The sequence below is a fragment of the Miscanthus floridulus genome, chromosome 1 (assembly GCF_019320115.1).
Source record: "Miscanthus floridulus cultivar M001 chromosome 1, ASM1932011v1, whole genome shotgun sequence".
NCBI classification, from domain to species: domain Eukaryota; kingdom Viridiplantae; phylum Streptophyta; class Magnoliopsida; order Poales; family Poaceae; genus Miscanthus; species Miscanthus floridulus.
Genome location: NC_089580.1, coordinates 130,368,901 through 130,440,732, shown reverse-complemented (window position 1 = coordinate 130,440,732; position 71,832 = coordinate 130,368,901). Strand labels below are relative to the sequence as shown.

At 47.1% G+C, this 71,832-nt stretch overlaps 3 protein-coding genes and 1 pseudogene across 3 annotated transcripts; 3 read left to right on the top strand and 1 right to left on the bottom strand.

Moving 5' to 3' along the window:
* Positions 1 to 10,659: 10,659 nt before the first annotated feature.
* Positions 10,660 to 15,493, top strand: LOC136493575 (protein NEN1-like). Its single transcript, XM_066489677.1, has 6 exons — positions 10,660 to 11,239; positions 11,339 to 11,496; positions 11,671 to 11,717; positions 11,824 to 11,887; positions 14,011 to 14,519; positions 14,611 to 15,493. Exons 1-6 carry the CDS (start codon positions 10,954 to 10,956, stop codon positions 14,837 to 14,839), a joined length of 1,293 nt encoding a protein of 430 aa, XP_066345774.1. The 5' UTR covers positions 10,660 to 10,953; the 3' UTR covers positions 14,840 to 15,493.
* Positions 15,494 to 19,222: 3,729 nt separating this feature from the next.
* On the top strand, positions 19,223 to 19,675 carry LOC136463147 (uncharacterized mitochondrial protein AtMg00810-like). The gene has a single exon (XM_066462173.1). It carries the CDS (start codon positions 19,223 to 19,225, stop codon positions 19,673 to 19,675), a length of 453 nt encoding a protein of 150 aa, XP_066318270.1.
* A 15,442-nt stretch (positions 19,676 to 35,117) lies between these two features.
* On the bottom strand, positions 35,118 to 51,602 carry LOC136463136 (uncharacterized; annotated as a pseudogene).
* An 11,812-nt stretch (positions 51,603 to 63,414) lies between these two features.
* Positions 63,415 to 64,029, top strand: LOC136463127 (uncharacterized). The gene has a single exon (XM_066462159.1). It carries the CDS (start codon positions 63,415 to 63,417, stop codon positions 64,027 to 64,029), a length of 615 nt encoding a protein of 204 aa, XP_066318256.1.
* Positions 64,030 to 71,832: the final 7,803 nt, after the last annotated feature.

Here is a 71,832-nt window from a genome sequence, read left to right as displayed (position 1 = left end):
AAGCAATGTAACAGCAAGCCGTTTAGCAATGCAACTACTGCTTTGTTTTCCAAAACCTGTGCTATCAAGTCAATTCCATCTTGGATAATCACACAGATAGTACAAAACGTTGTATCGGCTACGTAAGGAACTAGCGAAAGCACGTCCCTAGTTTCAGTCAGCATCTTTGTGCCCTAAGTGCCACTAACACATATGTCTGGATTCTATTGGACCAAGTGCTAGAGGATATTAAAAAAAAGGTTCCTTGTCTCTATAGGAATGCCCTACCTATGGAATACTGCCTTGTGCCCTGCGAGAACAGCCCACACTTCCAATGCTTGTGCATCATCAAGTTGGTGTCTAAATCAAACGATTTAAGTTGTTTCCTGAGAACCACATATGGAAAACCTTAGTCTACATCCTCAGAGAAAAGAGCTGCTGCTGCTACTGCTATACAAAGAGATCGAGAGTATAAATGTATAGAATACACACCACAATGGGTGAAGCAAAGAAAGAGAAGAACGAGAAATCTGTCTAGATTTTAAGGTACAGGACCGAACATCTTCAAGCCAACAATTAGTGACTCAAACGAAGTTGGATTGACCCCAAACTTGGTGATCTCATTCCTTGCTTAGGACCCTTCAATGTCTTAAGTTAGTTTGAGTATTGGTTGAGTAAAACATCGGATTTGAGAGATATCTTGTCGACTCGGTTTGCTGCCATTTCAGAACAGAGCAGTTTTGGTAGATGAATTGTTTGGATGGTCAAACGGTGTCCGGTTGAGTTGAATTTTGGTGAGTAGTTAGAAGACCTATGGATCTACATGCGCACCAAAATTTGTGCATATTGGAGCAACAGTTTGTGAGATATGAATAGAAAACAAAAGAGTACATAATCTGCAATTTCGCCGTGACTACGATCATCCATTGCATTAGACGGTTGTGTTTGTAATTCATACCAAGAAATTACAACTTGTAGGTGTATTGCTGTTAGACAACCCTCCATACCCTTGAGGAGACTAATTGCACCCCTATGTGCCTTGCTTTTGCCCTCTTAGATCAGCAATGCGTGAGCAGTCAAGGTGCTCTAGAAGTCAAATTGTGCCCTTGCAATTCGAAAGTATTTGGAAAGGTGTCAAACCATAGATTTTTGGATTATGGTTTTTGAGATATTAATTGACCTAAGAATGGAAGCCTCGATGTTAAATATAGTTTAAGAAAGCTGGTTTTGCTACGATGCAAGTCAACCCAACTTGCTGTGCAACTGCGCCACGAAGGCAAATTGTACTCAACCTACTTGGTAGTGAACTAGTCCCTAGTTTTGTGATTCCTTGCAACTTGTGTTGTCCTCCAAGCCTCGCTAACATCCTTCTGCGTCAATGGTTCTCCAATGCTGACATGTCTTTGGTGCCTTATATGTGTTTTTACCCAAGAAGTTGCATCAGATTCCACCCAGATCACTGTTGCAACCTGGATCCAAAGGCTCCCTAAGGAATGATCATCGGGAACGTTGAGCCGACTGAGTCAGCTATTACGTTACCACTCACTCAACAGACTCAGATAATACAGTGTTGTTATCAGGGAAAGAGCACTGCACCCATGGAACATTATGTAGCTTTCCATCAGTTGACGTATGAGTGAGTGCACCGCTACAACCAGTTTGGATAGCTTCTTATACCCTCAACAATGTTTACCCCATCTATGATCACATCCTTTACGAAAAGTTGTGCTCGAGCTACTTTAGTAGAGAACTGCTTTTCAACCCTTGGGGACAAATATAGCACCGTTGCAAGGAATATCTGTTAACAGACTGTGGTCTAGTGCAAAGTCCATAGGTCTATGCTATATCCACTTGGGAAGTAGATGTTACAAGTATTTAGTCTACGCTTGTATCACTCTTCGTACATCGAGGACGAAGTACGCCGGACAGTACTATCTTGGATTCCTTCCAATGTAACAATGCTTTATGGATGCCAATGAAAGAAATTCTTCAGACAACAACTTACGACGAAGAGCAAGTATCAGAAAGTGTCATGACCAAATTAGTCTCTCTGATACTCCAAAGTTAAGTAGCCTAATGCTATCACTGATGTTGGAAACTGGACGACAAGTTCTCTTCTCTTAAAAGTCTTTCGCATCGAATCTCGGGACGCGATTCCTTTAAGGGGGGAGGGCTGTAACACCCCAGGTGTTTGTCACCAGTTAAGCAATGGGTTTGAGCTCAAACATGACATGTCAAGTGGTAATGAAGGTGTCAAGATCAAATCTACATGATGGAGCTCCAACTTAAACTTGGGCCACGCACAATTGCTTACATATGGACCCTTGTTAAGATTATGCAAGAGTAATGTTAAACATGCTTATTCCATGTACATTACATCCACATGCATCCATCTAGAACCATGGAAAAGTTTCATGAAGTTTGGAATCAAAAAGTCACATGAAATGATAAGTCATATCTTTGCATGAATTGCTTTATCAAGTGACTGGAAACATATGAAGTCAACCAAACCTTGTAACCTTGCTCAAACAACTCTAATTGAACTCTACAACAAAAGTTATGAAGGATTCGTGTTGGCGAAGGTGGAGAAAATGTCCGAAAATAATGGAAACCCTATATTTTGTAGCAGAAAGGACTTTGCGTTGACCGAGAAATAAAGTTGACTTCTGGACCAGATATGAGGTTTGACCAAAAATGAAAGTTGAAGAAAAGTTTGAGTATAACAAACTTTGTTAAAGGACCAAGTCATGATTTAGCTTCGAAATAGATCAAAACAGTGCTCAAAGTATAAGAGAAAAAGCTGAAATCAACCCGACCGTGTTTGCAGTCCGGATTTCACCGACATCGACGTTGACATTCCGCGTTCTCCAAATTTTGCTAAGCAACTTGAGTTAGTCCAAAAATAAAAGTTCAAGGTTATGTTATGGAGAAGAGAATGCAAAAAGTTGCACTAAGTTTGATCGAGTTTCGACCTCCGAAAGCGAGTTTCCGTGAACGCTGTTAACATATTGACACTATCATCTTGGAGCTTAATTATCCGCTGTTACAAAGCTCAAATGGCCGGGCACCTTAAATAAGAAACGTAGAGCATGTCGAGGTGAACAAACTTTGTTTTGGGCCCATGAACCAAATCGGCCCGTAGCTAGCCCAAACTCGCGCTCCACGCCGGCCACTCCGTCGCCCGCCAAGTGTTCGCGGAAACGCCTCAAACGACGCCGCGTGGCCTGCTCGTGGCGACCATGCGCGCGCTCACGCCCCACCATTGCCGAGCGCTGCCGCCGCGTGGTCTGCCGCTCTGTCGTGCCCCTGCCCTCCAAAGCGGACGCCCGAGCCTCCCCACTCCTCCTCCCTCGCGCACGCCTTCGCCCTCCTCTGCTCTGCTGCCGTGGGCGCCATGGCCATGGCTGCCATTGCCGCCGAGCGAGGTTCGAGCTCCCGCTGCTGCTCGCGCAGGCTGCGGCCAAGCCGCTACTGACCGCTGCTGGCCAAGCCAGGGCCCCGGCGCGGCCACGGCTCTCCGTCACAACCGGCCGGCCAGGTCTCAGCACTCTCGCCCTCGTCTTCGGTCACCGGTGAGCCGCTCTTCCGGCGCCGCTGCCCGCTGCCACAGCAGCCACGCCGCTGCTGGCTCCAGCCAGGCCATCCCAGGCCGAGTCGCGGGCACCCACGGGTGCACAAGGGGTGCCTCGTCCCCTGCCCGCCGCCTCCGGGAGCTTCACCGCCGCCCGCTGCTACTGCCGTGCCGCTCCGCCGCCGAGCCGCGAGCTCGCGTGGCCGGGCCGACTCGGGCCGCCCCGGGCTGAGCCGAGCGGTCCCCTGGGTGCGCACGACTTCCCTGGTGCTCCACCGCCACTTCCCCGACGCCGGCATGGCCCCCAACGGCCGGAGCCGCGAACTCCGACGGCCTCCTCTGTTTTGATTCACGTGGAGGACTTCGCGCTCGAATTCGAGAAAAGGGAGGGTTCCTTCTGCAAAGTCAGTGACTCAAAGGAATAGTGCCGATAAGGACTTATTTGCAGTAAATTTGCTGAATCTTTGGAAATTCGTAGTAATTCATAGAAAATTCGTAAAATAGCAAATGAGGACTTTTTGGAATCCTTGTGAAATTCTATATGCACTAGATCTATAATATTACATGTTTTACTTTAAAGTTTTAGCTGTAAAAATAGATTTATGCCTCTAGGTTTTTAATTCTAGTTGTATTTGTCTTTTTCATAACTGTAGATCTAGGGCTCCAAATGAAGTGAAATTTTTGTGGCATGCTACTCATGTGATGTTTGATGTGTGGTAAAAATTTCAGGAGTATTCGAGAAAGTATGGGTGAGTTATTGGTTTATCTTGCTCTCACATGATTTCTTGCTTTAGCAACTTGTCTTTTTCATAGAGGTTTCTATACATATTCAAATGGAGTGAAATTTGGACAGTAGACTATGGAGAGGATAGGTGAGCCACTGTAATTTTTGTAGAATTTATTGTATACTTTTGGTATATGTTCATTAAGTCACCTTGTTATCTAAAATAAATTAAGAAATGCATTAAAAGAATTTATTTGGTCATGGACACTAGGTTTTCTGGTGTTCTTTAGTCATGTGTGACATGTTGGTAAAGTTGGTTTTGCCCAATTATGAATTTGCAACATAAGTTAATAATTATTTTCTTGTCGATGTGGTTTCTAGACAGATCTGGGAACTTAGCAAAGTTCTTCATGATAATGTGCTTTGTTGAGAAACTTGTTTATATAAAAGTTGTAGATAATTCATGTATCTAGCTTCTGTTAAAATTTGGTGTCATTTGGCCAAGTAGTTTGTGAGTTATGCCTGTTTAAAGTTGGGTTTCAGAAATGGCTGCTCTCTGTCAATTGTGGACCAGTTTCTGTAAATGTATAATTTCGACCTACTTAACTTGGGAATCATGCTGAGATGATTAAAGATGAAATGTAGATAATTTCCTAAGCTTTCCAGAATGTCTTGTTTCATATCATTTGGATTTATAAAACTCCAGATATGATTGATTTATGAAGCCGCTGTTTGCAAGTCTAGAAATTGGCATATTCCGGTTATAGTTGTTGCTTCACCTTGACTTGCTTTGCATGTTGCTAGGTGTGGTTCACGTCCTTAGTAATTAAGTTAAATACACCTAAGATCTTGTGAGACTTATGTGCCATGTATAATATTCTTTGTTATCTTAGCATGATAGATTGTGTGATGTTAAGTTAAGCATCGCAAAGTACTTAAGTGTGTTAGTGTAAACTATGCTTGTCTTGCTTGCTATTTTGTGATGCGTCTCATGGTGCTATTCTTCATATTTATGCACTTGCATATTGCATCTCATCTAGGTACGCTAGATGCACCACGTGAAGGATGAGATGTTGGAGCCGAACCCGAAGACGGTGTATGGTGGACCTATCCCGAAGGTGGAAGGACTGGACAAGTGCTAGGACGGGAGATGCTCACTTAGCGAGTGTCGTCTAACTAACACTGACTCAGTGTGGGATCCCAGGCAAGCCCCGGAGCATATTAAGCCTCCTAATTTCTAAAATGCAGTTAAAGTATTATTGTTACATATATATATTGTTGCATTAAGTTTAGGTGTTGGATGCAAACACTTGCTGCATTGGTTATCCAATCCTTGTCCAGATATTGTTACCCTGAATCCTATGTAGCTCAGGCTCGTGTAGTGCTTAGCCCTGCTTTAACACGGTAGAAGTCAGGTGATTTCCTGTCACCTGCGAGATATAGGAAGATACATATGGCACGGTTGGCTATATTTGCTATCGTGGAAAAGAACCAGTCTTAATTTGAAATGAAGACCGGGCGGAGGCTTGCCGGTTTGCAGTGACTCCGTCTGTGTCGATTAAGGACTGATTCTTGGAGCCTTTCCTGTTCATGTTGAACGCATGCCTCTCTCTTAGTTGGCCGGCCCGATGACCGACCGCGAAGCCGAGTAGCTCACCTCAGGCCGGGAGTCGATAAGTATAAAGTGCGCCTCGGAAGGGAGCCGTAGGCGTGAGTCCAAGGGCAGGTGATTTAAAAGTCCTGGTTGTCCTGGCAGAAGGGTAATCCCTGAGAGTGCTGGCGCTGATCGAACCCGCGAATTTGGTTCCTGAGATGTTCCAAAGGTGACCCACGGCTACCCTTGCAAAGTATGCCAGGGTGAGAGTTAGGAATACCCCCTCAGCTGAGTTGTAATTCGATTCGAGTCGCCGTCTCTCCCGGTTAGTGAGAACTTGACGGGCTTATCTCCAATGTAGATACACTTAATAACTTAATGGTTCGGAAATGATGATATGATGATGACAGCCTTATGATACCTGCTATGGTTAATATTGTTTGCTCCTAATAAGTGAGTGCTCTAGTACAGGTGCTAATCTAGTGGACAGATAAATGATGATAAGCTTGATGCTAAGTTTAAATTGGTTACTATAATCATAAGCTCTTTTATGTAACTGTGTCAAGCTAGCCCACCTAAAAGGCCTTGCATGATCCTTGGTGTCTTTTATTTCTGGTTTTGACGGGTAAGTCTAGCTGAGTACCTTCTCGTACTCAGGGTTTATCCCACCATGTTGCAGGTGAAGTTCTTGGCCTGTTGAAGATGGTGGCTAACCGCCGATGGGCTCGGTGATTCTATAGTTACTTCTCATCTATATGCTTTTGTCGGATGATGTCACTTATGCTAGCAAGGTATTTGGAACATATATTAATGTAATCTTTTGAAAGCTATGTTGTTCCACTAATCGGTTTTGAAACCCAAACTTGTACTATTATTTGTGAATCTATTTGTAATATTATTTTCCGCTGCAACCCTGCGTATGTGATGTGTATTTGCTTAATCACGCGATCTTGGTTGTGATGTTGATTTACCGAGGTCTTTCGGGACACTCGGCGGACTACCGGGTTTATATGAGTGAAAGTATGTGTGTGTCACCGTGTTAGCGGGGACAGCCGTACTTGATCTTGTATAAATTGGGCGGTTCTGTTACATCATAGGCTTTCTCAAAGTCTAGCTTTAAGATCACCCCATCTAACTTTTTCTATGCATCTCATGAATGGTCTCATGCAGGACAATCACCCCTTCTAAAATATTTTGACCCTTCATGAAAGCTGATTGTGAAGGTTGGATCACCTTTTGAGCCACTAGGGCTATTTGGTTAGTCAAAACGTTAGTAAAAATTTTGAAACTAACATTCATCAAGAAAATTGGTCGAAACTGTTGGATCTACGCTACCTCCTTTCGCTTTGGTAACAATGTAATTGTACCAAAGTTTAGGCTAAAAAGGAGTAGATTACCCATGTGAAATTCGATGAAAATGGCCATAAGGTCCTCTTTTATTATTTCCCAAAAAACTTGGTAGAACTCGGTCGGAAACCCATCAGGGCCGGGAGCTTTATTGTGCTCCATCTGAAAAATGGCCTCTTTAATTTCTTTCTCTAAAAACTTAGCCGTTAAGACTTCATTTTCGAGCTGTGAGACTTGTGGAATGTCGCTCGTAGCATACTCCACCAATGAGAAATTATTAGTAGCTGATTCCCCAAAGAGATCTTTGTAATAGTTGGTGATAAATTTCTTTAGATTTTCATCACCCTCGATGACACCTTCATCTTGTTCTAGGCAAAAAATATGTGTTTTCGGTGTTTTCCATTGGCCGCGAGGTGAAAGTATTTAGTATTACAGTCACCCGATAACAATCTAGTTGTTCTAGCCCTTTGGTGCCATTTGACTTCCTCTTCCCATAAGAGAAGAGCCAGTCTGTTCTTGTAATAATGTTTTAAATCGATTTTCGTGGTACTTAGTGGCTGTACTTCCGTTTTTTATCTAGCGCATCAGCTTTCCTGATCAACTCAGCCTTTTCTTTCTTATAGTTGCCGCCCACATTTTTGGCCCAGCCCCTTAAGAACTGTCTAAGCCGTTGTATTTTACATTGCCAGCGCTCCAGAGGATTGATACCTCCCTGTTCCTTTCACCAGACTCCGGCAACCATGTCAATAAAGTACTGCCTCAACAACCAACTGAGTTCAGATTTGAACCCCGGTTGTTTGTTTCCGTGAGTGCCTTTACCGGTGTTTAAAAGCAAAGGGGTATGGTCTGAAATTTCCTGCGTTAATGCCTGGATAGTAGTGAGCCGAAATTTAGACTCCCATTCTGTGGTCATTAATATCCGGTCCAGTGTTTCATAAGTGGGTGTTTCCCTGGAATTGGCCCAAGTAAATTTCCTGTTAGAGAGCTCGAGCTCCCGTAAATCCAAGCTATCAATAATAGCATTAAATAGGAAAGGTCAACGGTCATCGTATCTATCGTTATTCTTTTTCTGGGGCTTCTAATGATATTAAAATCACCACCCACAAGAACAGGACCGGATTCCTTTGCACAAGTTTGAACCAATTCAGTAAGAAAGGTCTCTTTGTGTTCCACCTGTGCATTCCATATACTGCAGTTCACCCTCCGTCTCTCTTAAGCTCAACATATGCATATAAATGCCACTTGTTTAAGTTGAGTTAATATTTTGTCAAAATTTCATATGGGCTAAGACTTAATGCACATAGTATTTTATATGTGCCTTATGATTTATTTGATTTTAATTGAATCAAAATATGCCAAGCCTAATTAAAATTCAAAAAATGTGAGTACTCCTTTTATTAGATGTTTATTTAGAATCCTACAGTCTAAAGATGCCTGTCAAAACAGATCTGCTGGCAAGTGTAAACAAATTACAAAAAGTTAACACTATGGACTAGTAACTTTTTTTCCATCTAGGATGGAACTATATATAAAACCCATCGTCCCTACGATAGATATTGACATTTTAAAAAGTCATACATTTAAATAAATTAGTTAAATGTTGGCAACTTTTTATCTTCCAGTCCTATAATTGGCTTAAGATCGTACTAGTACTGACCAAACCATGATTGAGACCGACCTTTTGGATTATATTGCTTATGAAATTATGATATCAATACACATGTAACGACTGAAATGTTGTGATTCGCCTAAAGCGGCCATCTTCGGTTGTGTGTTATGCTGTGTGCAGTGCAGCTTAATCCATGGCATGAATCACTACGGATTCCTGTAAGGATCTTTTTTTTAAAAAAAAAAAGATATTACCAGCAAATTGCTTTATCTGTGTTCAGTTTCAGTGGATGCCGCAACAAGCCACTGGAAACTAAACCATATCCGGTTCGCAGATTCTAATTTTCATTGGGGCTTGCAACAAAACACTCTTCAAATTTACCCCCGTTTGTAATTTATCTTGGATAGCTAACCACATAAAGATTCTAATTTTCATTGGGGCTTTATTCTTCCACAAATTTGTCATCCTTTTGTTAGTTATTATGCCCTTGAACATTAAATTCCTATACATCGACCAGGTTGAATACTTCCTAGATTCTTCAAAAAGCCAGGTATATTCATCTTCACCTCGGCCCCAAAGATCTTGTAAATCTCACATTCCATCCATCCCCGGCACAACAGTATGCTAGTAAGCATTTGCCGTGACATATGAAGAACAAGCTAGGGAATTCCAATTTCAAAGGTATATTACCGGCCCAAATATCCTCCCAAAACAAAGTATTATTACCATTATTGACCTTAGAAATTAAACCCCATTTTACAGAGTTTTTTTTGTTTGTATCACCCCTTTCTAGAATTGTGATCGAGTACCCTCTTCAGATTGTACAAAGGATTTAAAGCTATCTCCTCTTTAGCATGTTATAACAAATATCCTCTTTGTCTGCTTTCAACATTCTCAAGACCCATTTACCTACTAAGGCCTCACTCATTATTTTTGCATTCATAATACCTAAGCCTCCAAAGTCTTTTGGAATACACAATTGTTCCCTTTTTACCATGTGATATTTTCATTTGTCATTTGCCCCTTGCCAAAAAACATTGGATTTTATTGAATCCATTTATTGGTGTATCCCCTCTTTTTTTTTTGAGGGAAATGGTGTATCCCCTCTTTTAAACTATACATCCCCATTGTGTATATAGGTAAGCTACTCAACGATGAGTTAGTCAAAATTAGTCTCCTCCCTAATGTCATATTCTTCCCTTTCTAAGGATGTAACATTTTCCTCATTTTATCTACCATTTTACTGAAACCCTTTATTTCCACATGACTCTCAAAAATAGGGATGCCCATATATGTTATACGAAATTTACCAATTTGATAGTTCAGCTTCTGTTCACCACCATTACCTTGATTTTGAGACACTTTGCTTTTTACTCTTTGCTTTATTCATAATTTCACATATTGTGTCAAATGGAAGCCTTCATGTAGTCGTGAAAAGGGAAAATATGGAGCCTAGCTTGATGAGGAGTCTGTTAGAGTTTTGGACTCTTTATGGGTGCGAAAAATAATCCATCGCTTACTTTGTGACTGTGTGAACTTTAATTTTCTCTCTGAAGCAAAGATGCATGCATGCTTTAGTTGCTTTTTTGAAAAGCCATGCTTTAGTTGCTTTGTGAGTCAGGATACTTAATGTGACTTTTGTTTTTGTTTTCTAAAAGCAAGATACCTAGTACCAGCTTGCTTAAACGGTAAGATATCATTTCCAACACTACGTTACGTGTATGGATCTCTGGGATCAGAAACGGGCAGCAGGGAAGGGAAACTAGGGTAGAACACAGACGATAGCTGCTGGGGTGGGGAAGGAAGAAGAGCAGTTGGGAGATTCGGGCATTTCCTTGCCTTCCTTTGGCTACAGTTACTATAGCTGACCGTCTCATTACAGTTACAGTTACTTAGGTCGGACACGCACACGGGCTCAGCCCACACACAGTGAGCCACTTTGCTGATTCCTAACACACTATAAAGCGTGCCGTTTTACGAGTACCTTGCAGTGAGTGACACACCTCCTACTCAGCTACTCTTCCACTACTCGTCGATCGTCGTTGCTAGCTGTCGTCACGTACGCCTCCAGTGACACTGCTGTTCGTCCAGCCTGAGCCCTGAGGTACGAGTACGACACTCGATCGGTAATGCTAATGGCGGCGCCGGCGCCGGCGTCCTCTGCCGCTTCCGCGGCGGCGGACAGGGAGGAGATCGTCTTCTTGGACGTGGAGACGTCGACCCCGCCGTGCGTGCTACTCGAGTTCGGTGCCGTAGTGGTATGCTCGCGCAGGCTCGTCGACGTCTCCTCCTACGCCACGCTCGTACGCCCCGCCGACCTGGACGCTGTCCGACACAGCGGCATCACGCGCGACACCGTCGCGGACGCGCCGCCGTTCCGGGACGTCGCCGATAAAGTCTACGACGTCCTGCACGGTGAGTAGTTAATTAGTGCCCGCGCCCCACTAGCTCGATCACATCGTGTCGTCTCGTGCGCAAGCTAATTAATTAAGGATGCCAATTAATCTTGAACAGGGAGGGTGTGGGCTGGGCACAACATCGTGAAGTTCGATTCAGTGATAATAAGGGACGCGTTCGCTGAGATTGGGCGACCCCCTCCTGAACCCAAGGGCATGGTCGACACCCTTCCCCTGCTTACCCAGTGGTTTGGCCCGAGAGCCGGGGACATGAAGGTATACAATCTGCTTTCCTACGTGCTGACACGTGGATCGTCATTACCAATTCTAAGTTTGAACAGTAAGATTTGGGTAAAGATGAAACAGGGTCCTTGTTTTTAAACGCGACAGTGTGTATATCTGATGCTTGTCATTCCCATTTCCCTCTCTGTTTTAAACTTTTAACTGCAGCTAGCAAGCTTGGCAAATTATTTTGGTCTAGGGAAGCAAAGGCACAGGTAAGAAAGTGTACTCTCTGTTGACTTGACAACTGTACTTTTTGTTTGTTAGCACGAAGCAGGAATGCATGATCTTCCTCTAATTTGGTTTCCAACTCATCTGCAGGAGCCTTGATGATGTGAAAATGAATATTGACGTGCTCAAGAACTGTGCTACAGTCTTGTTCCTGGTATTTTCACACCTTCTGTTTCCCCGTGAATATATAATTGGTTCATCTGAGCAATTCGGTGGATGAAGGATCAAATAGGCAACCAGAGGGGTTCAACGAGAATTTTTTCTTTCAATGAGTGATATATAGGCTAAACAGTCAACCCAAGCCTCTCATTTAGCTCTCGCTAGAATCACATAGTTGTCACAAGGTACCTAAGTACTAACCTTAGAGACAAGCCTAGAAACATGCAGAAGCTACACGAACAAAGAATAGCACAGACTGCCAAAGTTTTAGAAAAACCGGCCAAATCAGTGTCTGTATCACCCCAGCCAAGTCAGGAAATCAGGCCTAGCCTACTTTCAGGCTTGGTTAAGACTGTTTTAAACCTGGCTAAGCCCCATTTCGCAACTTTGAGCCCAAGATTTTTTTCCTGAGAAAAAAAAAATAAAACTCGAGCAAATGACATCTAAAAATTGTGAAAGTTTGCAAAAATCTTACCTACGACAGGTTAAAGGTATATCCATGATATCTTGCCAAAAATGATCTAGGCTTCAGTTAGGTTTTGAAAATAAGATTCAAAAACATGATTTCAAGGTGCTCGAGAGAAATCTGTTGAAGGGAAAGTCTAGGTATGTTTCCACGATTTCACAGCTCCTCTAGACCAACCAAGAACACATCAAGAACCTTATAGCTAAAAAAAAAACTTCAAGCAATCCACCAAAAGAGGCAAGAAAAGAGGAATTTTGGAGGAAGGAACTTGCGAGATAAAAGCTGGGCTTCAAGCCATAATACAAACAAGTTCCAGGGATCCAAAACACTCCAAAATCGTGGCACAATCTCAGCCAAAGCAGCAGATAAAAGATCCATAAAAAGGGGGAAAAATTCCCCAAAAAGAAAGATCTTAGATTTAAAATGGAGAGATATGGAGCATGAATTTGAATCAAGAAACTTTAATAGATATATGATGAATCCACCTACACATATCAGGTTTTAGCCTCCTCCCAGGCTCCCATCATCCTCCCACTAGAAATTGAAAAACTAGATAAAGAGAATCTCAACTCTCTCTAACCTAGCCTCACTTGCATTGAGCACTTGGCTAACCTGTGGAAAATATAATTAGGGTTGCAAGTGATGCCTCTCGAAACCAGCCACGTCCATATATATATGCCCATGGGAAATATGAAAATATCCCTAGCACCTAATACTGGATACGAAAAATACTTTGATGGGCGAAATGGTCCAGTTTTTTTCATGTCCATCCGACAGACCTAGTGCCTTCGATCACGACTTCGCTTCTTCTTGATGCAAGCATAATGATGATGCCACACATCCTCTGTCTTGTTGGCTTTAGTTTTGAGGCCAAAAATGGAAAACCCCTTCGCGCCCGTGGTTTTTTAAGGTAAAACTGCCAAAACTTCTCGAGTCTGTGTAGCTCGTACGCTTCCTCCATGTTTACCAGACCATTTCGTTCTTGGCCCGACGATCAATAATTAAGCTAGTTCTCTCGGTCCTTGCCTTCTCTTGGTCTTGATCTTCCTTGGCTTTGGTCAATGCCATCTTCATCACCTTCCATGTGCCCTCTTGTTGCCTTTATGCTTGGTGTCGATCACCCAAGGTCCTCTCGGACATGGTCCCTAGGTCCAAGCCTTTTTGTCTACCCTTCACCAACCGTGGTATATCGGCACAAACCTCCACTTGACCTTCTCCCTCGCCAAGTCTTCTAAAAAACTACACATACACAACTAAGAGACATGTTGCACCGCTATCACTTTGCCTCCTGTTAGTCATAAGCAAGAACAAACTCAACTAAAAGGACTTCACATTGCTTGACAACCACTCATCATCACAATAGCAACTCACCTTGTCATCTCAGTGGACTAGTGAAGTTTAGCTACCGGCGGTATAGGCATCATGTGTAGTGTATTAATAATCTAGAAGCTGTTGTTTAATATCTATGGATTACATGAATTGCTATTGCAGGAGGTTTTATTATTAAAACTGCTGATCTTTGGCAAATTATTTTATTATTAAAACTGCTGAATAATGGTCATAATGTTATGTTTGCAGCATTCATTTTTTTTTGTTTTAATATTATTCAAAGTAATTTTTTTGCGTTAAATCACCGAAAATTCTTCTCACAGGAGGAAAGTCTTCGAGGGGTGCTTCCTGTTCAGAACATGTTGGAGGGTGCAACAATTAGAACCCAAGGAACGAGTGATCCTGCAACAAACAGGGATTCCAACGAGTTGGTGGGATCCCATGTTGAGGAAATGATGTTAGACACCACTACGCAGATGGATGCAAGAAGTTCAGGTGTTTTTTCTGGGTTTGTTGAGCTAGATGACGTTTCAACAGAGAGTATAAAAATCTCAGTTATGCTCTTACACCGATGTGGACCGAGAACAATTTTCCAGCATAAGGGTGCCCAATTTCAGCTCAGTTGTCCAGATCTGGAAGTCCGTTGGGTCAGTACGAAATTTCTACCAAAGCTGAGCATAGTGGTTGACATACCTGATAATCTCAGTAAGGTATTAGTGTTTTGCGACAATCTAGCACAAAGTTCATCTCCGGAAGGCCGCAGTAGTTCTCCATGGAAACCCCTGATTAAGAGATATGGATCAAACGCGAATCGTCCAACGGTCCGGCTGAAGTGAGTTGTAACCTATCTTTCCATTCTAATCTTGAGATGATGGCCCTGCTTATTGAGTACTATGTACTAATGCTGTGACCTTTTGTTGCAGCATCGCTAACATTGTCAGTGGCAACACTGCAATGTACTCGACACAAATATACCAAAAAGAGTGCAATGGTGTCATTCCAAAGCTTGCTTCCAAAAAGGTAGATGCAGCTGAACTGGAATCTATGCTTCAAGGGAACAAGGTGGATGCGTTCTTCTCACTGGAAATATATGACTACAAGCAAAATGCTGGTATTCGATTGGTTGCAAAGAGGCTAGACGTTCACTTCTAACTAAAGGGACCATGCCAAGTTCTTATGATGATCCTCCTATCACTAAGACTCTTGCATGCCCCCACTTTAGCCACCTTAGCCTCTATCAATAATAGCATGCAAGATCTTGTGGCAATAGAACGGTCCGAGAGTTTCTTTTGTGGTGTGCTAGAAATCCAGTCACGATGCCTTCAAGTTTCAGAAGAATACAAAGTTAGTGGAGCTGTAGTGTGCGGCCTCATTAGTCATTACGCAAGTTTGGCACCACCAAAATGCAGTAAAGAATGTGAATGTCCCCTGTTTATTCTGAAATTATTATGTCTGGACCTGACGAACTGCACCAACAATATAGATTTTGATAGAAGTAAATTACAGGCCCAAGCATGTACGTAAAGGCTTTAGCAAGGAGTGTAATCTGTTAAGGCCCAAGCATTTACGTAAAGGCTTTAGCAAGGAGTGTAATAATCCCATCTCTATACGCGCGGCAGGGGCAGACGTCGAAAAAGCTCCCCTGTTGCTGCACTGTAGCCGCGGCAGGGGCAGACGCTGAAAGGCTCCCCTGCCGCACTGTAGCCACAGCAGGGGCAGGCGCCAAAGTCAGCCCTGCTATCATATCTAGTCACTGTAGCAGCCTGACAGCCTGGCATGTATGTGTACTAGGATTAGATGGGTAGAGTTGTATATATAGCTTCCACTGCAACTCAGTGAAGTGAGCGAGTTCAGTTTTACCATCTCATCTGCAGAGCTTCGGCCAACGCTGGTGCTTGTACTGTGTGTGTGCGCGCTCTGTTCTCCCTCCCTCTTCTACCTCTAGCCATAGTGTGTGTGCGAGAACGCCGGTGACCGATCAGCTCACCTGGTGACCGGTCGGCTCACCCGTGCGGGAGATCCCAGACCCAACAAGTGGTATCGAAGCCGTACAATTGCTGTCGCCGGACTAACCGCTGGCGATGACGGACGGTTTGAAGATAGGCGACAGCAGCGGCGCTGCTGTGGCTGCCCAGCCACGATAGGATGTCGTTGTGCGCACGGTGCGGGAGGTCAGCGGCACCAGTTAGCCGACGCTGACTTGCACCAACTATGACGATTGGGCGGTGACCATGAAGGTAAAGCTCAGAGCCCAACGGCTCTAGAATACCATTGACAAGGGCACCGACAATGAAGAAGACGACATGTTAGCGTTGTAGGCTATCCTCGCTGTTGTGCTAGCAGAGTACAGGGAGCCACTAGGGCCAAGAACTCTGCTAAGGAGGTGTGGGAGGCCATTGCAGCGATGCACGTCGGCTCTGACCGCGCAAAGAAGGCGACGGCCCAGCTGCTGAAGTAGGAGTACGTCAACCTCAAGTTCAAGGATAGTGAGTTGGTGGAGGACTTCTCCCTCCGCCTGTAGTCGCTCATCAGCAAGCTGAGGAGCCACGACGTCACCATCAATGAAGAAGAGGTGGTCTCCAAGTACCTCCACTCCATGTCAGTGAAGTACATGCAGATCGCTCTCTCTATATAGACGATGCTGGACTTGTCCACCCTCACCATTGAGGATGTGACAGGCCGTCTACGGGCGGTGGACGAGCGCATGGAGCAGGCCACAGCAACGACGGATAGCGACAAGCTGCTACTGACAGAGGAGGAGTGGGCTGTCTAGATGAAGAAGTCCGGGGAAGCCTCCTCCAGCCACGGTGGCGATGGCAAGCGCCACGGCAAGGCTTCTTCGAAGAAGAAGAAGAAGAAGGTTGACCCCAAAGCCTACGACGCTACGGGAAGACAGGCCATTGGGCAAAGGAGTGCCCAAATCGCAAGCAGGAGAAGAAGGCTGAGGCTCATTTAGCACATGTTGATGAGGATGATGAGGCCACTCGACGTTCTATGCACTGCATGACGTTGAGGTGAAGGAGAAGGGAGAGGTGATGGTGGTGGAAGGGTATGGCAAGGCTCTGAAAGCTCATAACCTCGACGAACCACGCGCCCAAGTCCACCTCGGATGTGTGGACAGCGAGCAGGAGTAGCGGTCATACCTGGACTCCGGCGCCAACAACCACATGATGGGCTCCAAGGAATCCTTCTCCGAGCTCGACGGCAACGTGACCGGCATGGTGAAGTTCAGTGATGGCTCAAGGGTGGCAATCCAAGGGCATAGCACCATCATCTTCAGGTGTTAGAACGGTGAGCACCACGCGCTAACGGATGTATATTACATCTCGCAACTATGTTCAAGCATCATCAGCATTGGCCAGCTAGATGAGTGCAGCAGCGAGGAACTGATCAAGGATGGCGTCCTTAGGATCAGGGACTAGGAGCAGCGTCTTCTTGGCAAGGTGAAGAGGTCCTAGAACTAGCTGTATCTGCTCGACTTGAAGGTGGAGCAGCCGGTGTGCCTAGCAGCACTGTACACCGAGGAGTCATGGCTGTGGCATGCCTGGTTCGGCCATCTCAGCTTCGACGCGCTCGGTCGGCTAGAGAAGATGGTCCAAGGGCTGCCCCACATCAAGCATGCAGGTGAGCTATGTGATAGCTGCCTATCCGAGAAGCAGAGGAGGCTGTCGTTCCCAAAGGCAGCCAACTAACGCGTGGCAGACGCTCTCAAGCTTGTCCATGGTGATCTCTGTGGGCCAATCACACCAGCCACAAATAGTGGTCGGTGGTACTTCCTCCTACTCATGGATGATTGCAGTCGCTATATGTGGCTGCAACTCCTAACGAGCAAGGACAAGGCAGCGGAGGTGATCAAGAAGTTCAAGGCATGCGCGGAGGCAGAGAGCGGCAAGAAGCTGCACGTGCTGTGGATTGATCGTGGTGGCGAATTCACTTTAGTGGAGTTCATTGCATACTGCGTGGGTCAGGGTGTGGTGCAACACCACATCGCGCCGTACTCGCCATAGCAGAATGGCATGGTGGAGTGACAGAACCAGACGGTGGTCGGCATGGCTTAATCCATGATGAAGGCCAAGAGCATGCCGACAAGGTTCTAGGGTGAGGCGGTGACCACAACGTTGTTCATCCTCAACCGTGCGCCCACAAAGGTCCTGAAGGGCGTGATGCCGTTCGAAGCTTGGTATGGGCGCAAGCCAAGCGTGTCCTTCCTCTAGACATTCAGTTGCATCGGCCATGTTAAGAAGACGAAGTCGGTCCTCACCAAGCTAGAGGACAGGAGCACACCGATGGTGCTCCTAGGCTACAAGGAAGGTACCAAGGCGTACCAGCTCTATAACCCACACGGAGGCAAGGTGGTTGTCTCGCGTGATGTCATGTTCGACGAGAAGGCAGCCTAGGACTGGGATAGTCCGGGCACGAGGGAAGCTAGCGGCTTCACCTGCACCTTTATCGTCAAGCACTTGGTCATCCACTGTGGTGGAGACACTAGAGAGGAGGAGTCAACCACTCCAGCAATAGAGCTAAGCACTCTTGGGGCAGAGCCGAGCACTCCAGGAGGGGTACCAAGCACTTCGGGAGTGGTGCTGAGCACTCCAGGAGTGGTGTTGAGCGGTCCTACAGTGGTGCCGACCACTCTAGGAGGGGTGCTGAACACTCTTGTAGCGAAGCCAAGAGGTCTTGCAGTGGTGTCGACCACTCCAAGACTGGTGCCCAGCACTCCTGCAGTGGTGCCAACCACTCTAGGAGTGGTGATGAGTGGTCTAGGAGTAGTGCCGAGCACTGCAGCCAGGGTGCCGAGCACTCCAGGTGTTGTGCCAACCACTTCAGTGGAACAGGGGACTCCATCGACGCTGATCGAGTTTGCCTCACCTCCAAGCGACATCGTAGAGTTCGTGGATTCTTTCCATGATGGTGAGGAGGTGTGGTTCCATAGGCTAGACAACATCATTGGCAACATAGGGTCCTTAGGCCTGGCGGATCAGCTACTCAATGATCCAGAGCTGCTTCTCATCCATGTAGAGGAACCACCCACGTTCGTGCTAGCCAAGCGTGATGCAAGTTGGCGACGGGCGATGCTGGAGGAGATGAAGGCGATCACGGAAAACAAGACTTGGGAGCTCGTTGATCCACCTCCAAGATGTCGTCCGATCAACCTAAAGTGGGTGTACAAGGTCAAGTGGGATGAACGCGGCACCATTATCAAGCACAAGGCGTGCCTCATTTCCCGAGGCTTTATCCAGCGCGAGGGCATCGACTTCAAGGAAGTCTTTGCGCCGATAGCGTGCATGGAGTCTATCCAACTGCTGCAGACTTTGGCAGCAGCGAAGGACTGGCACGTCCATCACCTGGACATAAAATCGACCTTCCTCAATGGTGAGCTGGTGGAGACAGTCTTCATCAGGCAACCTCTAGGTTTTGTCATTAAGGGAGCAGAGCACAGGGTGCTCTGACTGTGCAAGGCGCTCATGGGCTACGGCAGGCCCCACAAGCATGGAACACCAAGCTTGATGCCATGCTGGGAGAGCTTGGGTTCACATGGTGCACGACCGAGCATGCGCTCTACATGTGGCGATAGGGAAGGAGGAGCTCGTCGTCGGCGTGTATCTGGATGACTTGATCGTTACCGGCGCGCATATGGAGGACATCGACAACTTCAAGCATGAGATGGTGGCTCATTTTCGAATGAGCGATCCCGGTGTGCTCTCCTACTACCTCGGCATCGAGGTGAGAAATGAGAAGGAGGCGCTCACGCTAGGTCAGAGCATGTACACCTCAAAGCTGTTGGAGCGGAGCGGCATGGCGGAGTGCAAGCCATGTGTGACACCAATGGAGGAGCGGCTGAAGCTAATGAAGGCTAGTACCGTGGTGAAGGTAGATGCAACACTCTACCAGAGCATCGTCGGCGGTTTGTGCTACCTAGTCCACATGAGGTCGGACATTGCGTTCGTCGTGGGCTACGTCAGCCCCTTCATGTACGATCCCCAATAGGATCACTGGGCCACGATGAAGCGGCTGCTGCGCTACGTCAAGAGGACGATGGATCTAGGGATTGTCTTCCTCAAGACCGGCAGAGGTGGGCTGCAGCTCACTATGTTCAGCGATGCAGACATGGCGAGGGACATCAATGGACGGCGGAGCACCTCTGGCATGCTCGTCTTCCTCGGGTCAGCTCCAATCTCATGGCTGTCGCTGAAATAGAAGGTGGTGGCATTGTCCACATGAGAGGCAGAGTATGTGGCGGCGGCCACAATGGTGTGCCAAACTGTGTGGCTGCGCCGACTGCTGGGCGAGCTGACCAGTGTGGAAGCTCACCCGCCAGCACTGATGGTGAACAACCAGCCCGCCATCGCCCTCGCGAAGAATCCAGTTCTCCACGACCAGAGCAAGCACATCGACATCAAGTTCCACTTCCTCAGGGACTATGTCGTTGGAGAGCAGATCGTCATCGAGTTTGTCGAAACTGGTGGGCAACTCGCGGACGTCCTCACCAAGCCGCTCAGCCGTCTTTGGTTCACGGGGCTAAAGAAGATGATCGGCATGGTAGAGGTTCTAGGGTTAGCAGCAGGATTAGGGGAAGAATTGTAAAGTAATCTACTGCTCTCCCATCTATGTACACGCTAGCGGGGGCAGGCGTTGAAAGGTTCCCCTACCGCACTATAGCCACAACAGGGGTAGGCACCAAAGTTAGCCCTGCTGTCACATCTAGTCACTATAGCAGCATGGCAGCCTGGCATGTCTATGTACTAGGATTAGATGGGTAGAGTTGTATATAGCTACGCACTACAACTCAGTGAAGTGAGCGAGTTCAATTTTGCCATCTCATCTATAGAGCTTCGGCCAACGCTGTGCTTGTGCTGTGTGTGTGCATGCTCTGGTCTCCCTCCCTCTTCTACCTCTAGCCATAGTGTGTGTGTGAGAATGCCAGTGACCAGTCAGCACACCCGCTGACAAATTGGCTCACCCATGCAAGAGATCCTAAGCCCAACATAATCGGATAGCTCTAAAAAGTTTACACCATGCAGCCCAAGTATGTCGTACAGGCCCAAGCATTGGATGATTAACCAGAGATGCTATTGTTTACACCACCAGTTTGGTGTACGATACAACAGCGAAGACTGTCACTGTGTTCACCGCCAGACCATAAGCTGGGCAGGCGATGAAAATGTCTATCACTGCCAGTGAGTCCCCCTTCCCTCAGGCTATGAACCGGCCTGCAGTGATAAGTACCACCGCTGCCGATTGTCACATAACTGGCAGTGAATGTCCTGGTGTTGATTAAACTTTCTATAATAGTGTATGTAGGAAAAATTGTTCCTGGCAAGGTGGAGCTACTAGAGCCTTCACCTAAGTAGAGGCCTTGGGCAAAGGTTGGGGAGTAAGTGGGCCTATACTCAATTAGGGTTTCATTAATGTATTACCCTCTCTCCTTACATGGGGTTTGACTCCCCCTTTTATTGAACACTATTCACTAGATTGCTACTTTACATCTCTGCCCTTTGATAGCTAAGGCATATCCCCATGAATATTCCTATACAGACATAAACTACCAGGGGCATCTCTGGCCTTCCTCCACCTCAACCACCTTTGCTTCATGGGCCTCAGCCACTGGCCCGCTGGCGGCCAGTCTATGTCATATAAGCTCCTCCCGCGATTGTGCAGAGGCCTCACCAAACCTGTCGAAGCCTCCACCTTGGATGCCTTTGCCTTCACCTTGATGCCCATGTGGGTTGCCCGGGCCTTCACCTCCATCTTATAGCCTTTGTATTGTGTTTGGTCGCTGATCGCCATCTTCGAGGGTCTTCACCGAGCCAGAGACCACATGCGAAGGCTTGATCCTGCAAACTCCTGCGAACCATGTTTCCCATAATCTTGTTAATATTAGCCTATTTTGTTAGAGTGGAAGACAGCTTCCGTGGCTCGTATATCTATGTCCCAATAGTTCCCCCCTTGAGGGTGTGGTCTGATGCGAGTGGGCCATGACCCTCAATTTTCTCGTTGATATTGAGTCATAGAGGCTCTAGTGGTGGTTCCCCCCCCCTTTCCCCCCTGGATCGCCTGTATCAAACCGTTGGGGTTGCGATGTGGTGCTTTTTTATTTGTTGTTGTGGCTCTGGGATTGATGCCCCCGTGAACAGGCATGACTATTGGCGTGCGAAGTCAAAGCGCCCTCTCGCGGCCTATATAAAGGGGGGTTGGTGGAAGGCTTCTTGCGCTCCCTGATAACCAGCTGTTGGCTTACCTTCTTTCCTGCTCTTCCTCGCCGCGTTGCTCTCTCGCTCTGTAGTCTTGCCTTAGGTTTTCCTATGCCACCATTCGTTGCTAGGTGTTCTCTTAGCCTTTAGAAGTGGCTTCACCCACCAGTTCAAATCTTCGCTGGCCTTCCTTTAGTGGTCCTTACTCCCGCTTGGTTGGTATGAGGGCCGCTGGCTGGTTAAAGACATTCGAGGAGTGCATGACTGCGTCTATGGAGGCTCAAACAATCTTGAGAATATTGAAGCCTCCATCAGGGATCTAGTTCCTGTTTCTCGTGAGAAGGAAAAGGTTGTTATGGCAAAGTCATGGGATTTTGAGCCTTCACTTATGATGGAGGGTGCGATCAAGCTTCTGGAGAAGGAGAATTGCTTTTCGACGGGGAAGGGATGAGTTCCTCATGGTGAAACCATCCCCCGCCTAGAACCTGATGAAGCGATGGTCTTTAAGGACTTTTTCTCTTGCGGCCTTTGCTTCCCCATAGTTTATTTTCTTCGCCTGGTCCTTGAGACATTCAAGGTATAGCTTCACCACCTCACTCCTAATGGTATTCTTACCTTGAGCAAGTTCTGCTATGCATGCGAGACCTATGGTGCGCCTTCGCATTTGGACACCTTTTATGCTTATTATGAGCTCCAACGTTAGCCAAAGAAGGTGGAGGTCGATGGGGTGAAAACCAAACTCTAGTTTGCTAGTTGCACCTTTATGGCAAAGAGGTCTTAGAAGGATGGGGGTTTGGAGATATCCTTCGCCTAGAAGAACAAGTAGGAGAAGGACTGGACTCGTTACTAGTTTTATGTGAAGACTCTGGGTGTTGTTCTAAAGATAGGCCCGAAGGTGAAGAAGTATCCTTTCGCTTCTATCATGGGTGATATGAAGCCTTGTACTCATGTGAGGCCTCTAGCTGAGATTGACGAAGACCGGGTGGCCTATGATACGACTTTTGCTAAGGCCTGCCATTTCTCCGAAGGCCAAGACCTTGTGGAGGAAATGGTTGCTTCTAACTTTTGGCCTTTGGGGAAGAATAGGCCAGAGATGAAGTTGGTGAAGATGAAGCTTCCTGTCTTCGGGAGTGAAGACGGTGAATTCTATCCCTGTTTCTTCCTCCAACGCAATGAAGACAAGACCGGTGAGGAATTTGTGAGTACAGTTGAGCAGTTTGCATCTATGATTAACAGTGAGATGTTCAAGAAGGAGTATTGGTCCCACCGTGTCATTGGTGGGACTATGCCCTGATTGAACCAGGTATTTTAGGAAATGAAGGTGACTTATGGGGATCGCAAGGTCCTTGATAAAGTTTTGAAGTCTATTGAGGGAAAGGTGGCGAAGGCTGCCCATCTATCTGTGGCCCCCGTGGCTATGGCTGCTGTCAAGAAGGCTGATGCTCCAAAGGCTGTTGTGAAGAAGAGAAAGTTGGCGAAGACCGGTAAGAGCTTTGCCACTAAAGAGGTGGCAGACAGCACCCAAGGAGGTCCCGCTACGGCACCTGGCAGTGCGGAGGTGTCTGCAGCCCCAAGGGATTTGGACCTAATGGGTTCTTCCCTTCAGGTGCCTTTTATTGCTCCTAGTGTGGGTGCTTCGAGTGTTGCACCATTTCCCTCCCTCCTCAGTGATGATTTGTCTAAGTCTAAGGGTGGGGTGGCTGATGTGGGCTCTGCCTCCACATCTATTAGTAAGGAGGTTGCCTTTGGCAAGCGTGGCCGTTCAATGAAAGCCTTGCATTTAGAGAAATCGGAGGCGGAGTCTGAAGAGTGTCCGCCTTTGGCATGCCTTTAGGGTACGAAGGCTCCGGCCGTCCCTGTTGGTGAAGATGCCAAAATGGCCGACGCTGCTGGTAGTATTTTGCACTTGGGTGAGTGAACTCTTCATGTTATACTGTCTTATCTCTCTCTCTTTTTTGTTTGTTTTGTTTTTCCTATTTTGGTTCCAACGTTCTCGTTTCTTCTTCCTTCAATTCAGGCGATTTGACTGAGGCTATGGCGGTGCCTGTTACGGGTGAGATGCCTATTCCTCCTGGTTTAGATCTTGCCCGAGTGGGCCTTGGTGCGTTTCCTAAGGCACCTTTGCCGGCGGGCGCTGGGTCGTTCACACGTGGCCCGACTAGCGGCAAAGGTTGGTTTGTTTTCCTTTCTTTAGTCGTGTAATTTATTCTGTGATCCTCATTGTTTGTTCGTGTTACAGGGGGTGGCTCTGCCAACACTCTAAGTGGGTGGGCGAATTATCTTCATTCTCTCTATATGAACATAGGAGGTTATAAACACCTTTTTCCCTGTCCATTGATTTTGTCTTACTTTGCTTATGTTCTTTTTCCTTCTAGATTGCGCGCGCCATCATTTTAAGAAGGTGGATTTTGATAAGCTGTTGTGTTACAACTTAGAGCACCAATGCCTAGTGGGTGCCAAAGGTTTTGCGGTTATGATTTTCTCCATGGGTTCCTTTCGACTACTTATATTTGTTGTTTTAGGGCCATCACATGGTGGAGGCTCTTGAGGAGCGTGCTTCTCAAGAAGTTATCAATTGATATGAAGCAATCGAGGCACTCCAGAAAGAACTCGACAACATCAAGGGCCAAAAGAAGCGGCTTGCTGAAGAGGTTGTAGACCTTCACGTGGGCCAGCAGGTTGTTGTGACCTGAAGGTTCGAGTGAAAACTCTTGAGAAGGAGGTTGCAGGCTCGAAAGCCATGGAGGAGTTGGCCTTGGCTCATTTGCAGAAGGCCGAGGATACTAATGACAGCCTCTGGAAGAAGGTTGAAGCGAAGAAGTCTTCGAGCGCTACCTTGGCCGCACAAGTTAACTTGCTGGCCAGCTGGCTAGAAGAGGCAAAGGCTGTGGGTCTAGCTGCTGCTGTGATGTACTAGGTAGCTCTAGCTAGTTTTGGTGGTGCCACCTCCCCCTACCAGCTGATACCTCTGCCTTTGGTGTTTTTGCTTGGATGAAGTTGAATTTCGCTAAGCTGCCAGAGTTCGTTGGGGGTGCTGTAGATTTTGGTGCACTTTCATTTGCTACCAACCTTTGCAAGACTCTCGACAAGGTAGGTTGTATGCACATCATCAGCCTAAAGGAGCAAAAGGAGTTTGAGGGGCCTTCGGAACTTGGGGGGTCTTCGCGGGAAGTTACCAAGTCGATCAAGAATTTTATGAAGCTCTTTTGGTTCAAATTTGGTCGCGTCGATGCTCACTCCCTTGCGGAGGATCACCGTAACGCGGTTCGTGTCTTGCCTTTATCGTTGTGTCTGACTTTTGAACCTTGATGTTTTTGTTCTTTCCGTTTTGTTTTAGCGCTTATAATGTTTGCTTGTACTTGTGTAGAATTTACAAAAGGCTGGGGCTCAACATACCACTACCGAGGCCCAGACTTCTAAAACTGGTGAAATAGGGGGCCAAAAATCTTCGACTGCTGCCTTTGAGGTGAAGGAACTCAGGGAGTCTGCCTCCATCCCTGAAGCTCCAGAGCTGTAGTTTTTAGGTTTTTAGATGTCCCTTTAGGTTTAGTTAGAGCTGGTGGCTTTGCATATTCACCTTCCTTGCTCGCTTTTGGTTTTGTAAATTTAATGCACATTTGTCCTACGTAGGTTGCATCTCAAGGTCCTACGTAGGATGTTGTTCCTTTAACGATGATGTGTGATGGTGTTTATGTCAGTGGAGAATTGTGGGAGTATTGGCATGCTACTTTCCCTCGACCTTTTGTACGTAATGTGTGGGAATTTGTGTTGTATGATCTAGACAACGATCACGCCGAATTCATTGGGTCTTTAGCCTGGCGAGGGCCTAGCTCGCCGGTTTAGGTTTTTCATTTAGGTTGCTTTAGTTGTGTGGCCTTCGTGCCTTTGTAATGTTTTGCGTATTTTGCTTAAGGGCCAGTGCCTTCTTAAGCTCTGTCCTATGTTGGCTTCGATTCTATTAGTTTTGATGGTTGTGCTAGTGAAACGCTTGTTGTAGTTCTTATTGCTCTGATCAATAAAGTTGAGTTTGAGAAGTGGTTGGGCACTTGTTTGATTGTAGGGTCTTGTTACATCTACGATTTAGGCCGAAGAGTTCTAGCTGATGGCGCTTATTTCATTGGTCTTACCTCCGCTTCTCTCTTATGCGTTTGTCATTGGGGACAAGCTTGTATGTCCGCGCAGAAAGGTTTAAATGCTAGTATTGGAACTTGTGTCCCTTGCGGAGGCTTGGGCTCTTACTTTCTTTCTGTGGCCTCCACTTCTTTGTTGTCTAGTTATTGCCAGGGGGTTGTAGTGCGTCGGCGTGGAAAAGCTGAGGTGCTCGTGTTCGATCTTGTAGTTGTTGCGAAGGCTTTGGCTCAATTTGAGCATTCATCGGAGGTGCTAGTCTTTGATCTTGGTGCTTCTCCAGAGGCCACAGTGCAACTTGAGCAAGCAACGGAGGCTGTTGTACTCATGCTTGAGCGTTGTCTTAGCTTGCGCCTAGATGAGGGCCTTGTTGCCTTTGGCCATGCTAGTGCAGCTGCGCACCCGTCGAACATGGTTCATGCCAGGCTGTACCAATCGATATCTTCAGTTGATGGGGGATGTTACGAGTCTTCATGCGATACCCTTCCACAACCTCTGATATGGACTAGTTCCTAGCATGGTACAGCTACACAACACCCACTAGAGGCAGTACATCACCTAGTGGTAGATGTGTACAACCTCTCCGTGGTCTTCGCCGGGTAGCACGAGCTGCTATGATTATGAGTCTTTGCATGGTATCCTATGACCCTCTTATTTTTAAGGATACTCCTGCCTCCATTGTTTTCTTATCTTGCTCTATAGTGTGGTAGTTATCCTTTCCCTTGATCTACCCCCTGGCGCTCCCTGGAGCTAGAGATATAGTGGTGTACTAATTGGTGCTAGTGCGGGGGGGGGGCATTTTATAGTCTCCTACTTGTATGCTTAATAAATTCTGGTAGTTGGTCGAGGTTTATTGTTTGGATACGCTTTTATTGTCGTATTAAGATTGATAGGTTTGTTTGTACTTGGTGTATCTTTTGTTCTTTAATTGCGCTGTACCTCAGTCTTTAACTTGTGAATGTCAGCTGGTGCTTGATAAAAATAGGTCTTCGCTAGGTCTTTTTCCACCCTATGCCTGCAGCAAAGGTAGGTCTTTGTCGGGTTTGTGGCCTTTTGGCTGATTTTGATAATTCCTTGATGCCTAATTATGGATAGGGCTTTGTCAAGGTTGCAGGCTAGTTTAGTCGCGGAGGTCATTCCATGCTTTGTAGCCTTCTACTATGAGCAATGGAAGGTCCTCTATCATGATTTTGTTGTTGAATGTTATGGCTTCGTTGCTAGCCACTTTCAACCTTTGCTTTTCATAGTATTCTTAGGGGGAATTCCTCTTTATACTTTAGAGGGTTTTACATGGGTCCTACCTCGTTAAAATCCTAACCTCCACTGGGAGCCTCCTTTTATGAGGAAAAGAGAGTACAGGCCCTTTTGCATGAAGTGTAAAGAAAGAAAATGAAAAGTACAGGAAAGGAACCTGAGGTGGCCTCCGCTTATAGTTCCGCATAGGCCATCCTCTTATAGCTATATGTAAAATATGCACAAATTGTCGATGTTCCATCTGTGGGTAGTTGTTCTTCTTTCGCCATCTGTTAGGTAGAATGACCCTAGCCTTTCGGCGACCTTTGCCATGTATGTACCTTCCCATATTGGTTGGAGTTTTTCTACATTCGCCACATTCGGTTTCCTTCTTAGGACTAAGTCTTTGTCTTGTTTGTGCTTTCTAACTACATGGCTATCTCTCCACTTCTTGGTCTGGTCTTGGTATTTGGTGATGTTTTATACTGCTTCCAGTCTTGTGCCTTCGATTGTTTCCTTAGAATATTCTTTGTCTGCTGCCAAAGCTTTCTTCATCACCTGGAGGCTCTAATGCCTGACCTCCTCGGGTAGCATTGCTTTCTCTCCATACTGCAGTTTAAATGGTGTGAAACCTATTGCCCTGGATGATGTGGTGTTGTGAGACCACACCACCTTTGGTAGTTCCTCAACCCACTTCCCCTTGCGGAGGTTGAACAATGTTTTTCATATTGCTAAGAATACTATTCTATTATCTCTTTATACTGCTCTGTTTGATTCTAGGTGTTAGACTGAGGCGAAGGCTGGTGTTGTCCCTAGACTCTTGCATAATTCTTTGAATTTGTCGGAATCGAACTGCTTTCCATTATCTACCATGAGGGTTCTTGGCACTCTAAATCTACAGATGATGTTTTACCAGAAGAATTTTTTCACAGATTCTGACGTGATAGTTGCTAGTGGTTTTGCCTCAATCCATCTTGTGAAGTACTCAATTGCTACGACTACAAATTTGTTCCCCCATTGTGAAGGTGGCAATGGCCCAACAAGGTCCATGCCCCATCTTTGTAATGGCCAAGTGGGTGGAATGAGTTATATTGTGGTCGAAGGCTTTGACTGGTGTGGAGAGGTGCTCTGGCATGCTTCACATGTCTTAACAATTTGTTGTGCATCTTTGATGTGGGTGGGTCAGTAGAATCCTTGCCTGATGGCCTTTGCAGACAATGCTCTTAGGCCTATGTGAGACCCACAAATTCCGGAGTGAATCTCTCGGAGGAGGTCCTTGCCATCGCCCTGGGTTATGCATTTGAGTAGCGGTTGGACTACACCTTTTTTGTATAGGATCCCCTCTACTAGTGTATAACTTCTTGCCCTGGCTGCCATTCTTACTATGCTTGCCTCGTCTTCTGAGTGCTGCACATTGTTTATCTGATCAATGATCAACTATCTCCGGTCTTTAGACTCCATGATTAGGATTTGGTTGAATGCCTTCATAGTTGCTTGCGTGCTGGTACTTGGAGTACATGGTAGAATGTTCTGTCTGGTATGGGCAGATTGTTTGCTGCTACCTAAACCAGCTCATCAGCTTCTGAATTCTATGCCCTTGGTATGTATTTCAAGGTAAACCCCTAGAACCTTCACTCGAGTGCCCTTACTGTCGCCAAGTATTTGACCAATTCTGGCTCTCGTGCCGTGTAGTCTTTTTCGACTTGTCCGTCCACAACCTAATAGTCTATTTTTGCTAATATTTTTTTGTGCCAAGTGCCTTCACTTTGTTGAGTCCCAGTATGAGGCCTTCGTACTCTACAATGTTGTTTGTTGTTTTAAACTCTAGTTTGGCTGCATACTTTGATCGGAGGCCTGATGGTGCTATCAGCATGGTGGAGGCTCCTGCTCCCAGGTGTCCCCAAGCCCCATATGTATAGAGTGTCCAGACTTGAGCTTGATTTGGTGAACTTTGATGCACCGAAGGTGTCCAATCTGCGATGAAATCTGCTAAGGCTTGTTATTTTATCGTTATCCTTAGCACATAGTTGAGGTCAAATTGGGATAGCTCTATTGCCCATTTCCCTATTCTTCAGAAGGCCTCTTTGTTGCTGAATATGTCTTCGAGCGGCTGTGACGATGGCATTGTGATTTCATGCATTTGGAAGTAATACTTCAACTTTCTTGATGAGATCAGGACGGCGTATGCTATTTTTTCTATTTCTGTATAGTTCAGCTTTGCACCTGATAATGCTTCTGAGATGTTAGACTGGCTACTGAATGATCTTGGATTCTTCTTCTTTCTCTTGGACGAGTACTCCACTAACTGCGTGGTCAGAGGCTACAACATATAATAGTAGCACTACCTTCGGATCTGGTACTGTGACCAAGAGTTTGGTAGCCATGTAGCTTTTGAGCTGCTAGAAAGCCTTTGACTGTTTTGGCCCCCATTCCATTTTGTCTCTGCCTCTCAGAGATTTGAAAAATGGAAGGTTGTGCTCTGCTGATTTTGAGATGAATCTGTTTAGCGCTGCTATTCTTCCTGTGAGCTTCTGAACTTCTTTTTTGGTTGATGGTTCTACCATTGAAATTATGGCCTTCGACTTCTCTGGGTTGGCTCTTATGCCTTCAGGTCCTATAATATACCCGAGCATTTTGCCTCAGCTTACGCCAAAGACACACTTTTCTAGGTTTAGCTTGAGTCCAGCTGCCCTAAGGTTGGTGAAGGTTTCTTTGAGATCTGCAATGTGATCCTCTTCATTCTTGCTCATCACCACAATGTCATCGACATAAGCTATGATGTTTTTCTACAACTAGGGGCTGAGAACCGCTTTTGTCATTCTGGCGAAGGTTGAACCCGCGTTCTTGAGCCCTTTGGGCATTCTGATGTAATAATATGTTCTAGATGGAGTAGTAAAACTTATCTTTTCCTCATCTTCCTTGTTGAGCCAGATCTGGTGATATCCTGAGAAACAGTCTAGGAGTGAAAATCGCTTGCAGCCCACCGCCTTATCAACGGAGGTATCTATCCTTGGTAGCGGAATTTTGGATCTTTCTTGCAGGCTTTGTTTATATCTATGAAATCTACGCACATTCTCATTTTCCCATTTTTCTTTGGCATCGATACTACGTTTGTCAGCCATTCCGAGTACTTGACTTCTCAGATGACATTTGCATGTAGCAGTCTCTGCAACTCTGCCTTCGGATACAGGCTTGTTAAGATCAAACATAGGAAATGAATCGGCCACCACATGAATTTGGGTAGGGTGATGGGTTTGTAGGAGGAGGGCCAAGGTGAGCTTTGGATTCCTTCGGATAACAAGGATTTTGAGTCTATAGCTCTATGGACTAGTGGTAAAGCGAAAGGTGTGCTGAAGGTTGGTTGTGCGGCCATACCTGGTGAAGGATTGGGTTGGCTTTGATTTGTTGATTGGTGTTGGCTGGTTGTATTGGAGAGGGGCTAGCTAGGCTGCATGCTTTGTATCTCCGCCTGCAAGACGACCAACTATTGCCTGATCTTCGCTGCCTGAAGTGATGGCTGAACTACTCTTCGGCTGGCTGCGAAGATTGTAGCTAACCTATCTCTTTCCTGCTACGTACTCTGCAATTGGGCTTGGAGCTATTGGAGCACTTGCTCTGGGGTGCGATCTGGGGCTGGCTGCTCTTCGCTTGCCATGGGCTATTCCTCTACTAGCGGCTCTTCTATGTCTTGATTTTTGGGAGCGCTAGCGTAGGTGCTTCGGGCGCTATGACTAGGTCTTCCCCTTGGAGCGGGCTCTACCAGCGTCCATGCGAAGGCTGCTCTCTTTCTTGCCATTTGTGGGTTTTGCTTGGCCTACATGCGGTGGCCGCCAATGTTGGGAAAGCTATTCCCAGCAAGGTGGAGCTACTGGAGCCTTCGCCTAAGCGGAGGCCTCAGGCGAAGGTTGGGGAGTAAGTGGGCCTAGACTCAATTAAGGTTTCATTAATGTATTATCCTCTCTCCTTACATGGGGTCTGGCTCTCCCTTTTATAGAACACTATTCACTAGATTGCTACTTTACATCTCTACCCTTTGACAGCTAAGGCATATCCTCATGAATATTCCTATACAGACATAAACTACCAGGGGCGTCTCTGGCTTTCCTCCACCTAAACCACCTTTGCTTCATGGGCCTCATCCACTAGCCCTCTAGCGGCCCATCTACGTCATATAAGCTCATCCCTCGATCGTGCGGAGGCCTCATCGAACCTGTCGAGGCCTCCGCCTTGGATGCCTTTGCCTTCACCTTGATGCCCGCGTGGGTTGCCCGAGCCTTCGCCTCCGTCTTATAGCCTTCGTATTGCGTTTGGTCGTTGATCGCCATCTTCGAGGGTCTTCACTGAGCCAGAGACCACGGGCGAAGGCTTGATCCTACAAACTCCTGCGAACCATGTTTCCCATAATCTTGTTAATATTAGCCTCTTTTGTTATAGTGGAAGACAGCCTCCGTGGCTCGTATATCTATGTCCCAATGGTGTAGGGTTTCACCCTCATCTCCATTATCCCTGGTAGATTTGTAGGTGCCGATACATGAGCTTAGATGCTGCTACCACTACCCCTTGTCCACCTGTGAGCAACACCGACGCTGCCGGTAACCCGACAACACCTTTGCCCACTGCTCTAGCTAAAGGTTTCTCCCTCTCTTCTCTTCTCACATCGTTTTTTGTTTGATCTGGTAGCATCTCTGTTTTTGCTACAGGAGATTTAAACTTCACATCAAATGAGCACTTAGAACCTCGCCTCCAGTTGCTCCTCATGCTGCTCCACTTGCTCCTACTGCTCCAATCACTGATAGAAGTGCCTCCGAATTTGGTACAACCCCATTTGCTAGATTTGATGCTCTAGACGTCTCAAGTGCACATAACAAAACCAATAATGAAGCTCAGTCTGCACCGCCCAATCAAGATTCTATGCAAGGAGCAAGTGGTGGGAAAAAACGTAAGCAAAGTCATATTGGTCCTGCTATTGAGAATTAATTATGTGGAGTCGAAGAAGATGTAAACAAGCAAAACCATAGAAACTCTCAATGAAAAGAAGAGGCAAGATGAAGAAACCGGAGTCCAGAAGTGTCTTGATGAAGTGGACTCAATGGTTGGACTTACTGACATGGACGTCGTATGCTTTGGGTAGCTTCAAAACTGAGATAAACAGGGAAGTATTCATGAAAACGAAAAACAAAAATGTTCACTTTATTTGGCTCAAGCGTCAGATTAGGTATGTCTCTTCCCCGTACTAATCAGCACTAGATTAGTTTACTTTGGTATGTCTCTAGCTGCTAATGTTTTTCCTTGTGTTTACTTGCGGTGCTCTTGTTGGAAGCAATGCATGATTTGAGAAGAAAAATGCAGCTGCAGTGCCTATGTGAGAAACTTATCCAAAGGAGTTCTTTTCCCTCGAACATTGCTTATGAAAAGGAGTTGAACCATAATTTATTCAAGTGCCCAAGTTCTTGGTCAAAAAATTAATATCCTGTTTTATCTTTCATTACCTGTCTACTTGATTTGGGCAATACATGATTTGAGATGCCCTTGTGCTACATAATCTCTACTTGGATATTGAAGATGCAGCGATATGTTACGAGCTTCTAGAAAGCATTTAAAGTGATAATTTTTTGAATTCGAACTTCTTTCCATTCTATTTTTTATTATCTGTGCATATGAATGAAGTGATACTTGAGTGTTGTGCATTTGGCATATGAATGCAGTGATACTTTTTTTGTGACTTGAATGCAGTGATACTTGAGTGCTTCGTATTGCCTGGGAATGACCATATGAAAGCCATACATTCAATTCAGTTAATAATCTTCAGGTTGTCTGGGAATTCGTATTGCAACGTAATCTGGTGGCTGATACAATCTTCAGGTTGCTGGTTTTGATTGTTTTCATTAGTTCTTATTATAGAGTTATAGTGGAGTGCTTTTGTATGAATTGGACGGACTCCTGGCGCCTTAATTTATAATAATCTATGATGCTAACATGTTTGTTATACGGGTGATGTAATATAGGAGTGACAACATATGTTGCTTATATGGATCAGTATATGTTTGTCATTCAAGGTTCTGTTCTTTTTTTTAAATACACAGTACAATGTAGACGTCCACAACACGCACGTATACCCACTCCCTATGAATATATGTACGCAAACCTACCCCTATGAGCACCTCTGAAGGACTAAGCCAGCAGATTTTGAGATTCACAAAGTCACCAAAGACGCCCTGTCGTCGACGGGAATGTCGTCTACCTCTGAAAGCATAGCACCGTTAAATCCTGGAATAAAAATCTAGGAAAATATGAGCACCTGTGCCAAGTCAAGGACTTGAACCCAGGTGGACAGATTCCACCACAAGAAACCCAATTAGGTTCTGTTCTATTTCTAGATGACAAGAGAAAAGATACAATGCTATGTCGACTGTTAACATATAGAAAAGAAATGCCACAGTTTAGTGCTATACCATTCAATGTTTTAAATACCGGGATAAAGTGTTTAGCAGTATATCTCTAAAATAGCTAATAGCGGAGCTATATTAGACTATAGCAGGATATAGCGGCTAAATTGTATATGAACACAAATAGCGGAACCCTGCCTAGATTTAAAAGGGGCTATTGCGTTCTTATCCCTATTTTGATGTCCAATTGTGATTTTATCCATATTTTTGTCATCGTTGTGATTTTACCCCTGTTTTTTGAAAATGAAGCTTAAGTTTAGCCCTACTCCGGGAACAGCAGGTAACGGTGTCAAATGGGCTTAGTAAGGACAAGTTTGCACATGCAAAATTGCCCCTACTTATCTGAATACATTGTGATTTTACCCTTGTTTTTTAAAAAAATTGGCAGCATCATTGCACAACTGGTTACATATGATTCTACGCAGCATGCAAATATAGATAGATAATATCACATCAAATGAAAGTGAGCAAAAGTATCCATATAGTACCAAGCCTCATCCAACATACAAGTCCAACAAAAGCGGTAGCTAATAGTGAGATATTACATGTTCAGTGTCATACATCACATTCATGCATCTATTCCTAACAATGCACCCAACCTACCTCCTCTTCCTCTTCCTCTTTCTTCTGTTCCAGCCCCTTCTGCTCCTTCTGTTCTAGGTCCTACACTTGCACTTCCTCTTCCCCTTCCCCTTGCACTTGCACTTCACATGAATGGAGAAAAATGGTTTAGTAAACAAGTTGACTAAATAAGCATGAGTAAAGAAGCAAAAAAATACAAATGAGCATGACTCACATTTCTTGTGAAGATGATTCATTTTGAGAAGATGAGTGATTCCTCTTTTGACTAGCAGTTGGACCTCCTTGGCAATGCTTCGCTATATGGCCTAGTTCATTACATTCAGAACATGGTCTCCTTTTCTTACTGGTGGTGGCCTCATCATAGGACTTGATCCTAGAATTTCTTGGTCTTCCTGGTTTCCTTCTCAGTTTAGGCTTCTTGATTTTATAGCCCAAATCAACATGTGGCTAATTATCCTTGGATGTCATTGGATTGAAAGAACATGCATATGCCTTTTTTAACTAATCAACAGAGAAGTATTCATGCACAAAGTCATCCATTCGTACCTCTCTACTAATCTTAGAAATGAAAGCTAAAGCATGGGTGCAGGGATGTCCAGTTACTTGCCAAGCCCTACAACTACATGTTTTTTGTACTAAGTTGATTGCGTACCTGAATCTGTTCATAGTTACTTCAGCTCTTCCAGCCCCACATATCAATACCTCATGGCCCTTGATACTCTTGGCTTTAGCATTTAGAGCATTGGTCATAGCTGAAATGATTGTGCCTGACATTTTACTAGCAATCTTGGCTCTCAAAACAAATTTCTCAATGATCATTTGTCTTATCTTGTCATGCATATCCACAATTTAAAAATCCTTGGTTTTGGACACCCAACTGTTAAAGCTTTCAGAGAGATTGTTGTTGATGTAATCTACCTTGCATTCTTCCCCAAATTTGCTTCTACTCCACACAAATGGATGGTTGTCATCCAACCAGGATAGTGCACTAGGATCCTTCTCCTCTATGTTTCTCATGAAGTACTTGAACTTGTCATTTGTGAAGCTCATGGTAGCTACCCACATATTCTTACCATAAAGCTCACCATTGTACCCATTCTTCTTCATGTTCTTCCACAAGTGCCTCATGCATTCTCTATGTTCCACTCCTGGGTACACATCATGTACAGCCACCTCAAGTCCTTTGCCTGCATCTGTACTAATGACCAAGCCTGTAGGAGTACCAATAGCCTTCTTTAAGTTTGTCACAAACCAAGTCCAACTTTCCTTAGACTTGGTCTCAATCACACCATAAGCCACTAAAAATAAGCAGTTTTGGCCATCCACTACAATAGCTGTTGCTAACTGACCCCTTCCCCTTCCAGTCAAGTGTGTGGCATCCATGGCAATGTAAGGCCTACATCCTTGCAAGAACCCATCAATGCATGGTTTAAGAGCAACAAAGAACCTACTGAAACACAAATCACCATTGTCATCTTCTTCAGTGTCTATGTCAACGATGCTGCCAGGTACTACTTTTAGAAGCTTAGCTTGATAAGTTGGTAGCAAGTTATAACTATCATTCCACTTCCCATATATGATGTCCATTGCCCTTACCTTGCCTCTAAAAACTCTATCGTATGGAACTTCTATTGAGTACTTCTTCTTGAGCCTATCTTGCAACTCCTTTGGTCTCATTTCAGGGTCTTCCCGCAGTAAATTGACAACTCTTTCAGCTACCTATTCATTGGAGGCCATTGTTTCACCACAATTGTTGAATGAACCACAAGTATGCTTTGGACCACTAGTCTTAACCTACAAAAAAACAACAAGAAAAGAACCATTTTATTAGTAAATTGCTGCACACTAATACTTCTTACTTGATGCTGAATGTTACAAAAAATTTGAAATGACCTTGCAACCAATGTACTTTTTACTTGTAGATGCAAAAAACTTCCACTTGCAACCCTGATTTGCTCTCTTGCATATGGCTCTAAATCTGCTCTTGTCCTTTTTCACAATCTCAAAAGCATGATCATTCAAGATGGCTTGATGTGTAACTATAGACTTGCACTGATCCACGTCTGGGAACACCACATTTACATCAATACATGGATTATCAACATCATATGAGAAGGGTGGAGGGTCATATTCATCATCATCAACAACAACTGGTCCATTGGGATTAAACTCAGGGTCAGAGCAATTATCACAAGAATCAGAGGATGCAGCCAAGTCACTATCATAGCAGCTATCACTTGCTGCCACAAGTGAATCAGTGTCAGAATATATGCCCTCCTCATCAACTCCTACACCCTCATCATGATGTGCACCTTTTGCTTTGGATTTGGTGGCTCTCTCTTTTTTGGTGGCTCTCTCTCTTTTGTTTGTGGATGTGGCTCTCTCAGCAGCTTTTGTCTCATTAGTGGGCACTCTATTCCTTACAGAAGGGTGGCACCTACGTTTTGTTGGTGAAAATCGCAATGGACCCTCAAAATCATTAATTTGGGCATTAATGTAAACCTTTCCCTTATCTTTATTGAGTTCAAACCACTCAAGCAACTGCTCATCAGTTTTAATCTCAATAGAAGGTCCTCTAGAAATTTCATCCAATGCACACCACAAACTTATGTACTGTTTTGAACCCCACATGTAGTGCTCAGCTATGAAATTATCTAGCTACAGTAGGTCAAAACTATGCATGTCAACAACTTGAGTAGGCAAGGTTCTTCCCTATTGCCATGATTTTGGTCCCCCATCCGGCAAACTGAAAAATGATAGAACTCTAACAACAAGGCTCATATCCATGTGATTTGGCCTACAAATCACATCACCAAATACACAATTAGCTAAATCGCTCTGCAAATAGAAACTGTTGATGCAAAAGTGGATCTGCAAACACAAAGGGCTAATACCCGAATCGATATCCAAAGCGTGCCAGTCGATTTGACCTGTTAATCGACAAGGATGAAGATACGAGTACTTTGGTCCTAACAACAGCGATACGCCCGGAAGTCACGGCCAAGAGGTGCTCACGCGGAACTCGAGAATCGCCGAAGGTCGCACTGAAGCGATGCAGCTCGCCGAATCAATGAGAACTCATAAAAAGGAAAAATATGCAAATTGACAAAGTCGCCGAAAAGTAAGTAGATGCAAATAGGAGTAAAAATTGGTTTTTGATATTGATTGATATATTTTTTTTACATTGCCCCTCACTCCATATTTATACCCTGATCTAAAGAGACACAACCGAACACAACTAGGACACCAAGCCCATATCTAAGGAAACACGTGACTCTTACATGAACCATACTCTAACAAATATAGAAAAGGAAATCAACTCCTATCTATTTCCCTGTCCGCCTCCATTACGATGAAAATCTCGCCATCTTCCTTCCCATCGGCATATCCCCTGTTTCATCGGCAGTAGTCTTCAAGTCTTCCTTCATCGGCATACTCACTGCTGCATCGGCAGTAGTCTTCAAGCCTTCCTTCATCGTCATACTCACTGTTGCATCGGCAGTAGTCTTCAAACCTCCCTTCATCGGCATCGACAATAACACCTCCAACCTCATCGGCAACGCCCGAGTCTAAACCAACCTTTCCATCGACCATCACCAGCTATCAGCAACCATCTTTACAAGCTGGTTTTCATCGGCTATCAAAGTACACAGTAACTTTCCCCTTGCCGATTAGTCCACTCCGATCATTTTGTCACGTACAAAAAACGGTATCAACACATGCCCCCCAATTTCGGAGTATAAAACCATTAATGCTCCGAAATTTACTTTAGACAACGCTTGCCTTCGCCCGATTACCGTAACTCATTCTCCAAGTCAAAACTTGATTTGTTATCAAATCCAATCAAATCTAATCCTGATTCACGCACTTCAGTAAATATCGCATAATCGCCAACCACTCTTGCCTTGATTATGGTTAAGATACCGAAACAATAACCCATCGGCAAGATCTTAACATGATAATGCTGCCATTTTCAGAATTAAAATATCCTGTATCAACATCTCTTCCAAGTCATGATTACTTGTCATCAACTCATCTGTACAATCCCCTGATTATCGCGCGAACAGTTACCATATCCATCTGAACCGTCCTGACCTATATGCGCGCGACATAGAGATAAGTCCAAAATACCCTTATTCCGGGCGGCTTATAAATAGATTTCTCCGGAACCCTCATTTTCTACCTTCAGCCTCCAATCCTTAGCATTCTCTCTCTCCGGCGGCGACTCCGACGAACAACTGCGCGACTTCAACCAACAAGAACTCTTCTCCGGCGCTAACTTCAAGTCTCTGGCTCGTACCTCCATCTTCCTCAAGACAATGGCCATCAACTTCGACGTCCCCGCGGTTCGCTCCACTCCCATTACCTTTTACTTTGATTTTTTGCAAATTCATTCAGTTGGTGATTTTTCCTTTCTTCTGTTCTCTGGATTCTATAACCTTAGGAACTGTGCAACAAATTAGTTATCCCAACCGATCAGCCGCATGTCCAATGCCTTGGACCAATGGGCAACCCAGATCCAACCGATCTGATCAATGCAGAGGTTAACAAAATCCCCTTTAGAGCCCAAAATTTCTCTCTGAATTTGTGGAAAGACACATTCCGATCTTGGCCCAAAACCACCAAAGGGTGGAAAGATTGGTACTTGAGGGTTAATAGATCGATGTAAGTATACTGGGCAGAACGAAAGTTAGACCAATGCATTAGGCTATCTATTGCCGATATGCAGAAGAATGAATCAATGATAATTGCAGCTGCTTATTTCTGGTCAGACACGACCAATACTTTTATGTTTGGACATGGCCCAGCTACTCCCACCCTTGCCGATATCCACATGCTTACTGGCTTGGACATCTCAACTGCCGATGAAGGCTCCATCTATGGTAGAAAGTCTGAATATAGGGTGAATACCCGCAACATCGGCGGTTGGACGGGATATATTCAAGAATACCAGAAGACCGGGACACTTAACCAGAGGGAACATGCCACATTCCTGAATATGTGGTTAGAAAAATTCATCTTCTGTGGTCGATCAGTAGGACCAACCAACGCCTTCCTCCCTGCAGCTGAACTTTTAGCTAATGGCGTAAGGTTTCCTCTTGGCCGATACCTTCTGAGCTCCACTTATCATCTTCTTCATCAAGTGTCTCAGAAACTTTTGCTTGGCGAACCCATCGGCAACCTGGGAGGCCCGTGGTGGTTTATCAACATGTGGCTGAATGCCCATATGCACAAACGTTTGCAATGGGACTTTTTTGCTCAACAATTCCCACGAGAAATTGCTGAAGACTATGTGCTTGGGGACGATGAATCGGCAACACGCTCACCCCTCAATTTTGGTGAAGCCATAATTGTCCTTCCTGGAACAGAAGCCAATGAAGACCAAATCGGTAGATTCTTTCAAAGCTTCTACAATGGTCTTTCTCGTGATCATAGGGCCTGGGTGCCTTATATTGACGAAGAAAACAGATTCCCCCTTCTTTTCAACTTTGCCGATGACACTCTGAATCAAGATAATGAGCTCATGATGGCTATCATCACTCCCAGGGCAATTCCAGTAAACACATTCGGCAGCGGGAAAAACACCAACATTACGTATGAATTTTACAACCCATCGGCAGTATCCCGCCAATTGGCTTTTGGGCAACTGCCAATCAAACTCTGCTTTGCCGATGTGATCAAACCCAGGGAAACAATCACCTGCGAAACAGATTGGAACAAGGTAGTATAACTCTCCCCCGATGCCGATACTACAGATGTCGATATATCCACCTGGACGCCAATATCTTTCATCACCGAGTCATATAAGCAATGGTGGCGAGAGTGGAAGGAACAACTGTTCGCAACTTCTGCTCACACATATCGGCACATGATCGACCCTGAATATGCCATCCCTGACGACGCAGTAAGTTTCTTTTAACTCCCTTCTGCTTTTCTCTTCATATATCAGTAACTGATTCTCTTATAACAGGTTAACAATCCAGCACCATCGGTGAGCAAGAGTGGGAAACCCTTCAATCTTCGGCCTGTTTCCCCAACATCGCCGATCGGCTACAACGCTCCCACCTTAGCCGCTTTAACTCACCAGAAGATCCGTACCAAGACCATCACTTCCAAGTCCAAATTGGCTACATCCAGGGCTACTCCATCGGCTGCTGCTACAACCTTGGTCAAGGCATTCAAGGTAACAACCTTGTTTATTTTTACTTATGCCGATCACAAACTGTATTAACCTTAATCATCAGGGGGTAAGAGCTGCTACTGGATCGTCATCGGCAATTCCGCCGATATCAAGCACCACTTCTCTCGATGAACCTTCAGAGGTAGCTTCTTGACTTTACATTTTATCTGTTAAATATCATATCTTACACTTGTTTTGCAGCAACAATTGGGTACATCGGCAAACGTACCAGATGTCCAAGCTTCACAACCAACAAGTGTCGATGCCCCCCAGCCAATCGTTGCCAATGCCCAAGCAAAGCGCAAAGCTTTAATAGATACTGAAGCACAGCCAAAACGACAAAGGTCTATGCCGATCCCTACATCTGCCCCAATGTCATCGGTCATCATACCTCAAGAGCCAACCACCGATGAAGTCACAGAGGATATCCCATCGGCAAGCTCAGCCGATCCCCCACACGACATGCTCCAGGTTGCTTCCTCCAGTCAAGCACAGGAAATTGCCTTGAAACAGGTAAACCGATCAACCTAGCTGATTTACAATACTCATACTTACCCTTAACTGATCTCCTTTTCTCTCTCTCAGGAACAAGATTCCCCGAACAGCCTATTTTCCTTTGCCATTGACATTTCTGACGACGATGGAGAGGAGACAAGTTCTTCCCTTGCACTGGGAACGATATCGGCAGAAACTAAATCCAAGTTGGAAGCCCTCCTGAACTTGCTACAGCAGGGTACCGCCCAACTGGTAGATGACTCGGACCCCATAAAGGCAATTTTCAAAACAATTCGTGGCTAGGTCCCTGCCGATGTTGAAGAAGTACTCTTCCCAGCAGCTCATTTAGAAAGCCGCCAACTGCAATATCAATGGGCTGCTCAGCGCATTGCCGATAGAGCAGCTCAAGCTCAACTCAAAGAAGAGATGCTACAACTGAAACAAATTGCTGATGAGAAGCACAAGGGCATCGGCAACTTGCAGACTTCGGGTTCTGAACTTAAGCAGAAAATCTTGGATTTATCAGCAAGGAAGATGGCTCTATTGGCTGAATTGAAAGAAGTCGATGCAGCCTTAACTCATGCCCAACAAGAAGCCAGCCAGCTACCCAATGCCATCAAAGCCCTTCAGCAAGAAAGAGATATCCAGGCTAGCAAAGCTTTGGCCATGAAGAAAAAACTCAAGCCTGTGGAGGGTGCTGCCGATGACGATATCAAAGAAATGGAGGAAGCCAACCAGATTCGCCTGCGTGCGATATTAGCTATCCAATCCTTGTTGAACTTGTAATCTTGTTTATTGTATCGGCACTTTATGAGACATTGACATCCTTGCATAATTCTAGCCGATAGTACTGTTATCGGCACTTATACTTTTATGCATCTATCCAGATACTAGGGTAATATTTCTTTAAATATTTTCCATTTAACGCTCTAGGAAACACAACCCCTTCGAGGGTTTCTAAAATATATGCATTACTAGGAACAGACTGATTTATCCGATATGGACCTTCCCAATTAGGAGACCACTTTCCAAACTTTGAACTTTTAGTCCCAATCGGTAAAATCAATTTCCAAACCAGATCTCCATCGGCAAACTCCTTTACCTTCACCTTCTTGTCATACCATCTGGCTACTCTTTTCTTATTTTCTTCGATACTAACTAAAGCCCTTAACCGATGACCCGCCACATCTTCCAACTCATCCTTCATAAGAGTATTATAATCATTGGCTGTCAGCTGATTTTGAGAACGTATTCGCCTAGAGCCAACTTTAATTTCCCAAGGCAATACTGCATCGTGTCCATATACTAACTGATAAGGCGTTACTTTGGTTGCACCATGACATGACATCCGATATGACCACAAGGCTTCATTTAATACTGTATGCCACCTCCTAGGATTTTCTTCAATTTTGCGCTTAATGAGTTTGATGATCCCTTTGTTAGAAGCCTCAGCTTGACCATTAGCTTGAGCATAATATGGAGAAGAATTTAAAATTTTAATTCCCATACCTACAGCAAACTCATCAAATTCTCCTGATGTAAACATAGTGCCCTGATCGGTAGTGATAGTCTGAGGAATACCAAATCGGTAAACAATATGCTCTTTCACAAAATCAATCATATTAACCGATGTCACCTTTTTTAAAGGAATTGCCTCAACCCACTTCGTGAAATAATCGGTAGCAACCAGAATAAATTTATGTCCTTTACTTGATGGCGGATAAATCTGACCAATGAGATCAATAGCCCATCCCCGGAATGGCCACGGTTTGATTATAGGGTTCATAGCCGATGCAGGCGCTCTTTGAATATTACCAAACTTTTGACACCCCTTGTGGGGGTATTAACCCCTATACCCTTACGGTTAAGCTTGGGCTGGCCCGGATCGATGGGTTCAGTCCACCCGAAAGATGACGTGCGGCCCAGTTAACCTGATCGGAGTCCTGCACAAGGAATCAAGACGGATTTGGCGACCAAGCAGGATCCTGGTCGGTTAGAATAGGAATCCTTATCCGGCCAGATATGGCAATTGTAACTGACTAGGATTAGTTTCCAGATCTGTAACCCTGCCCCCCGGACTATATAAGGCGGGCAGGGGACCCCTCTAAAAAATATCTCTCATTGACATACAGCAATACAAATCAGACGCAGGACGTAGGTATTACGCCTTCTTGGCGGCCGAACCTGGATAAAACCTCGTGTTTGTCTTGCGTCACCGTCTTGTTTGGGGCTTGCGCATCTGTCTGCCGATAATCTACTACCTTGGGCATACCCCTAGGTAGACTGCCGACCATATTTCGTCGACAGTGGCGCGCCAGGTAGGGGGTGTGCGTACTGCTCTCCAAACAAACAAGATGGTCATCATCTCTGGCTCCATGGCTACGCCCAGCGGCCTCACGTTCACCGTCGGCCAGATCACCTGGACCACCAGCTCCGACGACTCCATCGCCATGGCCACGGGGGTGGCATGGATTCAGCCTGCGCCGACGACTACTTCACCTGCATCGGCTACGGCTCTGACCACGGTGAACACGGCTCCGACCACGGTGAACACGGCTCCGACCACGATGGACCTGGCTCCGACCACGGGACATCTGGCTCCAACCACGCCTACAGCCACGCCAACAACCCGTCATCCGCTTCCCCGCTACAGAGGGAAGCAGATCGACAACACCGACCTACTCGGTTCCGTTGATCGGGTCGGTATCCAACTCGCTGAAACCCTGGCTCTGGTAAGTACGATTCAAACCCAACCTAACGGGCAGGTAACAACTCTCCACGATAGATCTATCCGACCAGCTCGGACCAGTCGTCCTGTGCGATTTGGAACAGATCTTGTGGTCGTATCAACTCCTGAGGGGCGTTTCGCTCGTCGCCGGCCAGACATCGCAACGGGTCTCCGACTCTGCGAGTACGAAGCCCCGACGGAGAACCACCAGGTCCAGCCTTACGGCCTGCAAAACGCTGCCTCCAGCTACGCGTACAACCTGCGACACCGCTCGGATCTGTGTCCTGTACACCGGTCTCGGCCGAAGCCATGCAACATCGTCAACATGGTCCGGATCGAAGATTATCGGGAAGGATCCGTCCACACAGTCTGAGAAGGTGACTCCAGCTCCTCATCCGGCATCGCGTCCAACGCATCTGTCCACACCGAGCTTCAGCGTCACGAAGATGAAGGCGCCCAATACGATCTGGATCTACCAGACCACGCCCCGGGTTTCCCCCAATTTCCGTCTTTCCCGCCAAGACGAGGGGATTTGATCCATGTTGTCAGCAACGACGAGCCGCCAGCAGTTGGCGAAACAGAACAAGAAAAGACTGCACGCGAAGCACGCAATATTGACTGGTTTAATCACCGGCAAATCGAAGCTGAAGCAGACCAGGAGGCACGACGCATAAGGGTCCAACCGCGCGACCTCAACAATGCTTTCGACAGGGTGGGGGATAAACAAGTCTTCAAGACCCCAAGCGCCAACGTAGCCGTCGCCATGGCGACGATGCAGCGGCTGCCCAACACTCCCGAGACTCAAGTAATCCGTGATGACATACAAGCTTATCTGACGGCTGCTATGGCTCAGACCGCAGAGATGAACCAAGCCCGGGCTCCATCCGTTTCTGTCGAATCAAGCCACAGCCGCCAATACTCAAGTCGCTCACAGCCACTCAACCTACGTGGCTCGCGCAATAACGACCCATCGGACAACCGTCAAGGCGGGAACGGTGGTCGTGATGGTGGTCGGGACGACAACCGCCGCCGGGAGGATAACCGCCACGACGTTCGAGGCGACAACCGCCGAGATAACCGCGACAATCGCCGTGATAACCACGGTCGCAGCGCTAATCCAGGTGGCAATCGAGATCGCCGCGATGGCAATAACGATCTCCGCCATTACCTCGGTGGACGTGATTTGCGTGCTCGCATCAACCAGAGAGCCGACGATCGTGCATCCCATGAAAGCTATCGCCGTATGGAGTACGACACCGTCCACGGTCCGCCGGGTCTGAAGCAGTTCACTCCACACCTGCGCCAAGTCATATGGCCCAAGAATTTCAAGCTCGAGAAGCTTCAGAAGTACGACGGCAAAGAAAACCCCGAATTATGGGTCATGCTCTATGAAACCGCGTGCCGGTCAGCCATGGCCGACGAGCACGTTATGTCTAACTACTTCCCAGTCGCCGTTGGTCATGCAGGTCACCAATGGCTAGTTAGCTTGCCGGCAAACTCTTTTGACTCTTGGCAGGAACTCAAGCAGGCCTTCATCGACAATTTCATCGCTACTTGTGAACAACCCGGCAACAAGTACGATCTGCAACGGATCCGAGATAGGAAAGACGAACCACTACGCGAGTACGTTCGGCGTTTCTCGGAGATGCGCATCAAGGTCCCATCAATATCCGACAATGAAGCAATCGAGGCTTTCGTCACCGGCCTCCGCTTCCACGACGCCCTGAGAGACAAGCTCCTCCGGAAAAGACCTGAGTCAGTCACAGCGCTCTTGGCCACCGCTAAGAAATACGCGGACGCTGACGACGCTAAAAAGATAATCGTCGAAGACGAAGCAAGGGTCCCACGCTCCGACCACCCCCCACACCGCGATGATTACCGCGGCAACCGTGGTCGGAACGACAATTTTGACCGCCGCAACCAGCGCAACGACTCCCGCGACCACCGTGATCAACGTAATCAGCGGCGCAACCGCCGTGACGATTACAGAAGCAAGCGTGCTCGGGAAGATGATGGCGAGGTCAATACTGTGAAAAAGGGCGGAGGACGTCGTAACTACGAGGACGATTACGCCAAGGCATTGAAGGGCCCCTGCCAGCTCCATCCCAAGTCGAACCATACCATGGAGAATTGTCGCGTCCTCAAGACTATCTACACGCGCCAACAGGCTCCGGATATGTCCGACAAGCCTACTGACGTGAGGGAACAGCGCAACGAGGACAACGACGACGACGATGCAGATCCTCGTCATAAATACGTCAAGCCGACGGATCGCATGCACACCATCATCGGTGGCAAGGTGTCCATTGAGACCAAACGAGAACGCAAGCTGCTCGCCCGTGCCTGCTTGAACGTGGCAAAGAACGACAACCTTCTTACCGATCCACGGCTTCCTCCGTGGTCTCACCGTGAAATCTACTTCAGCAGGAAGGACCAATGGGCCGCCATACCCGAGCCAGGGCGTTTTCCCCTGGTCCTCGATCCTTGTATCAACAAGGTTCAGTTCGACAGGGTACTGATCGACGGTGGCAGCTCCATTGATATACTGTTCAAGAACAGCCTGCCCGCTCTGAAAATAGCCCAGGCGGACCTGAAGCCGTACGAGGCACAGTTCTGGGGCGTTCTCCCCGGACAGAGCTCCACACCTCTCGGGCAGATCACGCTGCCTGTGCAGTTTGGGACTCTGGACCACTTCCGCACCGACTACGTCAACTTCGTGGTTGCTGATTTCGACGGCACCTACCATGCTATTCTTGGTCGACCGTCGCTCACCAAGTTCATGGCCATACCTCATTACAGGTATCTGGTGCTCAAGATGCCTACTGAGAAAGGAGTTTTAACCCTCAGGGGCAACGTATACGCAGCTTATACCTGCGAGGACGACAGCTTCAAAATAGCAGAGGCCCACGACCTCTCTATTCGCATGGCCGAGACCATGCTCAACGCTAAGAAGACCACGGCCGACCACTTGGAGATCCCAGAGCTTGAGGCTCCGTGCAAGAACATCAGGTGCAAGGAGCACAAGACGATCCAGCTGGTCGAGGGCGATCCCAGCAAAACGGCCCTCATCGGGGCCGACCTGGATCCCAAATAGGAAGACGCGCTCGTCAGGTTCTTGAGGGGCAACGTGGATGTGTTTGCATGGAAACCTTCTGACATGCCCGGTGTACCTCGGGACTTGATTGAGCACTCCTTGAATGTCAACAGCAAAGCCAAACCAATCAAGCAGAAGCTACGACGGTTCGCTCGCGACAAAAAGGAGGCGATTAGGGTAGAAGTTACACGGCTATTGGCAGCCGGATTTATCAAAGAAGTGTATCATCCGGAATGGTTAGCCAACCCGGTTCTTGTACGCAAAAAGAATAATGAATGGAGAATGTGCGTTGATTACACTGATCTCAACAAACACTGCCCTAAGGACCCCTTTGGTTTGCCTCGCATAGACGAGGTCGTAGATTCAACCACCGGTTGCGAGCTGCTTTCCTTTCTCGATTGCTACTCTGGTTATCACCAGATCGCTCTCAAAAAGGACGACCAGATCAAGACATCTTTCATCACGCCTTTCGGCGCCTACTGCTACACGACTATGTCGTTCGGGCTCAAAAACGCCGGTGCTACCTACCAACGCGCTATACAGGCCTGCCTCAACGATGAGATAAAAGACGGCCTCGTCGAGGCTTACGTCGACGATGTAGTTGTCAAAACCAAGGAAGCACATACCCTGGTTGACAATCTGGAACGCACCTTCGTAGCCCTTAATACGTTCCAATGGAAATTAAACCCAAAGAAGTGCATCTTTGGTGTCCCTTCTGGCATACTGCTCGGCAACGTCGTCAGTTACGACGGCATACGCCCTAACCCGGAGAAAGTCAAAGCTGTCTTAGACATGAAGCCCCCAAAAAAGGTGAAGGATGTTCAGAAGCTCACCGGCTGCATGGCTGCTCTAAGCCGTTTCATATCAAGATTAGGAGAAAAAGGACTACCATTCTTCAAACTGCTCAAATCGTCCGAGAAGTTTGAGTGGTCGGAGGAAGCAGACGCTGCCTTCACGCAGCTGAAACAATACCTCACGTCACCTCCGGTACTTACTGCTCCCAGAGAAGACGAAACTCTCCTGCTTTACATTGCGGCAACCGATCGGGTGGTTTCCACTACAATGGTGGTCGAGCGCGACGAGCCGGGCCACGCCTACAAGGTACAGCGGCCAATCTATTTCATTAGTGAGGTACTCAACGAATCCAAGACCAGGTACCCACAGATTCAGAAACTGCTCTACGCCATACTGATAACATCCCGAAAGTTGAGGCATTACTTCGACGAATATCGTGTGGTGGTCATGACCGAGTATCCTTTGGGGGACATCATTCGTAATAAGGATGCGAACGGGCGCATCGTCAAATGGGCAATGGAGCTATGCCCCCTTTCCTTGGAATTTGCAAGCCATACTACAATCAAGTCTCAGGCACTCGTCGATTTCATCGTCGAGTGGACAGACTTAAGCACGCCTGCTTCTCCGGGATCCGACGAATATTGGACGATGTACTTTGACGGTTCTCTCAACATTGACGGTGCGGGAGCAGGAATTCTTTTCATATCACCATCCAAGGAGCAGCTCCGGTACGTCCTCAGGATTTATTTCCCAGCATCTAATAATGCCGCCGAGTATGAAGCATGCTTGCATGGTCTACGCATTGCGGTTGAGCTTGGAGTTAAACGTCTCTATGTTTACGGAGATTCGGCTTTGGTCATCAACCAACTCAACAAGGACTGGGACACGACCAGTGAAAAGATGGACGCATATTGCAAATCGATAAGAAAGCTGGAAGGCAGGTTCTATGGCATCGAGTACATACACGTGGTCCGGGACAAGAACCAAGCAGCGGATGCGTTGTCAAAGTTAGGATCATCCCGAGCCAAAATCCCACATGGCGTATTCGTCCAAGACCTGCTCACGTCCTCCATTGAAGACGAAGATTCAACGACCGACAAAGTCTCAGACCAGCAATTAGTGGCTACGGTTCCAGCGCCGAGCACAACCGAGCCGCTTCCGACCACTCATGAGCCAGACTGGAGAACACCTTTCATCAAGTACTTAACAGACGGTAGCGGTTATATCGATCGAACAGAAAATGAACGCCTGATGCGTCGTAGTAAGCAGTATCTGCTCGTCGATGGCAAGTTATGGCGCAAAAACGCTAAGGAGGAAATCTTGATGAAGTGTATAACCCAGGAGGAAGGCAAGCATCTCCTAGACCAAATTCACTCTGGCTCCTGCGGCAACCACGCGGCCTCAAGAACACTGGTCGGTAAGGCTTTCCGAGCAGGGTTCTATTGGCCGTCAGCAGTGGCCGACGCAGAGAAGCTAGTCCGCCACTGTGAAGGTTGTCAGTTCTTCTCCAAGAGAATCCATGTACCGGCACATGAGATCCAGACGATTCCAGCCTCTTGGCCCTTCGCATGCTGGGGACTGGACATGATCGGGCCTTTCAAACCAGCTCCTGGGAAATTTACATTCGTCTTCGTGCTAATTGATAAGTTTTCTAAGTGGATAGAATACATGCCTTTGGTACAGGCATCCTCAGAGAAAGCCGTTACATTCCTCGACCAGGTCATCCACCGTTTCGGCGTGCCCAACAGCATCATTACTGATCTGGGTACTCAGTTCACCGGGAACGCTTTTTGGGACTTCTGCGATGAAAGGAGCATAGTTGTAAAATACGTCTCGGTGGCGCATCCTAGAGCTAATGGACAAGTCGAGCGGGCAAATGGCATGATCTTGGATGCATTGAAAAAGAGGATGTATAGAGAAAACGATAAAGCTCCTGGAAGATGGCTCAAGGAGTTACCAGCCGTTGTCTGGGGCCTCCGAACTCAGCCCAGTCGTAACACTAGCGTCTCACCATACTTTATGGTTTACGGCGCTGAAGCAGTCCTCCCACCAGATATAGCTTTCCGATCAGCACGGGTAGAGAACTTCGACGAAGGCAAGGTCGACGAAGTACGGGAGCTAGAAGTCAACAGCGCAGAAGAGAAAAGGCTTGATTCTTGCGTACGCACGGCCAAGTACCTTGCTGTTTTGCGCAGGTACTACAACAAGAACGTTAAAGAGCGTTTCTTCGTGGTCGGGGACTTAGTCTTGAAGTGGAAGATGAACCAGGCTGGTGTCCACAAACTCGCAACCCCATGGGAGGGACCCTTCATAATCAAGGAAGTCACACGTCCAACGTCATACAGGTTAGCTCATCCAGATGGCACGGACGTACCGAACTCATGGCACATCGACAAGCTTAGACGTTTCTATGCTTAACTACTGAGATATGTACTCTACTTGTATTTTCGATTTACTTTACTAAAGCAACTATGATTTCTCCGACCACTCTAATGTGTCACTCCAAATTTTATGGTTATTCTAACTTAAGCTAGTACAAGCCGACCACCACTCCTTCTACGGTTTTTCGGAGCAGGCCCTGTCTCCGGTTCCTCCCAACACGTGCACGGGATCCGCTCTCTACGTTGCGGGTGATCGGCAGGTCCCCCCTGGTTTGGCTTGTCTGCGTTCACGTGTGCACAGGTCATAGTACCTCATACTCCGACCACATGCCAGACTAGGGCCGCACAAACTTTTCAGGATGACGTGTCGAGCAAAACGGTACAACTAAACAGAACGTTAACACGTTCCCACTTAGTTACACCAACACAAAATTTCAAGCTTAAAGTACCTTTTGTATAAAACAAACAAGCTTATAATGATATACAGTTACGTTATTACAAGCTTGCCTGAAAAGGCTCAAGTTTACAATAACACAACTATGTCCTCCTTCTACAGCTCTAAGCCTATTACATTGGCTGGTCGGGGCGCATGGCATTTACTGCTCGCCGCCTCTGATACCCTACTCGAGTCTCGGGGACTCTGGAGCTAGTCAAGCTGAAGGGGATGGCCCCGCCGGTGCCTGGCTGGTCGAGACCGCAGGCTCCGTTGGTTGGCTTGTAGCTGATGGCATTTCCAGCTGGCTTGTCGATGGCATACCCTGCACAGGTGCTGTCCCACCTCCGCACAGGTTAATATCGCCAATTATCTTTGACGACAAGTCCAGCTGGGCCGTCCGAAGCTCTTCGGCCTGGTCTGGGTCTATCTCTTTCGGGTACCCAGCCTCCAAGCGTTTGAGATCGATCAGGGGGTAGTGAGCACGAACCATGCTTAGCACATGGGCACCCGTGTACTCACCCGCCTCCTTCACGAAGTCTTGGAACCATCCCCATGCTTGCTTGCATCTCTCGACTAGTCCGAGCTGAGGCGTCCTTAGCTCTTCCTCTGTGAGCGCCGGGTCGATAAGGTCGAGGACGGGCACAATGCCAGTTGCCATTTCTTGGCACCGCTTGCTCCACGTGTCCCGCTCCTCGGCGGCCTTAACGCATTGTGCTTTCCAGTCGTCACGCTCCTTGATCACGGCCTCAAGGTGCCTCTTGGCATTGACTTTCAAAACTGAAAACAGTACAAGACATCAAACGTGATGACACGACAAGGCAATGTGGCAATTGAACGAGAAAGGTGGTCTGGAGTGCTTACTTTTCAGGTCGTCCTTCATTTTGTTAGTGTGGTCTTGGAGTTCCGACTGGCGACGTGCCAGTTTCTCGTTGTCCTCCTTCAGGCGACCACATTCTACAAGCGCGCGGCTGTTCTCCCCCTGGAGGCGGGTCACTTCAGCTTCTAAACCTGCATTACAGCTATTGCTGTCAAGAACAAAATAACGCAAGTCCTGCACTTGCTATGATACGGTGAACACTTACTCATTTTCTCCTGCTCTTTGTTTTCGAGCTGGCCGACCAGGTTTTTGTTCTGTGTTTCTTGGTCTGTCCTCTCCTGGTCGGCGGCTTCAAGGTGGCGCCATAGGCGTTCCACTTCAGCCGTCAGCTCCTTATTGGTCATCATGGTTCCTTCTATCTGGTCGAAGCACCTTTTTCGGTATCTTGCAGTTTTCATCAAGTCCTGCACACAGACAAGCTACGTCAGACAGCTCGACTACACAACAGGGTCAAGGACTAAAGCCAAATATACCTGGACTTCAGTCACCAGATGCTTGGCCGCCCGTTCGACTCTTAAGGTCTCTTCGACCTCTGGGATTTCTTCGTGCATGACCCATTCGTCGTTCCGATAGCGCGACACATATACATGTTGTCGCCTATCTTGGGGACAGCCCAGGACTTCTTCCACTTCATCCTCTTCAGCCTCCTGTTCGGGAGGTGGCACTGGTCCGAAGTTTGCAGACTCCACGACCATCAGGGCTTTCCCACGAGCCGTCGCGTCGGCAACCATGTTCCGGGCAACTTCTGGCTGCTGCCCCTCGGCTAGATCCAGCTCCCTTGGCGCCGTGGTATCCGCCTCATCAGGTTTCGTGCTTGGAGCACTTGTATTCTGCTCGGGGACTGGCATCTGGTCGTCCGCCTGCTGAGGCCCAGGCGGAGTCCCTGCCATGGGCTCCTCCACGGTTGGTTGCTGAGCAGTTTGTCCAGCCGTTGTTGGTAGGGACGTTCCGCACCCAGCTAGCTGGTCGGGGTTTTCGGTGGACGCCGATCTAATACATTCAGAGACAAATTCAGAAGATAATAGCATCCAATGCAAAATGCAAAGCTTACATCAAAAGTATAGATACTTACAGTTTTGATTTGCGGAAGGAAGTGAGGAAGGAACGTCTCCTCGACCGCCCCTGCTCCGCTTGCTCGGCAGTTTCCACCGGGACTTGTTCAACCTCCGGTACGAGCGTCGGAGCTTGATGCGGCACGTTCTCTTCGTTCGTGCTCTGTGTTGCAGTGGTCGGTGCTATGACCACTGCTGGCACAGAGGAGCCACCCTGCTCCGACGGTCCCACCTGCCTTCTCCTTTTTCGGGGGACGAGCCGAAAGATGTCCGCATCCTCTGCTTCATCGTCCGACGGGGGGAAGATGGCTTGACGTCGTTTGCTGGCAGCCGAACGCTTGCCAGCGGCTCTGGTCGAGGCGTCCTCTATGGTCTCAAGTACCGCCCAGTGAACGTCGTCGGTCCTGGCGCTGGTCTGGGCGGCTGGCCCAGTAGCTTGTGGCCATTCTACACCGGGGGGAGGCGACACAAACACTCCTGCCCGGTCACGGCCATTACACTGAGACACACAATGAAGGAAAAGACAGTTATTTTCTCGATGCAACATGACTGTACAGTTGAAAGGAGGCGTCATTTACCTTTGGGGGAGGGCGAGCCAGCTTGAAGGCGTGTTCAATGGCGTTCAGTGCAACGTAATTGGGATCGGCCAGGTTGAACAGCTCTCCAATCCTGGCCTTGATCTCCATCTTGTCGAGCGGCTCCTTTCTGGTCCTCGTCGGATCAGCGCCTCCTTGGTACTCGAAGCCGGGGTGAATCCTTTTCTGGCAAGGCTGAATTCTTCGGCTGATGAAGTTGCCGACAACGCTCGGGCCATCAAGCCTTCCCCACGGGATCATCCCGAGCAGTTCGGCGATCTGCTCCAAGTTCTCGGGCCTCTCCGACCAGCTGCTTTGCTTCTCTGGAATCAAGCCCACATCGCACAGAGTGATGGTGTTTGGCTCTTCACGGATGTAGAACCACTTCTTGTACCACTCGTCCAATGAGGTGTTCCAGGGGCAGTGCAGGTATTGAGCCTTCATGCCGTCGCGCAGGTTCAGGTAAACGCCTCCGGCGATCTTCGAGCCACCGCTCCCTTTCTTTTGAAGACAGAATAGGTGGCGAAAGAGGTCGAAATGGGGCTGGAAGCCGCCATAAGCCTCGCAGAGATGGATGAAGGTGGAGACAAGAAGAATCGAGTTGGGATGCAGATTGCAAATCCCAATCTCGTAGTACAAACAGAGACCCTGAAGGAAAGGGTGCACTGGAATCCCAAAACCCCTTTTGAAGAAATCTTCAAAGACCACAATCTCACCTGGTTGTGGATCGGGGAAGCTTTCTCCTTCCGGTGCACGCCATCCCGCAAGTGCCTTGTTGTGGAGCACTCCCATGGCGACGAGGTCCTCGATGGTCTGCTCGTTGCTCCGCGACTTCCACCATTCCTTCGCCATGACCCCGCCTTTCTTCTGGGCATCTCTCTTCGCCATTAGTTCGTCCTTACGAAGTGGGTGGATGCGGGGGACCGAGGGGATTGGTGATGATTTTTGGGGAATAGGGTTCGGCAGGAGGAAGAAGAAGGTTGCGGCGGCGGATGACAATGGGGAATGGTATGAGTAACTTACCAGATCTGCATTATATAAAACAAAGAGCACCGTCGTTTCGTCCGCCCGAGAATATTGGGAGTCGTGTGCACGCGCCGCAGACGGTTGTTCACATAACCTCGAAATCTGCGCCAATAAACGCGCTCCTTCGGTAACAGTGTACGCGCCTCTTCGTTGATGGTGTAAGGGGGCCCACATTGACACACCTCAATACAGGTGTCAACCGACTGTTTGCAAAAAAAAAAAAAAGAGAAGAAGAAGACGGAATGACGTATTGTATCTCTTTACTTTTTTGACCAGACGGGTCAGACTGGCCTTGGCAGAGAATAGAGAGAAGTACACAAAAATAGTACAAGCAGCGCAAGTGATCGTGGATTTGCCTTGACCACTACTGTGCTTGGATACTGCCCGGACCACTAATGTGCTCGGGGACTGCCCAGACCACTAATGTGCTCGGGGACTGCCCAGACCACTAATGTGCTCGGGGACTGCACAGACCACTACTGTGTTTGGATACTGCCCAGGCTACTTTTGTGCTCGGGGATCGCTCCGACCACGGCTGTGCTTGGGGACTGCCCCGACCACTGCTTGCATAATGGTTCTCCTTGGCTACATGTGATCTGTACTCACATACAGTTAAGAGACTTTTCTTTAGACCTCGCTACAAGGCTCATACTTCGCCTTCCAGCAAGCTCGGGGACTACATCGGTACGATGCACCTGCCGGTGCATCTCGTATCGCCTGTACGACGATTGGGTTCTCAACATAACTGGGAATTCTTTTTAGACCCTGGCACCACGTGCCTACGTCACCTACTACCAGGCTCGGGGACTAAGTGGGCACACTTCACCTTGCGGTGAATGTGTTTGTTTTTCGACCCCTACGCTTCTGATGATCAAAGATGCTACGCTTCAGGACACACTTACATTTCTTTTCAGAAATACAAGTGGGCACACTTCCTGGGATAGAAATCTTTTTCTTTTTTCTTAAGAGCACCATACATTCTTCGGACAACCTACTTCTCCGATGATGACGGTGGTCGGAGGCGTCAAGAATTCAAGCCTCGCTTGTCGGAGAAGGTTCAAATGGCGTGTCGCAGCATAATACATGATGCTCGGGGACTAGCTGTGGGGGTATTAACCCCTATACCCTTACGGTTAAGCTTGGGCTGGCCCGGATCGATGGGTTCAGTCCACCCGAAAGATGACGTGCAGCCCAGTTAACCTGATCGGAGTCCCGCACAAGGAATCAAGACGGATTTGGTGACCAAGCAGGATCCTGGTCGGTTAGAATAGGAATCCTTATCCGGCCAGATATGGCAATTGTAACTGACTAGGATTAGTTTCCAGATCTGTAACCCTGCCCCCCGGACTATATAAGGCGGGCAGGGGACCCCTCTAAAAAATATCTCTCATTGACATACAGCAATACAAATCAGACGCAGGACGTAGGTATTACGCCTTCTTGGCGGCCGAACCTGGATAAAACCTCGTGTTTGTCTTGCGTCACCGTCTTGTTTGGGGCTTGCGCATCTGTCTGCCGATAATCTACTACCTTGGGCATACCCCTAGGTAGACTGCCGACCATATTTCGTCGACACCCCTGGCATCCTTTAAAATATTTAAAACAATCTTCAAGAATAGTCGGCCAATAGTACCCATTCCTTCTGATCATCCACTTCATCTTGAAAGCCGATTGATGCGCCCCACACACTCCTTCATGAATTTCACCCATCAAGCTTTTCGATTCATCACCACTAACACATCTAAGTAAAACTCCATCTATAGTTCGATAATATAATTCATCATCGAGGAGCACATACTTGGTAGCTTGGAACCTTATACGTCTCTCAACCTTTCTATATGGATCCTTTAAATAATCGACAATCTCCTTCCTCCAGTCATCGGTATCAACTACCGATGTTAGCACTTCCTGAATAGGCTGATACCCTGAAGCATGCTGAGCTAGTCGATTAGCTTCCTCATTATCCAATCGAGAGATATGTTCAAGACGAAAATCTCTAAATCCTTTCAACAATTGCAAACATCTTTCATAATACGAAATTAAAGCTTCACTTCGGCATTCATAAATTCCAGCCAATTGATTTATAACTAGCATAGAATCACCAAAGATTTCAACAGCATCGGCGCGTATCTCCTTCAGTAATTCTAACCCTTTTATCAAGGCTTGGTATTGAGCTTGATTGTTTGTCGCTGTAGCAACAATCGGCAATGAAAACTCATACTTCCTTCCTTGAGGTGAAATTAACACAATGCCGATACCTGCTCCTTCACCACATGTGGACCCATCGAAGAAAAGTGTCCAGGGAGCAACCTCCAGAGAGTCCACTGTATTACAATGCTGAGTGACAAAATCAGCCATCACTTGCCCTTTAACTGCCTTAGTTGATTCGTAACGTAGTTCAAATTCTGATAATGCTAAAATCCACTTGCCGATTCTACCACTTAATATCGGCATCGACAGCATATACTTGACCACATCGTCTTTGCATATGACCGTACATTCGGCAGATAACAAATAATGCCTTAATTTGACACAAGAAAAGTATAAACACAGACACAATTTTTCGATGGCCGAATACCTCGTCTCAACATCCACTAATCTTCTGCTCAAATAATAAATAACACGTTCTTTCCCTTCAAATTCTTGAATAAGAGCTGAACCGATAACTGTATCATCAGTTGACAAATATAACCTGAAAGGCTTCCCATGTTGAGGTGGAACTAGCACTGGAGGATTTGTTAAATATTTCTTAATTTCATCAAGGGCTAATTGCTGTTCAGCTCCCCATACAAATTCCTGATCAGCTTTCAACTTAAGTAGTGGGCTGAAAGCCTTGATCTTACCCGACAGATTAGATATGAATCTTCTAATGAAATTAATCTTACCGATCAAAGATTGCAATTCAGTCTTATTGGCAGGAGCAATCACCTTGTTAATTGCATCAATAGACTTCCTACTGATTTCGATGCCCCGCTGATGCACCATAAAACCCAAGAATTGTCCTGCCGATACACCAAATGCACATTTATTAGGATTCATCTTCAATCCATGCTTCCTTGTGCACTCCAGTATCTTTCGTAGATCGGCTAAATGTTTTGTGATATCTCCAGACTTAATCACTACATCATCAATGTAGATCTCCACTAATGTGCCGATGTATTCATGAAAAATAAAGTTCATAGCTCTTTGATAAGTAGCACCGGCATTTTTCAAACCAAACGTCATGACTATCCACTCAAACAACCCCACATGACCTGGACATCTGAAAGCAGTCTTGGGAATATCTTCTTCAGCCATGAATATTTGATTGTAACCTGCATTACCATCCATGAAGCTGATAATTTGATGTCCAGCCGCAGCATCAATCAACAAATCAGCAATCGGCATTGGATAGCCATCCATCGGTGTGGCTTTGTTGAGATTCCTGAAATCAATACAGACACGAAGTTTTCCATTTTTCTTATAAACAGGAACCACATTAGAGATCCACTCTGCGTATCGACATTGCCGAATAAACTTTGCTTCAATTAATTTAGTTATTTCGGCCTTAATGTCAGGAAGTATATTAGGGTTGCATCGGCGCGCTGGCTGCTGATGTGGCCGAAATCCAGATTTGATAGGTAACCGATGTTCAACTATTGATCGGTCTAATCCAGGCATCTCAGTATAATCCCAAGCAAAACAATCTTTATACTCTTTTAACAAATCAGTTATTCGCTGCTTACACTTGGAATCTAACTTAGCACTAATAAAAGTAGATCTTGACCTATCGCCATCACCAATATCTACTTCTACTAAATCATCTGCCGATGTGAACCCTTGACCTAATTTTCCATCATCGGCAAACCTATCCATTAAAACTCTTCTTCAGAACCGACTGCTTGGATCGGTGGAATTTCATAATCAGCAACTCTAAGGAACTCTTTTTCCCAAGCTTCTCCTGATATGCATTTAGTTCGCTCATAAGTATCTGATTCTGCCGATGCAATGATATAAGAAGAATCACCTGGGACGACCTCAATCTTATCCCCAATCCACTGTACGAGGCATTGATGCATTGTAGAAGGAACACAACAATTAGCATGAATCCAATCCCTCCCTAGAAGCAGATTATATGCACCCTTGCCGTTAATAATAAAGAACGTCGTCGGCAAGGTTTTGCTGCCGATGGTCAATTCAACGCACACTGCCCCTTTAGCCGGCGACACATTGCCTTCAAAATCTTTCAGCATCATATCGGTTTTGGTCAAGTCTTGATCTCCCTTACCAAGTTTCCGATACATCACATAAGGCATAATATTAATCGCAGCCCCTCCATCAATAAGTACCTTAGACACAGGCTGCCCATCAACTCTGCCCTTCACAAATAAAGCCTTAAGATGCTGTCTCTCGTCATCGGTAGGTTTCTCAAAAACAGCCATCATTGGATCTAGTGTTAACTGAGCTACTTGATCAGAGAGAGCAACTTCTTCCTCATTATCAGATAGTGCTAAAAACTCCATCGGCAACATGAATACCATATTAACATCTACCGATGGACCCTTATTTTTGTATTTTACCTGCCACTGCTGATGACCGGGCCTTTCATTGGAGGAATTTTCCTCTTGGTATAAATCCTCCTGACGCTCACGTTGCATCCTCCTTCTCTGTGTCTTTGTCAGACCCTCCGGGCACCATCGAGGAAACTTGGTTTTCCACACCGGCTGATAACAGGTCCTAGTTGATTCTACACGGCGTATATTAGGGTCCCTGTAGAATATTTCTTCATCGGGAACTCTTGCATTTGCCATTTCCTCAAGCTCCTCTTGATTCCTTGGAAAATATCCAGTGCGTTTACCAAGCCTTTCATGTACACTAAGTCTGCCCCCAGCCGATCATGCACTGACGCTCTGCCTCTGATCGGCTCATTGATAAATAAACCCCGATTGCCGGGTTGAAACCTCCTTTCTGACCGATTGACCCCATAATAACCATTGCATTCAGGGCAATTTTCAACAGTTGGCAATTTAATACCTTCTTCCCAGCAATGGATGAAAAACGGGCACCTCCAATGATCTTTATGCTGATGCCATTCTTCCCGACGTCTTTCTTCTTGCTGTTGTCGGTATCGGTCATTTTGCTGACGCCAATTCTCCTGCTGCCTCCGATGAGTAATCACAATGCCAGGTCGAGGAGGATTTTTGGAACCACTGCTTTCTCCCAGCAAACCCTTACTTTTTGCATCATCAGTAGTTATCCGATGTTGGGGATCTACTGATGCGTTTTTCTCAGCAGCCTCTGACGTCAATACCTTGGTCTTTCCTTTGGCTTCCAACGTATTTGCCGGAAAAGGGTGTTGATCAATTTTCATTGGCCTCTGGGCATTGGAAGTACCAAACTTAATTCTCCCAGATTCAATAGCCGATTGTAACTGTTGCCTGAACACCTTACACTCATTTGTACTGTGTGAAGTTGCATTATGCCATTTGCAGTACAAGATCTTCTTCAACTCTTCTGCCGATGGAATCACATGATTAGGTGATAACTTAATTTGGCCCTCTTGAAGCAGAAGATCAAATATTTTGTCGGCCTTGGTGATATCAAAGGTAAACTTTTCTGGCTCTTTTTGACCAAAGGGACAAGATATCGGCTTTTTATTCTTAACCCACTCAGCTAAGCCGATAATTGGTTCTTCATCAGAATCAGAATCTCCTACTTCTTCAACAAATGATACTTTTTTATTCCAATTCTTTTTAGGTTCAAAAACCCTAGTATCTTGATCAGAGATCCTTTGCACAAGATGACTGAGACTTTCAAACTCCTGAGAAGCATATCTGTCTTTAAGATGTGGCAATAACCCTTGGAAAGCCAGATCGGCAAGCTACCAATCATCCAGCACCAGGCTGTAGCACTTATTTTTTACATCTCGTAGCCTTTGCACAAAGCTTTCCACCGATTCATCATTACGCTGTCTCAATTTTACTAAATCGGTAAGCTTCTTTTCACGGATTCCAGCAAAGAAATACTTATGAAATTGTTTTTCTAGATCAGCCCAGGTAATAATAGAATTTGGCGGTAATGAAATGAACCACGTAAATGCTGATCCAGACAAAGATGATGAAAATAATCGAACTCTCAATTCATCTCTGCCAGCCGCCTCTCCACATTGAATAATGAAGCGATTGACGTGTTCCATTGTTGATGTGTCATCTTGCCCGGAGAATTTAGTGAAATCTGGTACCTTGTACCGATTTGGGAGAGGAATTAGATCATATGCAGGAGGATATGGAGTCCGATAAGAATAAGTATTGACCTTGGGTTTTATCCCAAACTGATCCTTCATAATTTCTGCTATCCTATCGGCCCAAAAAGCATCAGCCTCCTGATGACGAACTGGCTGAATTTCTACAGGGGGTACCTGCTGATATACCTCCACATATCTTTGTGGCCCACGATCTCCAACAATCGGCATATTTGCCGTTTCTTGTGGTCTATTAACCTGTTGGAAAGGATTCATCGGCTGAGCTGCCGATGCTTGATTCTGAAAACCAGCTTGCATATGACCTTGTTGAATCCCTGCAATCTGTTGATTTTGCTGAACTGTATGTTGAACAGGTAACTGTCCTGACCAACCATTACTAGAACTCATCGGTATAAAACTTGCCGATGGCTGGTAATTTGCTGAAATTGTTGGATAATTATAACCAGCTTGAGGCATGAACTGAACCCCAGTTTGACTCATAACAGGGGCTTTCTGCTGCATCGGCAGTAGGCTTGCCGATGGACTTGAATTGGGTGCTTGAACCAAAGGCATCTGGAAACCTCCTGGAGTTGATTGCACAGTAGTTGCAGTGGCATATTGAGGCACTTGAACCATTGGTGAAACAGCCGATGGTATAGGAGCTTTTCCTACTGCATCAAACACTTGAGGTAATCCAGGATTGAAAGCAGATGACTCCGGAGGCATACCATATCCCCACCAATTAGTAGGAACCTGGCTATTCTGAGACACAGGGCCTGACATAGCTGATGCCGATAGATCTGTACTAAGTTGAATTCGTCCTCCTGATCATATCGGTGTAGATTGAATATTAGGTAAGCCTGCCGATACTGGAGAAGAAGTAACTTCTGTACCCACAACGGCCGAGGGAGCCGATGGAGTATTGACAGATGCCGGCTCTGGTTGGTGATAGGCAGGCCCAACGTAATGAGGTGATGCTTGTCCTTCTTTGAGAGTTCGAACCACAGCATTATGAACAGTATTGGACAGCACATTGGAATGATTAATCAAAGCATGATTTACTGCAGAATTAACCATCTCTTGAAGTTTACCAGGATTGGAGTCAAAGGTAACCTGCCGAGGCAACGGCAAATCTTGCTTCTGGATGACTTGTCCACTCTTGTTCAGGCTAAACGATTTCAGACAAAGCTGCCTGTATTCTTCTACAGCCTTTTCCATAGCCTGCCTCTGTTCTTCCTTAAGATCTTCTTCTGATACCGCGATAATGTTCCCCGCATCGATCTCGGAATTGAACATATTGATCGGATTGATTGGTCCCACCAGGCGTGCCAAAAGATGTGTTGATGCAAAAGTGGATCTGCAAACACAAAGGGCTAATACCCGAATCGATATCCAAAGCGTGCTAGTCGATTTGACCTGTTAATCGACAAGGATGAAGATACGAGTACTTTGGTCCTGACAACAGCGATACGCCCGAAAGTCACGGCCAAGAGGTGCTCACGCGGAACTCGAGAATCGCCGAAGGTCGCACTGAAGCGATGCAGCTCGCCGAATCAATGAGAACTCGTAAAAAGGAAAAATATGCAAATTGACGAAGTCGCCGAAAAGTAAGTAGATGCAAATAGGAGTAAAAATTGGTTTTTGATATTGATTGATATATTTTTTTTACATTGCCCCTCACTCCATATTTATACCCTGATCTAAAGAGACACAACCGAACACAACTAGGACACCAAGCCCATATCTAAGGAAACACGTGACTCTTACATGAACCATACTCTAACAAATATAGAAAAGGAAATCAACTCCTATCTATTTCCCTGTCCGCCTCCATTACGATGAAAATCTCGCCATCTTCCTTCCCATCGGCATATCCCCTGTTTCATCGGCAGTAGTCTTCAAGTCTTCCTTCATCGGCATACTCACTGCTGCATCGGCAGTAGTCTTCAAGCCTTCCTTCATCGTCATACTCACTGTTGCATCGGCAGTAGTCTTCAAACCTCCCTTCATCGGCATCGACAATAACACCTCCAACCTCATCGGCAACGCCCGAGTCTAAACCAACCTTTCCATCGACCATCACCAGCTATCAGCAACCATCTTTACAAGCTGGTTTTCATCGGCTATCAAAGTACATAGTAACTTTCCCCTTGCCGATTAGTCCACTCCGATCATTTTGTCACGTACAAAAAACGGTATCAACAGAAACTCATTCTTCCTATAGATTGATACTAATTTTCCTACAGACCAAATCACATGAGCTCCAAATCTTACCTAGTCTCTTCACCAACATCGCATAAATCCATCTCGCCAGGGTCGCTGCTCCTATCCTCGCGTGGCATAGCGCCTAGAGGCCTGCCCGCTCTGGGCGCCTGCCGCTCGACCACACTAGGCCCTATCTGCTCTTGCACTATCCGGCCGCCCACGCCACACGGGGCGCCTGGTCTCCCGCGATGTGCCCTGCCATGCCGCCTACGACGTGCCTTGCTCTGGCTGCTTGGGGCCGCGCTCGTGCCCTCCTCACACGGTGCTACAACCCGTCCAGCAGCTTCCGTGCCCTCGTCGCCAAGCCGCACCCGCTCGGGTTTCAGAGAAGAACGGGAGAGGTAGAGAGGATACAATAGAGAGAATGGGGAATTGGGGAAGGTATGATTGGATAAGGGGTATTATTGTCCTTTGGTTTTATTATGAGGGGTTTTGTTGTTTTTTAATTTTTTTATTCTAGAAACAACTAACAGAGTTAAAAGTAGGGATAAACTGAGCCTTAGTAGTTACAAAGCAGGGGTAAAATCACAACGATGACAAAAATAAGGGTAAAATCACAATTGAACATCAAAGTAGGGGCAAGAACACAATATTCTCGATTTAAAACTATGATACCGTTGCATATCTACCTGTTCCCAACAAACAAAAATCAAAATTCCATGCGGGGAGAAACACCATTCCACCTATCACTTTCCAAATTTTCACATGGGCAATTTCCCATGCGGTGGTGTATCTCCCCTGTTGGTTGGGTGTGGATTCCATAGTCCAAACACAGTAACACACATAGTGGTGTTGTTCCCAGGGTTAATTGGCCCGTACTCCCTCCGTACTTGTATTAGAGGTCGTTCTAGGCAAGCCGCTCATTTTCACAAAGGAAGTCGCCTAGGCTGCATGGGGCACTAGATGGACGTGTTAGCCCCTAATGCTTCGTTCCCGCACGCCCGCTGCTAGCATGGCTCGACAATGAATTAATCATGGCTCTTTGTTTTGTTCATGCTTGCTCGTGTCAAGGCTCTTCATCATGTGCACGCTCGCCTCCCATAGCACGCGCTCGCCGCCTGTTCGTCTTCCACAGCACATGCTCGCCGCCGGCGCCAAGAAGCTCGCTCATGCCATGGAGGAGGCGCTGGACTCTATCGAGGCCTTGGACTCCGTCGAGATGCTAGACACCATCGAGCAGGCGCTAGACAATGTTGAGGTGATGGACTCTATCGAGCAGACATTGGACAACGTCGAGCCACTAGACACCGACGAGGCGGTGGACTCCGTGGAGTTGCTGGACTCCATCGAGGTGCTGGACACCGTCGACATCGTGCCGGACTCCGTCGAGTCCCTGTGTCCTCGCTGCGGCACGTTCCACATTGGTGGCATCTTTGGAGAAGCCTGCTTCCAAGCTCACCGCCACACTCGTAGGTGTGCACGTTGTGTCCTTTTACATGAAGACTACGATCTGCCAGCAAGGTGGTTGCATGGCATGGAAAAGTTTGATTGTGAGTTCTATGTTACTGATGTGGAGAAACTTCAAATGGATGGTGACACAATATTGCTACCTGATGATGTTATCAAGAAGTTGGACGAGATCTACAATATGAAGAAGTTGGAAGATGCAAAGATGAAGCAAGATGCAAAAGAATAGTAAGGTACATGTCCCATTATGTCGACTTAACATGCATGCAAAAACTAATTTGCTACTAATAGTACTCTTGCTTTGGCTAGCATGCTGCAAAGACTAACATGCTTGCATCTCTTCTAATTTGCTGCAGGAAGGCTAGCAATGGCTTTGGCTAGCAATGAAGCTTCACAAGAGATTTGCAATGGCAGCCTATCTTCTCTCTCTAGTTTTTCTTTTTGCATGTGAGGAATCTTCAACTTGTTGCATCCTTTAATCTTCATGGCTTCCTTAAAAACAGTTTGAAGTGTTACAAAAATCTTGTTTGCTTTCCATGGAGAGTACTCTAGGAATGCCTAAAAATGTGTTGAAGAAATGAATCAATTAGTTGTTCAAGAAACAATGAAACAAGTGCATTATCTTGTTGTATGAAACAATTGATCATTACCTGTTGGACTGCTAGAACTAGATCGTTTATTGTTTTTGCATCCTTCTTGTATTGAATAGCTTGAATAGCTCGGAAAAACCCCAAGTCTAGAATGTTAAAATCCGGAGAATTGGGTGGTTGACAAATGAGGCAAATGTCAAACCCTTCTTGCTTAGCGGCCTCACAAAAAATAGGATCATCCAATTTCAAATGGGAAGGTGCATTGTCTTGTTGTATGAAAATTGGCTTGTTGACATCTTCTCTTGGCCATTTGTCTCGAATGGTAGGCAGCACTTTGTTTACCATGAAATCTCTAATCACCTCTCTTGTGATTGAAGTAATTGGCTTGATTACTAGTTCTCCACGAAGACGATTTTGACTCCTTCTAACACACTCTCCATAAGTGATAAGTGATAAGTGGAAAATAACCTATTTTTCCATCAAAAACACACTCTCCATTCCTAAACCTCGGTCGAGCAACAACACACAAGAACATGAGCCTAGGGATGTAATTCTTGTTTTTACAAGTTCGATGTGGTTCGTCTTCCTCGGGTAGCAAATAATATTTCTCAAATTTTTGAGAGAGGTAGAACCATTTTTCATCAATGTACACAAAGTCAAAAAAAATCCTTAAATCTAGGATCATCAACCAAACCCTACTCAATCATGTCAACACACCACTTCAACCTAGTCTTCTTATTAGCATCTGTGAGGTATGGTTTAATGCTACTAGAGTGACGCCTAAGCAAACCTTTTTTCAAATACCTTTGTATCCTAGCTTTGCTCATACCAAGTTTACTAGACACATCTTCTATGGTCATTCTTCGCTTGAGAGGAATGTTGCGTAGTAGTTCCAAATCAAGAGGGACTACCTTGCGGCCACATCTACCCTTCTTTTTACTTGCAACCACAACCAGAATGTTTTGAGCAAGTTGGTGAATACCTCGCTTCCATAGGTGTTGAACTGACCGAATGTGCAGTCCAAATTGGTCAGGAACAATTCTTGTATCCTTCTTGGCTAGTTTCCCATTCTTGCTTCTAGCCAACAATGCTTGATAAACTTGTTTTCTAACGTCTTCTGTCATTTCTTTTCTTCGATGGTTTGCTTCAATGGGAGCAGCATGTTCTAGTAAAAGAAAAAAAGAATCACTTGTTAGCCATGGCTTACATTAAAAATAATAAAAAAATTAGAAGGACAAACGAAGAAGAAATTACCAGCCACTACACCAAATTCATCTAGCGGCAGGTTCAAATCAAATCCTATCAAAATAAGAAGCAATGATATGAGAAACGATTGAGAGGAAGAGATAGCACAGTACATGCACAAGAGAAGAAGTAATACCATTGCCATGCTCCAATGGAGGGTCGTTGAGATCAAACGCAACGTCGTTGTCATCATCTTTAGGCTCGTGCAGAGCAAAGCCAGTGTGGCCATCGTCATCTTCAGGCTCGTGTAGAGCAAAGCCAGCGTCGCCGTCGTCATCTTTAGGGTCATTGAGATCAAACTCAATGTAGCCGTCGTCGTCTTCAGATACAGGCTCCTAGACATTGGGCTAGGCAGAGCCTGCCCCAGACATCAGGCGAGACAGAGCCTGCCCTCAGATGTCAGGCGAGGCAGAGCCTTCCCCCGGACGTCAGGCGAGGCAAAGCCTGACCTCGGACATTGAGCGAGGCAGAGTCCAGCCCTCAGGGGTTGGGCGAGGCAAGAGTCTGCCCCCAGGTGTCGGGCAAGGTAGAACCAGCCCTCAGGGGTTGGGCGAGGCGGAGCCAACCTTCGATCGTTGGGCAAGAAGTGTAGCTGCGTTCTTGTCTATTCGAAAGCATCAATGTTTGATGGTTATTACCTCCTCCTCTTTGGGTACCCCGATATTCAATCCCCGACAGTAGCCCTTGAGCCCCTGGGTGATTTGAATAGAATCGCCCAGGGGTATTTTGATTCACCAGAGGGTGCACGCGAGCGCACCTGATGGGTGTAGCCCTCGAGCCACCGGGTGATTTGGATAGAATCGCCCGAGGGGTATTTTGATTCGCTAGAGGGTGCACGCGAGCACACCCGATAGGTGTAGCCCCTGATCCCCCGGGTGATTCAGATAGAATTGCCCGGGGGTATTTTGATTCACTAGAGAGTACGCGCGAGCGCACCCATTGGGTGTAGCCCCTGAGCCCTCGGATGATTCGGATAGAATCGCCTGGGGGTAATTTAGATCCTTCGTGGGTATGGCTATGAGATTTGGTGTTTTGATAACTAGATAGTTCGATTGGTGTCCTAGTATCCCGTTCATGGGGATCTGGCAAGAGTCAGCCTAGCTGAGACTCAATCATGGGTTGATATGCTTGTGGCACTCGTGTGCCTAGGTTTTGGCCGCTCACAGGCCCATCCTTCGTTGTAAGGCTGCCTTAGGACAGTCGTTGAAACCGTTGATGGGCTAGCCCTCAAACTCCTGGGCCTTGGCGGGCCAGAGGAACACTTTTTGACTCATATCCTTTTGCTGGTAGAGAGTCCTGGTCTGCCTAGGAAGGTGAAATGTCCTGCACAACTTTGGTGGGAAAGGATAGGGATTGGGGGTGCATGTCCCACATGGTGACATAGTGGCGAATTGTGGCAGGCACGGAGATCCAGGCGAATGGTTGCCTTCCTTGCATCCGGCGCCCCTATAAAACCAAAGGGTTCGCCCCTAGGGTTTCATACATTGCCTCCTTGCCTTTGCATCTACAACCTCCACTGCCAATCCCCTAAGCCTCCTACATCCGCATCTCAGCTGCCGTCAAGTTCGTATCCATCCTCTCCAATCATTCAATGGAGCTATGGTGAAGATCCGATGTCACCCTCCAGCGCCTGGAGGGCCTCGTTTGCCATGGCCTTCTTTGCGCGTGGACCACCATCGAGGACTGGCGGCTGCCTGGCAATGAGGATGCGTTGTCGCCTCCCGAAGGCTACATTGTGTCCTTTGTTCACTTCCACGAGCGGAGATTTGCCACCCCCACCCACAAGTTCCTTCGGGGGCTGCTGAATTACTATAATGTGGAGTTACAGCACCTTACTCCCAAGAGATCCAACATATTGCAGCGTTCGTCGCCCTGTGTGAGGGGTTCCTGGGGATTAGTCCCCACTTCGACCTATGGCAGCACTTCTTCGCCGTCACCCTCCTCAAGAAGCGGGAGAAGAGGCAGGAGCTGAGCATGCTGATGGGATGAGCTGGCATTCAGCTCCACAACAACTGGGTAAATGAATACCCGTCGATGCATCTATCGACCTCCAACAAGGGGTGGCATTCGCTTTGGTTCTATGTCAAGGACGATGCAGCCGCCCCCTTGCTAGCATTCTTCGAGCGCCTCATCGAAGAGGTCCTAAAATCGTGGAAGAAGTGGGGGTCCCGAATAAAGACAAGAAGAAGATCTAGGACCACCTCACCGCCATCCGCATCCTGAAGGAGAGGGGCATGAAGGGGTCGGGGATCATCGGTGCCTCCCACATGTGGAGAGTGGCACCGCTGATGAGGCGCACGCTTCCCCTGCACATGTTGGCGCCTGGGGTGTCGCTTGATGAAACGACGCTCGCCGAGGGAGTGCTCTCCCCCTCTAAAGTGGTGCAACGCATCAAGGAGGTGATGGAGTCTTCGAAGGACGACGCTGGTGTCACTCTTGATTTTGTGTATCCGGTGCCAGGGCATCCCCCAATGCGGCCAGAACCAGGGTATATTGACTTCGTAAGTTCTCTTTTGCCATGCCTCCTTTTTAACTGAACTCCTGACCCCTTGATGCTGATATTGAGATAGCGGGACTAGCCAAAGAGACTCGTCTTTATGGATCACCCAGCCCCACTACCAAAGGACCCGCTCCTGGCGGCAGCAAATCACACCATGGCTGAGTGTGAGAAGAAGATGAAGGAGGTCGAGAGGAAGAAGAAGCAATAGAAGTTGTGGGCACGGGAGCGAGGAGAGGAGACAGACAGTGATGATGACATCGACGATGAGGGGTATGATGAGGTAGTTGCCGACATTGAGTGGGATGACCTGGCGAGCGAGGATATGCTGACAGGTATCCACTCGTCCACGCAGGGGCCTTTCCTGTTCCACGTGGGGGAAAGTGTGTCCATGGGGCCAATGGAGACGGGCGGAAGCATTGGCCTAGCAGCCCAAGAGATAGCAGGAGTGGGCAGGTCTGCCGCCGCACCCGAGGTGCCAGCGTAGGGGGTGGCCCTGCCACCGCACCTCAAGAGCCATCAGGGGTGGGCGGATCTACCGCCACACCTAAGGCATCGATGGAGGGAGGCAGCTCCACTGTTGTGCCACTGGACACAAGGGAGGTAGGCCCCTCTGCCCAGGAGCCAGGGCAGGCTCAAAATGGTCTTGCCCCAACGAGGCGAAGAAGAGACCTAGGGGTTCGTCCCCTAAATGGCCCCGCCCGACAGCGTCGATGTAAGCCACCAGTTCCTCTGCTTTTTCTCTATTTTTCTCTGTTTTCATCGTGACTCATGCTTTTTGTGCTCTTGCAGCACCTTGAGGCGGCTTGGTTTTTTGGCGGTGGCACCTAAGAAGAGCGTCGCTAGTCAGGCGAGATGGGGGCCATCACCCGACGTCGCTCCTATTTTGGGCAGGAGCAGAGCTGATGTTGTGGCCTCGTCAGCCGATCAGGCGACGCCCGTGGTGGCGCCTGTGCCCTCGGCGGGTCAAGCGGACGCCGGGCCTAGAGGAGCGCTCTCAGAGGTCATCGAGCAACTGGCGATAGAGGTGATTCCGCTGCCAACGTCAGAGCAGATAGAGCTGCCGCTCACATTTGGGGCACCGTCCGTGGTGGGCACGGCGCCGCAAGTCGAGGCCCCAGTGTCACAAGCGGTGGTGGCCATGACCATGACAAGCCAAGTGCAGCCGGACGCAGCCACGAAGGTGCCCAAGGAAGCGACATGAGCAGTGCCACCGGCGGCCTAGGCGACGGCACCCGAGGCAGGCCGGACAGAGGGGGCCACGGCCGATGGGTCCCTAGGCGTCGTGGCGGTGGCAGAGATGACCAGCAGGTAGGGATGAAAATGGATCAGATATGGATGGATATCACCGATATTACATTTGTTTTCATATTTTTGTCTGGATTCAAATTCGAATATGGATAGTGTCAACTATGTCGGATAGGATACGATTGGATATCGACATCATAAATATGCGATTTGAGTATTCATATACGGATATGGTATCGGATGTTGGATATTCGGACTCGGATACGGATAGATCTCAACCCCTCTAAATAGATTCGGTTTCGAATACGGTCGGAAAATATCCGTACTGTTTTCATCCCTGCCAGCAGGGGGTCGCCCTTGGCCCTGACATCGGGGGGTAGCCGCTCACCCACGTGGGGTGAGTCGTGGCTCCAGTGGATGGATCCTCAAGACCCAACATCGATTCTCTTCTCGATCGATGATGCTACCAAGAGCATAGAGCGGGGGAGTCTCAATGAAGGGATGTCGGCCATGATGGATGTCTTGAACTAGGCCAGGGGCATCCTGTGCGACGTCATCGTTCCTACTGGCCGGGTATCTACTTAATCTCCCCTCTCACTTTTTTCTTTCTTCATGTATTTTTGTGGTTTTGACATTGATCTTCTTTTCAGTCCCTCATTGCTCGTAGCCGGGAGAAATCCCGGTTCCTCCATGAGCAGAAGGTGGAATGGGACTGCCTCACCGAGGAGACCCGACTGCACGGAGACGTGAGCGCCTAGCTTGCTGTCGCCCAACAGTGGGTGGCTGAGCTAACTCCCTTGGTCGAGGAGGCGACCGGTCTCCGGCAGCGGGAGGCTGAGGCGCATCAGGAAGCGGAGGAGGCCCATAGGATGTTCTAGGATCTATCGGTGAGGGCATGGTAGGACAAGGAGGAGGCCGCCAGAGTCCGGAAGGAGCAGGACGAGCTGCTCTAGAGGGATGCCGAGGCCCGCCAGTGGGCCCTTGACCTCCTGGCCGAGGTGGAGAGGGAGCGAGAGCTCAAGCTAGGACCGGAGGAGAGGTCCATGGCCCTACAGTAGAGGGCGAGCCTGGACACCGAGGCGATGGTCCAGCTGCGCAAGGAGCAGGACAAGCTATGCCAGACTGCGGAGAGATTTCGCTTAGAGCACGACATGGCCCACGAGGTGCGTGACCAGACAGTCCAAGAGCGCGATGAGGCACGTTAGGAGGTCAGCTCCCTCTAGGCCAATCTTGGAACCATGGTAGCCCAAAGGCTGGAGGCCGAGAGTGTTTCCACCGGGCTAGCCATAGAGCTGATCGATATGTGGGGGATCCTTCAGGCGGAGAGCGATGAGCACAATCTCCTGCACACTGCCGTCGGGGTGGTCTTCGATGACCTAGGGGTGGCACGACCAAAGGGAACTAGCTCATTTGTGGCCTCTGCCGTAGACATCACGGCATGGGTGTCCAGCTTGAGGAGGATGCTTTTCACGTCAGGATCACCCAAGCCTTTACTGTTGACCACTCTCATTATGCGGAGAGCATTGACTTGGAGATAATGAGCCTTGGCTTCGTGCCTAGCTACGAAGCCTCCGAGCTAGATGAGATCGAGACGGCTGTGACTCCTATTACGCGGAACCTAGCGAACACAATCAAAGACATAGCACTCCCCCAAAGGGTATAGTTAGTCGAATGGGTCTGATAGACATTATCTGTAATCTATGGACAAGTGTCGATCCTTTTGTGTCTTAAAAATATATTCATAATTTCATTTTGTTAGGCAAATTCATAATTTCGTTTTATTTGGATGAACTTGCTTTCTTCCCTTTTTGCAATCAAAAAAAGGGGCTCATGCAATCTGACCCTTCCATTCGTTAAGACCATAGGGCCCGAGGTGTATAAGAGGGAAACTTCGATTATGCTGGTGAGCAAAGTTACCATAGCTGTTGGGACGTGGGTTTTTTGTAGTCTGACCAGGCACGCTCGGTTATTTGTTCCCACAAACCTTGCCACTAATTTTAACATGAGAAAAGGGTCTGACGTAGCGACTGTTTCAAAAAAAGGAGGTATTTATACCTTTATCAGCCCCCGAGTGAGATCCGACCCCTTGCGGTTGCTGGGTCAAATGTCGCTGGACAATGAAGAGAGGATAGTGAAACTACTTTCGTACTCGCATATACCCCTTCCTTAGGATTTTAGCTATCGTTCTACAACCGTGCGCTTGGTCTCTTTGTAAATCCAACTTTCCTCGAGCCCCCGTGCATGGCGGGGATCCGGTCAAGGGTCGGTTCATTTTTGTGACTGTTGCCCCGTCCGTGGTTTTCATAACCGGGGGGGGGGGGGGTTGAGGCGACGTCACTTGCCTCGATGGCTCGAGTGATGCGCTTGATCAGTTTGCTAACGGGGATGTTCGAACAGAATTTGGTCCCTTCGCTCATGATAGGGTCGGCAAAGCCCTTAGGTGGCATTCCGT

What these genes read in the sequence shown, in the direction of transcription:
- LOC136493575 (XM_066489677.1), top strand. Translation starts at nt 10,954, where the DNA reads ATGCTAATGGCGGCGCCGGCGCCGGCGTCCTCTGCCGCTTCCGCGGCG. An exon ending in AGTCTACGACGTCCTGCACG is followed by an intron (nt 11,240 to 11,338) that starts GTGAGTAGTTAA and finishes AATCTTGAACAG; the next exon opens with GGAGGGTGTGGGCTGGGCAC. An exon ending in CGAGAGCCGGGGACATGAAG is followed by an intron (nt 11,497 to 11,670) that starts GTATACAATCTG and finishes TTTTAACTGCAG; the next exon opens with CTAGCAAGCTTGGCAAATTA.
- LOC136463147 (XM_066462173.1), top strand. Translation starts at nt 19,223, where the DNA reads ATGGTGCACGACCGAGCATGCGCTCTACATGTGGCGATAGGGAAGGAG.
- LOC136463127 (XM_066462159.1), top strand. Translation starts at nt 63,415, where the DNA reads ATGTGCACGCTCGCCTCCCATAGCACGCGCTCGCCGCCTGTTCGTCTT.